The 72,089-nt window shown below is 40.7% G+C and overlaps 2 protein-coding genes across 2 annotated transcripts; one reads left to right on the forward strand and one right to left on the reverse strand.

Moving 5' to 3' along the window:
- Positions 1 to 2,798: 2,798 nt before the first annotated feature.
- Positions 2,799 to 15,635, reverse strand: LOC138665798 (uncharacterized). Its single transcript, XM_069753640.1, has 5 exons — positions 15,524 to 15,635; positions 11,652 to 11,864; positions 6,394 to 6,465; positions 4,041 to 4,358; positions 2,799 to 3,362 (listed from the first exon to the last, which is right to left on the reverse strand). The coding sequence occupies exons 1-5, from the start codon at positions 15,582 to 15,584 to the stop codon at positions 2,998 to 3,000; spliced, it is 1,029 nt and encodes a 342-aa protein (XP_069609741.1). The 5' UTR covers positions 15,585 to 15,635; the 3' UTR covers positions 2,799 to 2,997.
- A 12,074-nt stretch (positions 15,636 to 27,709) lies between these two features.
- On the forward strand, positions 27,710 to 31,130 carry LOC138667786 (uncharacterized). Its single transcript, XM_069755874.1, has 3 exons — positions 27,710 to 27,782; positions 29,672 to 29,830; positions 30,060 to 31,130. Exons 1-3 carry the CDS (start codon positions 27,725 to 27,727, stop codon positions 30,716 to 30,718), a joined length of 876 nt encoding a protein of 291 aa, XP_069611975.1. The 5' UTR covers positions 27,710 to 27,724; the 3' UTR covers positions 30,719 to 31,130.
- The last annotated feature ends 40,959 nt before the right edge of the window (positions 31,131 to 72,089 follow it).

Below are 72,089 nucleotides of genomic sequence, written 5' to 3' on the forward strand. Positions count from 1 at the left end.
ACTCCAAATTGGGTCTCCTTCATGTGTGTTGCCTTTAGCAGTAGGGCTCCTAAACTGGCGGGCCTGCACTTACTTTCACTTGACTACTTGTATTACCATCCTTACATTTTTTTTACATTAGTGCTCTACCAAGCTAAGGTTTGTTCCACCTGAGTGTGACTAGGAAAAAAACTGTTTGAGCTGTTGCATGAGGTATAAGGGCTCCCAGTAAAGAAGGCTTATACCATGCCCTAATGCACCTTATCTTAATTGAACCTTCAATTCAAAGCTCTAAATATTGGACCAGACCCTGATACGTCATGCGTGGTCTATTGCTGACAATTGTTACCAAATTTCTACTGTGGGTCAATTGATGCCATTTTTCCTACTGTCTGCCCCTAATTTTTGTAAATGTTTCTACTCCAGGTTGGGTCTCCTTCATGTGTGTTGCCTGAATTTGGCAGACCTCTCAGCACCAGGCCTACAGCTGTCACTCATTCACCTGTTACTTATCAATGTTTCAGCTAGAAATGCTGGTCCAAGCCCTGTCCCATGCAGCCATGCTGTGCAATTATACCATTTGTACTCTGGGTTAATTTATGCCACTTTTCCTGTTATCTGCAACTAATTTGAGCTGTTTGCGAAGCTTTTTGTCCCCCTTTAAGGTGTTGTCAATACACTACAGTAGGTTTCGCCTCCCATTCAATTCAATGGGGTTTGGGTATGTTTGACAAACCATTCCGCGAACATGTTCAGTGAACATCGGGACGTTCATCAAATTGATCCGAACCTTGAAAAGTTCGCTCATCTCTACTGTCCATGAAAAACTGAAGTGAATTAATGTTGATAATGAGGAAATAAAGTTCCTTCATTAATTTCAAACTTGGAAAGTCACCAAAATACCACAAGGCAAGAAAGCAATCAAATATAAACGGGACTTTAAGATCAAGTATTACTCTGAAGGCAAGGTTCCCAGATCTAAAGCAAGATTAGTCCTAAAAGGATATTCTCAGATTTATGGTGAAGATTATGATGCAGCATTTTCTCCAGTTACTAAGCAGACTACATACAGTACTCTAATGGCTATAGCTGCTGTACAAAAAAAGTTTGTCAGACATTTGGACATCAAAACTGCATTTTTAAACCGTGACTTTTAAGAGGACTTGTACATGACTCAACTTGATGGTTATATGAAAGAGGGTGAAGAGAATCTCATTTGCAAAGTACAAAAACCTCTCTGTGGTCTTATCTTAAGCAATCTGCAAGAGCATTGAACATCAAAATGGACAAAATCTTATTGGAAGAAGAGGTCAAGCAGATCTGTGTTCATACACAAAATGTGTAGGTGGAAAGTGGATATATATTCTCTTATATGTGGACGATGTGATTATGGTACATCAAGAGGCAACATAAATTGCAAAGATGGCTAAAATTCTGAATCAGCATTTTGAAACTAAAGACCTTTAGACCTTTAGAAGATGAAGATGATCTGTTACCTAACAATGAGAAATTCAGACAGGCAGCGGGGCACTTCTATACATAGCAGCTATCACTCGACCGGATATCACCGTATCAATAAGATACTAGGTACTCTGCAGATATGTGGAGAAACTGTGCCAAAATGACTGGAATGCCGTTAAGAGATTTCTTTGATGTTTTAAAGACTCACGACATACATTTAAGGATATCGGCAACAGGAGATCTAAAACTCAAAGCTTTTGTGGATGCAGACTAGGCTGGTGAGTTAAGTGATTGTAAGTCAACAAGTGGCTATTTGTTCAAGCTTGGAGAAGGTTACATTTCTTGATCTAGCTTAAAACAGGTGTCTGTAGCCTTGCCATCTACAGAAGCAGAGTATGTGTCTTCAGACCTCGCAAGTCAAAAGGTCATTTAGGTAAATCAATTATTAGGCAATTTTGGAAGGCTATCAACTGAACTGACAGTGATTTAAGGATGCATTAAACTTGCATGCAGTGAGAAGATCTATGCAAGAACCAAACACATTGATGTTTAACATCATCACCTGCATGATTTGATAGAACGTGGCATAATGGAGTTTGTTTATTGCAAGATGATAGATGATATAGAGTCAAATTTGAAGAATTCAAAACCTCTATGGCACTAACAGGAAAAGTAGTTGTTGAGTGTGGGTGTTGGAAGAATGCTTATTACTGTGAATAATTGAAACTGTTTACTACTATTTAATACTGCATGAGTTTTTGTCTCCGTCTCCATTATTAGTGTTAGATTGCCAATAAAGCACTCTTGTTTTTGAAGAAACAGGAAGTTCCTGTTCAATGTGTGTGTGTGTAGCTGAAACACATTCGTACTTTCACTTTCAAAGCTGACAGATAAGATGCTAAGATTCTAAACTATAAGAAATACCAGTTGTAAGCTTTGTTCCTGACTAAATATATATTCACTGTTGAACGGCTGGACAGTAGAGAGATTAATCCACCATTGATAATTAGGAAATAGAGATAAAAAAGAACTTTTCATATTGGTGACAGAAATTGCAATAAGAGATTATTATGCTTCTGAGCCTGAGGTTGTTGGGCACATTTCTCAATTTAAATGGTCATTCACCTTGATATTGACAAACTTAAAATTCTTCATTTTTTTTTATATCAAATTATATCTGTGTTATGACTATTTTCCCATCGTCATATAACAAATGAACCTTTTTATATATGTAACCTAAGCCTTCTTATGCTAACCCATGGCATTCCCTAGAAATATAAATATAGCATTAGTCTTAATTTTTTGACCATTGCCAAAACCTTGCACTGATAACTAAGAAAAAGTGTCAATTGTCATCATGCTTTCATCATTTACCATTTATTTTCAGCAACATTTTCATTTCATCTACCAAAAAGCAACAATTGTTTTGTTTACTGCTGGAATAACTAAAGCATATAACATTGAAGTACATGTACTAAATATAAGACAATGATTGCATTCTTTCGTTGTTTGGGTTCTGATGCTTAATGATGCTTTCTATTTACGGTATTCATCCCATTAGCCTTTATTTTTGCCTTTTCCTTTTCCTTTCCCCTTCCCCTTCCCTTTGCCTTTTCCTTTCCCATTTGCATTTTGGCAACCTCCTTGCCTTCCATTATCATCATAAGATCGCTTATTTCGGACGTGTACTTCTGCTTCTTGTGTTTGATCCCTCTGTTCTTCGCCTTTTTCTTGATCTTTCCCAATTTCCAGCTCTTCATCTTGTCCCTCTCCGTCCTCTAATTGTTCTTGATCGTCCACATCTTTATTGACTTCATTGTCATGGTCCATGTTCTGTTCATCTTCATTGTCTATTTCTCTCTTCTTTCTGTTCCCTTTGTTTTCATCTTTTCCAAAAAGAGATTCCTTTAAGTCTTCAGGTGCTGAAAAATGTAATAAAATGTGTTACACCTAGAAATGCTCTTATTATAAAACAAAGTTTTAATATTAAATCAGAGAAGTTAAAAGTGATTGTGAATATTAGAGAGATCTAAAGTTTTAGAGAAAATCTATTTGAACGAATCAAAGTCAATATACCCTTAAGAGGTCTAAATAATTGTGGTAGTTCAAAATAAGGCACGGCATGAAAATTATTGCATCACAGTCCAAATGTTTATGTCCTAATAGTCCCTTATTTTATTAGCATTTTTTTAATGTTCTCTGTGACAAAATTAAAATATCTGGGGTTCTGTCATTATAAGGGAAGCCAAGCAAAACTGCCAATGAAGCATATTATTGGAGTCTTGGGTCTCAATTTTAATTTTTATGTTATTTCTAAAATACCCTTTTAGATCTCGTTGACTATATGACCATGATATGTAGAATGTACAGAGAAAGATGTAGTCCAGGTTAGAAAAAAAACATCCTTTTTAAAGAAACAGCTTAAATACAGCTCTTGACAAAGGTATGACTATATTTTGTCTCTGGAAAAGGGGCCCTTAACCCTGGAAAACGTAGGAAAAGGAAATGGATTGTAAAAATCTTTGCTCTCTGGTCATCACTCACCAAGTGAAGTTGTTATTAAATTATTTAATGTGTGTAGTAAATGTGAGAATACTTACTAAATACTGCCTTCAAACATTTTGTTCCGCATATTGTTTGACAGCACCGCATGTTATTGCTACAGTCCCCATCAGACGAACAGTCAGGAAGGGCAGTGTAATTTCTAAAAGGCCAGTGTTTCTTGCATTGTGAGTGGTTTTGAGAGCACTGTTCACCATGTTTGCACTGATATTTTGAGTGGTCTTGAGAGCACTGTTCGCCATGTTTGCACTCCTTATTCGACTTCCACTTTTTCTTGAATTCTTCTTTGAGCTCTGGGTGTACTCTCAAATAATTTCGAGGACACATTCCAGATTTTTTATCTTCCTCTGTGACCTCTATTAGAAAAAAACAACAAATGGAACAAATAATTGAGTTTTCCTTTATTATGATCCTCTTCACCATTCTTTTTATTGGAGAAACTGTTCAAACTGTACGTAGCTTTTGAGTAAGTCAATATTTCAAGCAGAAAGGGCACTTTACACATTTTCTCAAAACCCACGCTTACATGCATGTTTTTTTTAGGACCTGTCACCAAATTTTTCACGTTGAAATAGACACACAAAGTAATAGTGGATGCACAGCGAATGAAACATTTTTTTATTTTTGTTTTTTTATTTTGCCTAACTGTTGCGATGATAATAGCAATCAAATATTTGGCACCTAATGAGTTAACTTTAGTTAAGGCCAAGTTGATGCTATTAGAATTTTCACTGGGGACGTGTACTTCTGCATCTTTATTACACTGACCAATCATAAGCAGGCAGCAATATAGACGTGCAAAAGGACCTGTGGTAATGTCATCAGGAGCATATGTCCTGAGTCTACAGGTACTGCCAGCTGGAGTGTGCAGCCTACATAAGCACTGAAGATACCTTACACAGCACAGAAGTGAGGAGCGATTAACTCCAGTTGATATTTTCAGTACTTCTGTGCAGTGTAATATAGCTAAAGTGCTCATTTAGGTCACATACCCTGACTGGCAGTGGACTCAGGTCATGTCACCATGATGACATTAACTCAGGTTCTTCTGCACTTCTATGTTGCAGCCTGGTTATTATTGGTCAGTGTCATAGAGGAGGAAGAAGTCCACGCCCACAGTGAAAACTATCCACTTAGACTTAACTAAACTCAGCTCACTAAGTTTCAAATTGTTGATTGCTAATATCTCTGCAAAAAAGATCCAAACAAAATATTTTATTCCGCTCTGCAGCTTCATGTGTCCAGTTCAACATGAAAAAATTTTGTGAAAAGTCCACTTTTTAATGCATAAACCCTCAATGGGCATACGGTTGTGCAGATAAAACGACAATTTCACCTGCAAAAACCTCTTTGGTTAATAACAGAAATTCAGTTTGAATACCATGCAGAAAAACATGTCAGAATAATTAAAAATTGCAGCAAAAAAAGGCATTGCATATGCATTGTGGGAACACATCCTTAGAGTGCAAACATACGCAGCATACGCTGGAAACTAAGATGCGGCAGTAATGTTGTTTTCCCATCATCGTGGTAGAATCTCAAAGACATTGACAAAACAATGTGATTGTGGAAAAAACACAACACACTCTTAACGTGTGAGTGCATTCACGTGGTTTTCAACAGCATCACTGATGCATCTTGGTGTCCAGTATATGCTGTGTGTGTTTTTACTTTAAAGCCATGTTCACACAATGTATTCATAATGCATTTTTGGCCTAATTTTGTGAAGATTTGTTTTTGTAAAAATGTGTCAAAGAAGCATATTGGGACTTTATTGTGTGAGCACTGCCTCAGGCTCTGTAAGGCTTTGTTCACACATTGCATTTTTTGCCTTTTTTTTTCTTTTATGCCAGGTTTAAGCTGGTTTTCCTTTATTTTTGCTGCGTTTTTTGCTTAGGTTTCGATGTGTTTTTTTTACTGCATCTTTGTCAGGGTATATTTGTCTCTTGTGCATGCTGATAAAGTTTCATGCATAAAAAAAATGTATTCACCTTCATCTGGTTTTGGTATAAAAAATGCAACAAAACCTGATTCTTGCGTTTTTGATTAGCTTTTGAAGCATTTTTGCACTATCCATTATTTTCAATGAGTGAAAAAAGCTTAAAAAAAACTGCAAAACTCAAGCTCTTCTGACAAAACAGTCAATAAAAAAAAAATCTCATTGATTTTGCTGTTACTGTGAAACGCAGCTAAAAAAAAAGCTGAAAGAAAAAAGAAACACTGCAAAAACACAACGTGTTATCATGGCCTAATTTTTACTGCAGGATAGGATTATATTTTCCAATCATTTTTATTAAATAAATAATGCATTTTTAACCATGTGTGAGTCCTTATATTTCATATTATATTAGGGAAAATCATTACAAATAATTTACAAAATTGTATGTTTACCATACGGTGCATCCTCAGGTCCTAATCCTATTTCTTTAAGTGTTTGCTCGATTACTTCCAATGCATTGTCCTCTAAAGAAAGGAAAAGGAGATGTTGACTTTTTATTGCAATCATACAATACTTAGGATTCCAACATTTAAATACGATTGTTCCAAAATGATTGAGTATAAATGCATTAGTTCTTTCTGTTTGTGCATTACTAAAGTGTTATTTCTATTTTGGAAAGTAGTGGCATATCATTGAATAGCGCCATGTTGTTGGTACATGCATAGCTCATGCTCAAAGCACTGTTGTACAGGGAAACCAGTTAAAGGGACATATATTTTAGCAATATGCCATCACTTTCTAAGATAGATACAGTGGGTACAGAATGTATTCAGACTCCTTTAAATTGTCACTCTTTGTTTCATTGCAGCCATTTGGTAAATTCATTTTTTCACATTAATGTACACTCAGCACCCCATCTTGACTGAAAAAAACAGAAATGTACAAATTTTGGCAAACTTATTAAAAAAGAATAACTGAAAAATCACATGGTCATAAGTATTCAGACCCTTTGCTCAGACACTCATATTTAAGTCACATACTGTCCATTTCCTCGTGATGCTCCTTGAGATGGCCCTACTCTTTCATTGGAGTCCAGCTGCGTTTAATTAAACTGATAGGACTTGATTTGGAAATGCACACACCTCACAGCTCATAGTACATGTCAGACCATGATCATGATCTGGCCAAGGTTACAACAGAATTTCTGCAGTACTCAAGGTTCCTAAGAGCACAGTTGCCTCCAAAATCCTTAAATGGAAGAAGTTTGGGACCACCAGAAGTCTTCCTAGACCTGGCCGTCCAGCCAAACTGAGCAATCCTGGGAGAAGAGCCTTGGTGAGAAAGGTAAATAAGAACCCAAAGATCACTGTGGCTGAGCTCCAAAGATGCAGTGTGGAGAAGGGAGAAAGTTCCACAAAGTCAACTATCACTGCAGCCCTCCACCAGTCGGGCCTTTATGGCAGAGTGGCCTGACAGAAGCCTCTCCTCAGTGCAAGACATATGAAAGCCTGCATTGAGTTTGATAAAAAATACATGAAGGACTCCCAGACTATAAGAAATAAGATTCCCTGGTCTGATGAGGTGAAAATAGACCTTTTTGGTGATAAGTTTAAGTGGTATGTGTGGAGAAAACCAGGCACTGCTCATCACCTGCCCAATACAATCCCAACAGTGAAACATGGTGGTGGCAGCATCATGCTATGGGGGTGTTTTTCAGTTGCAGAGACAGGAAGACTGGTTGTCATTGAAGGAAACATGAATGCAGCCAAGTACAGAGACATCCTGAATGAAAACCTCTTCCAGAGTTCTCTGGACCTCAGACTTGACGGAAGGTTCACCTTCCAACAAGACAATGACTCTAAGCACACAGCTAAAATAACAAAGAATTGGCTTCAGAACAACTCTGTGACCATTCTTGACTGGCCCAGCCAGAGCCTTGCCCTAAACCCAATTGAACATCTCTGGAGAGACCTGAAAATGGCTGTCCACCAACGTTCACCATCCAACTTGACTGAACTGGAGAGGATCTGCAAGGCAGAGGATCCCGAAATCCAGGTGTGAAAAACTTGTTGCATCCATCCCAAGAAGACTCATGGCTGCACTAGCTCAAAACGGTGCTTCTACTCAATACTAAGCAAAGGGTTTGAATACTTATGACCATGTGATATAATTTTTCTTTTTTAATAAATTTGCAAAAATTTCTACATTTCTGTTTTTTTCAGTCAAGATGGGGTGCAGAGTGTACATTAATGTGAAAGAAATTAACTTTTTTTTTACTATCACACCGCATTAGGACACTACTTATCTTATTATCGAGCCTCCTGAGGAGCCCAATGGGGCGAAACGCGTAGAGGCGCTGCTCATCTGTATGGCAATTGGCAGGCGAAGGGAGATAAGTGCTTTTAGTTCTTTTCTACAGTGGAGATGCTTAATATATGGACATGTCTGTAGCCATATTGGGGTACTACAATAGACTCTCCTATCATGGATATTACGGCCCTATAAGTATTTAGGCCAAATATCCCTCCCCTCTATCGCCGATACGCCAGTATCTTTGCCTACTGTGTTCCTTATTTTGTTTTTATCTTTGTGGGGCTCTAGGGTTCCTTTAGCATAGGAGTATCTTTGTCTATCTACAGCGGTTTCCTTAGTCCGTGGGTAGTGGGTATTCCCAGGGGACATAGGGTATTATAGGGCCCCTAGGGATAGCCACCGTGGAGTGGGGGCGCCATATCGTTTCCCTCATAGGGTGCCAACCCCCACAGGTAGGTAGGTGCGAGAATAGCACACATTAGGGACACCTAGTTACTCCTTTTTTATTAAGTGTTTATGTGTGAGCACAGTGTATGTTTTTTTTTATTTTTTATTTTGTGGTCATTTTTTGTGGTGTGAACCAATATGTGGGTTCTTGTCATTAATAAAGATTTATAGCTTTTAGGGATTGCATACGATTGTATACTTTTGAGACCATGTCATATAATTTCTTTTTCTAAATAACATGTCAGTATTTAACCTAGAAATGCTTATGAAAAATAGTGACCAAAATCAGGCAGATTTGCTACAGAGAAAGAAATCATAACTGCAAGTTTTCCTCCTGTAATGTGTCTTGCAGCTGCCCCTGGTTTTGGCTTGGGCTACATTCACATTACAGTTTTGCTACATGTTAGTGGCTTCATCAGGGATGGAACCCTTGAGTTTAATGCAACAAATGGTGTCACTTTTTCATCAGTGTCTGTTGTTTAGAGAGGAGCAGAAAAGCGTGGTCGACTGTGCATTTGTGCCTGCCTCAAGACGTCTGCAGAAAGTCAGACAGATCACAATAGAGTTACTGGTTTGACTTTTCTTTTTTCAAAACATCTCAATTTATTCAGTATTGGAATATAAGGGTCACATGAAGAAATCCCAGCACTTATACCCTTAGCTGCTATCAATGAGGTTATTAATGGTTGTCTGAGGAAGGTTCTGCCTTGCTGAATGCACTTGGAAATTCATCAAGATCTGCTGCTGGCAGCTCCATGGCAATTACCAACCAATGGCTTCATAGATGTGCAACACTGGTGGCTATTGTGGCACATTTAGCCCACGGAGGCTGATTACAATAGTCCTGCTGAAAAACGGCTCCTAGGACACTTTCACATTCTCTTGTGAAGATCTTTACATGATGTTGCCAAAATGGTTTCCAAGTCAATCTATGGTTAACATTGTGTCTAAGTAAGAAAGGAACAATTCATCGCTAAAGAGGATAGACCTCCATTCCATTAGTTGGACTTGCTCAATGTTTTGCAAACACCTTGCAATAGTTTGTGTAGACATGTTTCACACTAGTGATGAGCGAGTGTACTCGTTGCTCGGGTGACCTCTGAGTATTTATGACTGCTCGGAGATTTAGTTTTCATCGCGGCAGCTGAATGATTTACAGCTACTAGACAGTCTGAGTACATGTGGGGATTCCCTAGCAACCAGGCCGATGGTTTTAGTAAACCAAACTTAAAATCACCCAATAGGGTCTATGCCACTTGGAGAAAATAAGCAAGGGGTTTCCTCATGAAATACATTTCTCATCTATCCATAGGTAATAGGTGTCTGATCACTGGAGGGTCCCATCACCAATACACATACAATTACCAGAAAGGCCCAGTAACCCAAGAGAAACCAAAAGCATGCCTTAAATAGACACAATGCTACTGAAGACCCTCCACAAAGCCAAAACAATGCTGCCTGATGTCCATATACTCTTCTTTTTGGTGCTAGGCTCAGTGGAGGTTTGCAGAGACTTGGGATAGAGTTCCCATTACCAAGGTACCAGAATATCACATGGTCGCAAATGATCCAGACAGAAGAACTGTATTTTGTCCACAGAGATGTATAAGTTATAACTAGTGATGAGCAAGCACACTCGCCGCACTTATCCTAAGCTATGAGGCATGTTAAAGGGTCAATTTTAGGCTTTCAGGATTGCTGCATCCAGTAGGTGGCACTAAAGTCGAAGTCCTCTTTCTCTACGAAATAGCAATTTGTGTTTTGAATATTTACAGGAAAGATACCGTGGTACCGTGATAGCCAGTGGATATAAAAATATTTAGAATTGAGTCCTCAGTGGTTGATACCTTTTAAAGGCTAACTGAAAAGATGGTAACAAATTGCAAGCTTTCGAGACTACACGGGTCTCTTCATCAGGCATAGACTCAGAATTCTATTAGCCTATGCCTGATGAAGAGACCTGAGTAGTCTCGAAAGCTTGCAATTTGTTACCATCTTTTCAGTTAGCCATTAAAAGGTATCAACCACTGAGGACTCTCAATTCTAAATATTTGAATAATTACAGAAATTTATGTAATAGATCTATAAGGAAAAAAGGGTTGATCCAGCACGTCAAATAAAATCAAACAATCAAATCATCAATCAAATAAAACATGTTTTTAAGAAAAAAAATCCACATTCTGAAATAGAAGAATTATTGTCCAAGGAGAAAAGTCTCAAGAGAAATTCAGTGTCCTGGTTTGACATGTTTCAAAGTGATACTTCTTATTAAGGCTACGTTCACACTAGCGTTCGGCTAGTGTGCGTCGCGCTAGCGTCTGGTGACGCAGCGGCGACGCACGCGTCATGCGCCCCTATGTTTAACATGGGGGACGCATGCGTTTTTGCTTGTTGCGTTTTCCGACACGTGCGTCTTTTTTTACGCTAGCGTCGGACCAATAAAACGCAACAAGTTGCATTTTTCTTGCGTCCGATTTTCGTCAAAAACGACGCACGCGTCGAAAAACGCAGCGTTTTTGCGTGCGTTTGCACGCGTTTTTCGGTGCGTTGTGCGTCGCGTCGCTGACGCAGCGGCGCACAACGCTAGTGTGAACGTAGCCTAATAGATTCATCTATTTAAGAATGTGGATTTTTTTTTCCTAAAAACTTGTTTTAATTGATCAAATAAAACTTTGGATTAAATTTGAAGTGCTGGGTCAACCCCCCTTTTTTTCTTATGGATTGCCTTTCCTTGGATTTGGATCCTGTGCACTTGTGAATAGCTGAGCTGACTATACCATTTTCTCTATATGTAATAGATCTGTTTCACATGAAAACACCCTAGTGAAAAAACGAAACTCCTTCTGTGCAGATCACTATTGGCATTCATCATAACATTTTTCCAAGGATTTGCTTTTCCCATTAAAGTCAATAGGATTAATACCAGATTGATCTTCAAGAAGGAACTTACCAAAGATTCCTTTCACACATTTCATACCACAAGGTGACCAACAACATTTCATGCCATTGTCACATTTTCCACCGCTTGTACAGCTTTTCAGTTTACTGAAGTCAGGATAACCATATTGTTTCACTAATTCTTTCTTCTTTTGATGCAGTTCTGGATGTTTTTTGAAAAACTGGATTGGGCACATGCCAGTGCCATCATCATCACTGGAGGTTTCTGTTATGGTGATAAAGCATTAAAGAAATAAAGAAAATTCATTATTAAAATGGCATATTGTGGAAAGCATGCACTGTGCCGTGGATGTTAGTATATAAATACAGTGCCTTGCGAAAGTATTCAACCCCTAGGAACTTTTCAGTTTTTGAATTTCCACAAAAATTTCAAATAAACAATACATTTCGTTCAACTTCACAATTGTGTTCCACTTGTTGTTTATTCTTCACCAAAAATTTACATTTGGTATCTTTACGTTTGAAGCATGATATGTGAGAAAAGGTTGCATTTTTCCAACAGGCCGAATACTTTCGCAAGGCACTGTATATCAGTCAAGGCAAAAAAAAACTATAAAAAAAGGTTTTTTTTGTTTTTTTTGGGGATGTTACTTGGATAACCAGTAGTATGGAGGTATTTGTAACAATGCAAATGATCTCTGTTTTGCAGAAATCCAATCTGTCTGCTTTGTGAAATCAAGCTTTGCTGCCACATGCAAATTAGCCTGGAAGTGCACTGGGGGCATATTCAGTGCATTTACACACCCCCAGTGCACTTACAAGCTAGTTTGCTTGATGCTTCATAGTTTGTCTTCTTAGTGCTAGAGATGAGCAAATATATTTGAGTGGAATTAAATTCTACTTGAATATATTACAAAAAGCCACATTTGCTAAATTAGTGATTTTTTTTTTTTGTAATTCACTTCAGCTCGAATACAGCAAAATGGTTGTCAGCTGGATCTTGAGCTGTAATGAGCCATCAAAAGGTTAAAAGATAAAAAAACAACCCTTGTACTCCCTTGTCTACCCCTCTGCTGTGCACTGTCCCTTGCCCAGTTTTCTACATGTCTTCTTATTCCTACCACCGAGTGCTGAACCCCAGAGCTTCTTCTTACTGCCGGCTCTAATGAGGACTGGGATGTTCCCCTGAATGTGCGGCCAAGGTCATGGTGTACGTCTTTACATCATGATGTTGTGATCTTGCCGCGCTTGCACAGGAACATCCCAGGCATTGTCAGAGACAGAAATTATGGCCTATCGTGACGAGGGTTGGGGATTCAGTGCTCGGTGACGGTGATAAGAGGATGCATTGAGGAACCAGATAGGATACAGTGATGATAGGAGGGGCCAGGGAGGTGACCGGTAAGGTGAATATATGTGTTTTTTTATTGTCTTACATCATAGTTTTATTATGTCCTGGGGTCTGGGGAGACTCCAGACCATAAGGCTGACGTCACACTAGAAGTATTTGGTCAGTATTTTACATCAGTATTTGTAAGCCAAAACCAGGAGTGGAACAATTAGAGGAAAAGTATAATAGAAACACGTCACCACTTCTGTATTTATCACCCACTGCTGGTTTTGGCTTACAAATACTGATGTAAAATACTGACTAAATACTGCTAGTGTGACGGCAGCCTAAGAAGGAATGTTCAATGTGCAGTGAATAACTTTGCTGTAAATTGAATTTCCTAGGAAAATCTGCGTGATCTTACAAATTCGAATTTTGTCTGATCTGCTTATCTCTAAGGCTACGTTCACATTAGCGTTCCGCTAATGTGCGTCGCTGTTGCGTCGGCGACGCAGCGGCGACGCAGCGGCGACGCGCCCCTATGTTTAACATGGGGGACGCGTGCGTTTTTTTTGTTGCGTTTTCTGACACGTGCGTCGTTTCCGACGCTAGCGTCGGACGCAAGAAAATGCAACAAGTTGCATTTTTCGTGCGTCCGATTTTCGTCAGAAAACGACGCACGCGTCGCAAAACGCAGCGTTTTTGCGTGCGTTTGCGCGCGTTTTTTTGTGCGTCGTGCGTTGCGTCGCCGACGCAGCGGCGCGCAACGCTAATGTGAACGTAGCCTAACCAGTGCTGCCACATTGGTTAGTACAAAACAGGTATCATCCCACCATACTACTAGTTTCAGTAGTAAAATCACATTGTCACATTCCTTTTAATGGAAAGCTATCATCAGTAAATAACCTATTGTTTAAATCACATTTCAGTGTTTCATGTATATATATATATATTTTTTTTTTTAATAATTGGCTTTTTTTTTACATTTTGTATACTTGCAATTTTTACACTGGTCCTTGGGGCTTTTTAAGACTCACACATCCAAGAGTTTATTTGTGATCAGAGGCAGGATTACAATGACAGGTAGTACCTCTGTACACAGCTGATAACACAGGATGCACCAATCACAATAGGCGATGCTCCCCCTCCCTCTACAATAACAATTCAATATAAAAGACAGGGTCAGGGTACAACTATTGGGGCTCCTTCACAAGAACATATAACACACCTGAGTGCTATCAGATATTTTTTTAGCAGATAGCAGTAGGACCAATGTTATTTAATAGGGAAATGTTCCCCGATTTTTTTCACTAATAGTCTGTCTGTGGAAAAAGTCGCAGCATGCTTCGATTTCACTCTGAAATTGGATGCCACTCACTCTTTCAAGTCTATGGCTGCATGGAAAACATCGGACTGTATTCATCTGAGTGCAGTCCGATTTCGTTGGACCCACAGAATATAGAAGAATATAGAAGTGCTTTCAGTCCTCAAATAATGCAAAGAAAACAAGGTCATAGTCATTTAGAAACAAAAATACTAATGTTTTAACTCAGGAAGAGTTCTGAAATCAATATTTTGTGGAATAACCATGATTTTTAATCACAGCTTTCATGCATCTTGGCATGCTTGTGGAAAGTGACTGGTGGACAGTCTTTTACACTGCTTCTGGTACAAACATTTAAGCAGTTCTTCTTTGTTTGATGGCTTGTGACTATCCATCATCCTCTTGATTACCTTCCAGAGGTTTTCAATGGGGTTCAGGTCTGGAGATTGAGCTGCCCATGACAGGGGTTTGATGTGGTGGTCTCTTAATTTTGGCCAGAGCTGTATATATAAGTTTGGCATTGCTGCAATTATACTGACCTGGAGAATTATGTTGCCAGTTCATTTTATTAGGCCATGTTCCCATTTTTTTTGCTGCATTTTTTTGCCGCATTTTTACTTGCAGAAAATCTGCTGCATTCAAGGTCACGTTCACATGTTGAGTATTTGGACAGTATGTTACCTTTCTACCTATTTTACCTTCAGTATTTGTAAGCCAATGCAGGAATGGAACAATCAAAGGAAAAATATAATAGAAACACGTCACCACTTCCGTGTTTTTCACCCATTCCTGATTTTGGTTTACAAATACTGATCAAATACTGGACGTGTGAATGTGGCCTTACAGTTCAAGCAAAGTAGATGTGATCTCACGAAAGCTTTTCTGCATTTAAAATTAAAACTAAACATGCTGCATGAAATTTGCATATAAACACCTAAAAATGTGAAAATGCATATACTGTAAAAAAAAAGAATTAAAAACACAATCAGAGAATTCATGTTGGTGCACATACTTGCAGAAAAACTCAGCAGATATAAAACAACATTTTTGTACTTGGGAACATGGCCATACAACCCCAGCCCCGTCAACTATAGTGTGATTATTCTGCTGACACTGTCCCAATCTACACAGTAAAGTCTAAGAAGGAATTAACATCACATTGGGTGTAGATTTATGGGAAGACAATTATAATATTTTGTCATGGTACTGTAGTTTACCTTTAAATCACCAGTAATAGTTTATGTTCCATTAATATTTAATATGATCTTACCGTCCCATTTTGCACTTGCAACAGCCGCAAACAGCAAGGTGAAAATAATTTCAGTCTTCATTCTGCTTGGTCTGCCAGTTGTCCAGCTAGCAATGAAGAGTAAGATGAATACTTAGTTGGATAAAGCCTCATTTTATGATAATTTAAGAAGGCCACGTCACATCTAGGATTCTTAGTGGTGGATTAAACGATTAGTCCACATCAATGATTTTACGTGAATGCTATTTGTAACCTTTAACGTAGTTATTATTGTTATCTGTGCAATGTTGTATTATTGAAAGATATTTAACCCAAAACCGATTACTGTCTGCAGCAGAGATGATTGCCAAGTCTCAGGGGTTTGTTTATTTTGGCTAAAACCATTATATACAAGTTGGAGCCATGTGCACATTACCTGTACAGGGTCACATTGGGTACCAGAGACGCTGTGCTTTCTACAACGCACTGCATTGTGAAGATATACACCCTTTAAAGCAATGCAATATTTCAATGGGACAAATCATAATTATTTTGGATTCATTGTGATTTTGGATATTGTTGGATTTGTGTGAAATTCGACTAGAAGCATCTCTATGCCTCTGTGTAAACTTGAGGGCATACATAGGTACAGTAGAGCTTACTTTCATACGGTTATCATGAAACTTTGTAGTGGTAGTACAGAGACATGATATGTTTATCATGAAGAATAAGGTTTTTTTTATTCTCAAGCCATCTTTTCTTTTGATACCCACCTTAGGTTCGGTGTATATAAACGCTGCTGAATCTGAATCTTTGTTTTCTTCAGTCCCAGCCATTGCAATTGGTGTCATATGTATGTTACAGCCGACACATACAGCTGATGAAAATGGGCTCAACTCCTGAGCCTGCACCATTTAGATGACACAACCGTATGGTGTATATGAACTGCAATCCAAACATACAGTTGTTCGTTTTGGGGGAAGGTGTTTAAGTAATTGTCAAACTTCACAGGTAAATGGTCCAAGGGTTTGACCTGCTTGAAAATATTAACAGCGCCATTGCTTCCCTCATGCTTCTCTAATGATTTTGCTGCTCCCCTCTAGTCTGTATGGACATGACTGCAGTGGGGACATCCCATCAGGGAAAATATTGCAGAAGACACCAGGTCAAGTGATAGTTGTGGCGGAATTAGTAATTACAAAAGACCCAAGAGGGCAGTGAAGAGGAGTTGGCACCCACACCTGTAGCAGGACAGATGTGCAGTACAGCAAGCTGGCTTATAGCCGCCATTACGAGACACCAGATTCGAGTAAAGGAGTAGAGAGACTAGAGATCAGATCCAAGTAAAGGAGTCAAGAGATCAGATCCGAGTACAGGAGTCGAGAGACCAGATCAGAGTAAAGGATTTGAGAGGCCAGATCCAAGTAAAGGAGTCGAGAGACCAGATCTGACGAAAGGAGTCGAGAGACCAGATCCAAGTAAAACAGTTGAGAGTCCAGATCCAAGTGAAGGAGTCGAGTGACCAGATCCGAGTAAAGGAGTTGGGAGACCAGATTTGAGTAAATGAATTGAGAGACCAGATCTGAGTAAAGGAGCCGAGAGACCAGATCCGGGTAAAGGAGCTGAGAGACCAGATCCAAGTAAAAACCTGAGAGACCAGAGCTGGGAGAGCTGAGACAAGTGGGCAGAACCAGGGCAGACAGAGAGACAACTACAATGATGAAGTCACTTCTAGTGTAGATGTAAGGTACAAAATGGTGACCAGTGCTGCGCTTTAAGGAATGAAGGCAGCCAGTGTGATGAGTGTACCAAGTAACTAATCTGGGACTTGCGTCCTAACAGGTAATATCATCGACTCCCACTAGGGCCTGTATTATGTTTTGTGTTACCTAGAGAGTGACAACACTGACTGACACAGTAGTGACAGTGACGCAGTTTAGGTTGGGGTATTAGGACAAAGACTTCTCTGACAATAACATACAGGAAAGATATATATCTTGGTACCGTGTTAGCCAGTAGATAGAAAAATATTTAGAATTGAGAGTCCTCAGTGGTTGATACCTTTTAATGGCTAACTGAAAAGATGGTAACAAATTGCAAGCTTTCGAGACTACACAGGTCTCTTCAGGTCTTTGCCTGATGAAGAGACCTGTGTAGTCTCGAAAGCTTGCAATTTGTTATCATCTTTTCAGTTAGCCATTAAAAGGTATCAACCACTGAGGACTCTCAATTCTAAATATTTTTCTGACAATAAAAGTAATTTAATGATAATAATTAGTGATGAGCGAGTATACTCATTGCTCGGGTGGTCTCCGAGTATTTTGGCGTGCTGGGAGATAGTGTGTAAATAGCATTGTGTCAGTATCCTGTTCATCTTAATTACTGTATTCATCTTTTAACACAACTTGTTCCATTTTCATGGTGTTACCTATCCTCTGATATTGTGCTGAAGGCACCCCATTAATTGTGTTCATCGAATAGTTGTTGGTTTAAGTACCACGGTCTCCTCATTGTCTGTGCTATTGCATCAGCGAACCTGTTAACATTCTCTAGATGGGACATCACTGCTGCAGCCAGTAGACAAAGAATGGCATGCAGAAGCAGAGAGGTAAGTAACGATTTTTTTTTGTCAGAAATATTAAGCATTTGGGCTATTTTACATAGAAACCAGGCAACCACTGTTATAATTACATATTATACAACACATCTATACATTTTTATTGCGATGAGTTAACATTAAAATCGTCACCACATTAATTTCTGGAACCACAGTATATTTTGGAGCAACAAAGAAAATCAACACTTGAGACACATTTTAAGTAGGTGTTGCTGTCTTGGGCAGGGCTCACACAATGGGGCAAGGCTCAAACAATTCACTATGCAGGGATACAGAATGTGTTTCCTTCACACCACCAGGTGATGACGTCTTCATGTAGTTTACAGGAAGTCAGAGATGGACGTCCTGTCTACACAGGAGAGCATGTACTGATTGGTAGTCAGACCGGAGATCACATGACACCACTGTCCATAATGAAAGGTTCAAAATATATGGATTCTACTTAGCCAGGTGAAATAAATAACCCAGCTTATATGCATGCTGCATACAATAATACAATTATAGAATTACCGTATTAAATTGTATGTGTGGTATACAGCTCTGGCAAAAATTAAGAGACCACTGCAAAATGTTCAGTTTGTCTGATTTTTCTCTTTATAAATATATTTTCGAGTAAAATGCAAATTGTTCTTTTAGTCTATAAACTTCTAATAACATGTCTCTGAATTTCCAAGCAAACAATTTTGCATTTTGTTTCTGACAAAGAATGCACACAAAACAAGTTGATAATCATTTAGAAACAAATATACTAATGTTTTAACTCAGGAAGAGTTCAGAGATCAAAATTTTGTGATTTTTAATCACAGCTTTCATGCATCTTGGCATGCTTTCCACCAGTCTTTCACACTGCTCCTGGCCCAAAAATGTAAGCAGTTCTTCTTTGTTTGATGTCTTGTGACTATTCATCATCCTCTTGATTACATTCAAGAGGTTTTCAATGGGGTTCAGGTCTGGAGATTGGTGTGTGTGTGGTGATGTGGTGGTCTCTTAATTTTTGACAGAGCTGTATAAATTAGGCCTAAATTGTCCAATGGACCTATCCATAGCTCTGTGCCATCAGCTCTAATCCAGGATATCTTTCCTTGATTGACACTCCTATTTCACCCAAAAGCACTTTAGATTGAAACCAACGCAGAAGCAAATGCAGAAAATTAAACGGAGTCCTCCCACGGCTCATGCGCCGGTTCACTGTAGTAACAGTACTGTGGATGACACAAGAATGTCAATCAAGAAAGATATGATATGTTAGGGCTGAGGCTGTCTGACACTTTAGACCTCAGGATAATCCAAGTAGACACTTCAAGTTCAATTTGCATATAGCACAGGAGATGTTATACTTTTTTTGCATGCAGTTTGCAGCAGTAGTGGGGTCAAAGTTTAAAATGGTGTTTATTAGTAGTACAACATGGTGGCAACCGTTTATAAGGTCTAAACCTGGTAATAGATTCCCATTAAACATGGATTTTAATATGGGAAACTGCATTAGACATTTTTGGCACAACTACTGCTTAGTACTTAGGACTTTTTATTATTACTCTAGCAAAGTCACGTTGATCATTTGTTTTTCTAGCCTTTACATAACAAAGTGCTATTTTACTGAATTTACAGATTAGCAAGATTTTGGCTAATCTGCGGTATCATTTTATAAGTGGAAAAAAGTCAGTGTAAATACCTCTAAATGTCACAGGTTTTATAACAATCCCTACAGTGGAATGTTAAAGTTTAGGAACCTGTGGTCAAAATTACTGTTGTTGTGTAGAGTCATACAAGTTGAAGATAAAGTGATCACTAAAAGGCCTAAAGTTAAAGATGACACATTTCCTTTGTACTGTAAGTAAAAAATATAAATATGCTAATCTTTTACATTTTAAAAATTACATAAAGGAAAATGAGCCAATGCAAAAGTTTTTGTACCCTGAATAGTACCTAGTAGCACCCCCTTATGCAAGTATCACAGCTTGTAAACACATTTTGTAGCCAAGAGTATTTTAATTCTTGTTTGAGGGATTTTTGTTCATTATTCCATGGAAAATTCTTCCAGTTCTGTGAGATTCCTGGGTCGTCTTGCATGCACTGCTATTTTGAGGTCTAGCCACAGATTTTCAATGATGTTCACATCAGGTGACTGTGAGGGCCATTGTAAAACCTTCAGAATGTTCTTTTTGAGGTAGCCTATTGTGCATTTTGATATGTGTTTAGTATCATTATCCATTTGTAGAAGCCATCCTCTTTTCTACTTTAGGGAACAGTTGGAGAGACCAATCAAAAGGGAGAGGATAAGGAAAAAACACACGACCAAAACCACGCAGCTAACTCCTAGAGAAGACACTAACAAACTGTCACTCCTTCACCACCAAACTGGGTAGTCGTAAGCTACAATCAGCAGGTATCAGAGGAAACAGTGAGGTTTAAATAGAAGCCCATACAGCAGTGTTCCCCAAGTTCGGTCCTCAAGAGCCACCAGTGGGTCATGTTTTCAGGATTTCCTTAGTAATGCCCAGGTGAGAACTCCATAATCTAGACATACATCAATTCCATCACCTGGGCCATACTAAGGAAATCCTAAAAACATGACCTGTTGGTGGCTCTTGAGGACTGGAGTTGGGGAACACTGCCCTACAGAGTAATAGTATAGGCCAAATCAAAATAAAAGAAATCTTGTGGATATTAACCGCGCTGCTGATTAAGACATCAATTCAGATATAATAAATGAAGGATGGTGGTTTATTCTATGCGTTTCGAAGTATATAGTTACTTCTTACTCAGGAAATGGCCACATTAAACCAACATTTTTTTCCAATTCTACGAAATTGGTTAGTGGGAATATTATTCAGCCATTTGGTATGGTGGCCAGTCACTTTTGAAATGTATATAACTGTTAGCGTCAACTTCCTTGAAGAATGCTTTTGTAGAGATGATGTTACCTTTTTGAAAATATGGTAATGTCCAAAAATTAATGCTACCAGTATTATAAAGGGGGAAAATGGAAAGACCCCAATCATTGTCATTTATATATTTAATTTTAAATTCAATCTGGATTGATGTCTTATTCAGCAGCGAGGTTAATATCCACAAGATTTTTTATTTTGGTTCTGACCTGTGCTGACTTTTACCACAGAATCAATCAGATAAGGCAGCACTCTGTAGCGCCATAGCATGCAAACATAAAATATGAAAATTGAATTGCATTACTGTACTAGAAATATGAAAAATTGAGAATTCTTAGCGCATAAATTGGCCAGTTCATATGAACCTGGCAGCCACGTTAAGGTGATCCTCGTTGCCAGGACCTAATGCCAATCCTTTCTTAGATAGTCTACATATCTCTGTGTCAGGACTCTGAACATTTTTTATTACCTTTTGTGCATTACTGCCCTTTTCCAAGATGGCATCTTTGGTCTCATGTGCACTGTGTCTTCCTGCTATAAAACTCCACCCCAGCCTTCAGTCTGTGCTAGAGTATTCTGCCTTGCATCCAGCTCCTGACCCTGGTGGCTCCCTGGCTATATACCTGCTCCTGGGAACCTGTGTGGTTATCCTACTACTATGCTCTGAGTTTCTGCTGCATATATCGGTTTCCAGTAATCCTCCTTCATCTGCTGCTCGTGTTTACTTCCATCTGCATTTGTTGGACATGTAAGCTGTTGCTGCTCTGCAAAAACTTGAGACTATTACCCAGGCCTTCCTGGTTGAGCTAAGATATTATTTGAACTGCCTTATAAGCATATAATTAAGCACACCAGTAGCGCTTCAGAAACTGTGAATCCTGCAGCAGATACAAATACAGTGCCACCCTTCTGTATTAGTAGCTATAAACAGGTATATATAAAAATAATCCGCACTGGGTTCTCCAGTTTTGTGACCACTAAATACCTCCAAAAAACAATAAATATTTGCACCTTTTATATGACAATAAAAAACTATTAAAAAATAATAAGTTTGTGCTGTGTTTTAAAATAGCTCCGCCGTGGAGCACAACATTACCATAAGGAAATTCTGAGCGAGATAATAAATTGATTTTTTACCTAGTGCGGTATAGTCGATAATATCCACAGTTCCCTTTAGTCGGTCTTTGAAAAAGTCCAAATGTGGAAAAATGCGGCTTCGGTGGAGTTTTTTTTCCTCTTTTGCTTTCACGTGAGCGGGCTCCAGGCAGTGCCCCGACCGGCGGCAAACAGCCCTATTCTCGCTCACTGCTAGTAGCGACTAGGCGCTGTTGTGCAGCTCTCGGTTCTCTGCCTCTGCAGGACCTTGCATGACGTCACGGTCATGTGATTGCTCACGTGACTTGCTACAGATAGCACGGTGGACCAATTTCCTACTAGTTTCGGAATAGGACGTATTCCTTCATCAGGAAGGAATACATCCTATTCCGAAACTAGTAGGAAATTGGTCCACCGTGCTTCCTGAGTTGTGTTGTGGATACACAGTTGATAGTCCTACTGAATAGACTGTTAGAATTGGTATTATGGCAAGAAAAAAAGCAGCTAAGTAAAGAAAAATGAGTGACCATCATTACTTTAAGAAATGAAGGTCAGTCAGTCTGAAAAATTGGGTAAACTTTGAAAGTTTCCCCAAGTGCAGTGGCAAAAACCATCAAGTGCTACAAAGAAACTGGCTCACATGAGGACTGCCCAGGAAAGGAAGACCAAGAGTCACCTCTGCTTCTGAGGATAAGTTTATCCGAGTCACCAGCCTCAGAAATCGCAGGTTAACAGCAGCTCAGATTAGAGACCAGGTCAATGCCACACAGAGTTCTAGCAGCAGACACATCTCTACTACAACTGTTAAGAGGAGACTTTGTGCAGCAGGCCTTCATGGTAAAATAGCTGCTAGGAAACCACTGCTATGGACAGGCAAAAAGCAGAAGAGACTTGTTTGGGCTAAAGAACACAAGGAATGGACATTAGACCAGTGGAAGTCTGTGCTTTGGTCTGATGAGTCCAAATTTGAGATCTTTGCTTCCAACCACCATGTCTTTGTGCGACACAGAAAAGGGGAATGGATGGACTCTACATGCCTGGTTCCCACCGTGAAGCATGGAGGAGGAGGTGTGATGGTGTGGGGGTGCTTTGCTGGTGACACTGTTGGGCATTTATTCAAAATTGAAGGCATACTGAACCAGCATGGCTACCACAGCATCTTGCAGCGGCATGCTATTCCTTCCGGTTTGCGTTTAGTTGGACCATCATTTATTTTTCAATAGGACAATGAGCCCAAACACACCTCCATGCTGTGTAAGGGCTATTTGACCAAGAAGGAGAGTGATAGGGTGCTACGCCAGATGACCACCAGACTTGAACCCAATCGAGATGGTTTGGGGTGAGCTGGACCGCAGAGTGAAGGCAAAAGGGCAAACAAGTGCTAGGCATTTCTGGGAACTCCTTCAAGATTGTTGGAAGACCATTCCTGGTGGCTACCTATTGAAGCTCATCAAGAGAATGCAAAGCAGTAATCAAAGCAAAAGGTGACTACTTTGAAGAACCTAGAATATAAGACATAATTTCAGTGGTTTCACAATTTTTTGTTAAGTATATAATTCCACATGTGTTAATTCATAGTTTTGATGCCTTCAGTGTGAATGTACAATTTTCATAGTCATGAAAATACAGAAAAATCTTTAAATGAGAAGGTGTGTCCAAACTTTTGGTCTGTACTGTGTATTCTTAAAAAAAAGAAGCTCCACATATGAACACAGACTAAAAGCAAGAGTGACAGTTGTATGCAGGGCCGGACTGGCCATTTGGCAATTCTGGCAAATGCCAGAAGGGCCGGTCTGGTTGTGGGCTGCCTTGTGTGCTATGTTGTTAACAGAATCAATGTTCTCAAGGCACCCATACTGTTAACAGTTGTGACGGAGTACAAAGCCAGTCACTCCGTCACTTACCTCAGCATGCCGTGGGTATAATTAGAAATATTGTTCTTGTAGTAAATCTTCCTTTCCTCCATCCAGGGTAATATTAGTAATATGTCCCATATGATGCTTGGGGACGGGGATACCATGGGCCTGTGTGATTTCAAATGCCAGGGCTGAATTTCATCCCCAGTCCGTACCTGGCTGTATGCAACAAAGTTTGTAATTTGAACTTTTCACTAATAGAAATTTTGATGATGCACTTTTCCTTTGTTTTTAGCTTTCATGGTCAGAACACAACTGTATATATTTTGTAGCAAAGCACACTGTAGTTTTTTTTTAAACTTTTTGTCAAACAAATATGTTTGAGTTACAATTCTAGAAAATTTCAGTACGATTTCATACAGGGAAAAAAAATAATTATGTCACCATAAAACTTGTGATGTGACTATATCTTAGGCATTGTTATGAATACATAAAATATTTTTTCACAGTAATTTCTTAGAAAGTTTAACCCTATCTTTATATTTTTTTTGCTATGGGAATTTTATGCATTAACGTCCTTCCTTATTCCTAATACAAAATGGAATTTTGAAGTCACATAGATAGTCTTTAATTTTAGGAGGGTGATAAAACAAAGCCTTTATAGCCCAAAGGTATACATTTTATGGAAAATGACGTGCGTAACAATGGAAAAAGGCCACCTGATGTTTACTCTGCGGTGTCACATATTGTCCTTCCATACATCTCTCATCAACTTTTTCATTAGTGCAGTCATGGAAAGTGTATAGTGTGAGGTCAATGTTAGTTACTTTCTCATCCTTCACTCTAAATACATGACTACTGCATAAACCTGTTACATGAGCATAGAGCACTGACTCCCATTTAGCTATGAAAATATGATAGATAACATCCCAGGGTATATATCTTTACAGACTTCAGCCCTGATTCATCAAGACTGGGTGAGCATCTTAACGAATCGGGTGCTTTGATGGAGTAAGTGGTGCCTGATTCATAAGGAGGATCACCCCACTTAATGAATCTGGAGCATCTTACAAGTAACATGCAACTTTAAGTATTATAAAGAGAATCTTCATTTACAACCAAACTGCCATGAGTTTAGATGAGCATCATGCGGTGGTCCAAAGTGTTTCTCAGGGGGTGGCAGTTTGCCACCATCTGGGAGCAGGGAAGGACTGACGATTGGGCAAATAGGGCTACTTACAGCAATTGATGTTGGGTGACGATGACATAATTGCATCATGCCACCGTCACCGATGCAAAATGCAATACAATATAAAAGAGTCTGTGAAAATAGGAAACAAGGATTGAGTTGTGACCGCATCAATTGGCTGACTGGATGTCAGAGGTCTAGAGACCTTTGTTTTGGCCTCATTCTGGCTTTTATAGATTTACATTGTGTCATGACTTCCGACTCGCTCCAGCATACGCTGTAGCGATACGACAAGTCACAACCTGCAGAATACCAACCGGAGAGGCCACAATAAAAGATGAAGAAGACTGGTAAGCATGAGACTGAGGACAGGGAACATAGATTAGTAGCATCACTTCAGCTCTGCACTAAAAAAAAACCCTGAAGTGGTTCTTTAATATTGGTCTTCGGAGTCAGGAGCGCTGTTGGGCCATTGTGCAATATACTTTGAGGCCAGATTACTGTGTATGGGAAGCTGTGCTGGACATCATACTATACATAGAGGGCTGTGGAAGATGAAAATGACTCCAATGAGAGAAGCTGTCACCTATAAGGTACCTGGATGTAAATGTTTGTGATGTTTACTACATCTCATGAACACTGTGGTTCATCGATGGTTCGCAGTCTGATGCTGATTAGTAGCAACAATTATTATGCCCTTACCATTGTTAAGGACATAGTAGGAGTTGAAGGTTCATGTGATACTAATTAATATTTTGGGTGCGTACCTGACATTGTAATTGATTGCTGTACCAAGCTTGGTGCTGTATTCATTTACTCATGATGGTTCTGGTGTTGTATTCATGAATTAATGGTGGTTCTGGTGCTGCAGTTGCATACTAATGTTGGTGCTAGGGATCAATTCATACCTTGATGGTGGTTCTCGTGCTGTATTAATATACTGATGGTGGCTTTGATTTAATACTTTGTTCCTGTACTGACCATGGTTCTGGAGCTGTATGCATGTACTTATTATGTTTCTAGAGATGTTTTATATACTGATGGTGCTTCTGGTGTGTATTTATGTATTGAAGGTGGATCTGGTACTGTATATGCTGATAGTGGTTTTATATTCCTGTACTGATGGTGGTTCGAGTGCTGTATTCCTGTACCAATGGCATTTCTGGTGCTGTATTCATGCACTGTTGGTGGTTCTGGTGATGCATTCTTGTACTGATGGTGGTTCTGGTCCTGTGTTCATTTACTGATGGTGGTTAGGGTGCTGGATGTCCTCATTGGAGACAATGATTTGTTCTATATACTGCAATACTGTGGTATTGAAGAACATATTTTCATCAATCACAGGTTTAAGACCTTTAAGGGAACTAGACAATAACAAATAAATACTGTAAAAACATAGCCAAAAAAACAATGACAGAATTGAATTTGGTCATTGTAGGTTTAAATTGCGCTGTAAGGAGGACACCATTTCAATTTTCGGCTCAGGCAGCAGAAAACTTAAAATCGGCCCTGTTTATATAACAGCCAATATGTATGAATCATGTGTTATTGCAAAATTCCCTTGCAGGAGGGAGGAGGTCGCAGCTGGGTCAAGAATTGAAGAGGGAAATGATAAATGCCGGGAAAAGAGGCTTCTTGTTTCTACATAGAGCAGAGAAAAGAGAATAATTAGCTGGGTAGAATGGCAAAACAAGCAATTGTAAGTACAATGTGCTATATAATATGTTGATTGCAATATAAAAGGGGAAAAAAACTTTGATGATTCTTTAAATGGGTGAAATTGCAAAGCACCTGTAAAAGCAAGTAACCTTCTTTTTAGGAATGGAAAACATTTTAATTTTATAATTTATTGTTCATTGTCTAAATTACCAGTCATCTCTGTAGTTTATCCTATGCAAGGAGAACAGAGCTTGCAAGATTTTCATTATACTGTGAAATTTTGAAAGTGCCCCTTTTTCTCATACTGCAGAAGCAAAGCTTTTTCTTGCACAATGCTCAAATTGGGCCAACGACGCCGTCATGCCAGTGTTCCAAACTGTCAAACATCAGAATCGTTCTGCAGGCAGCAAGCCTGGAAGCTGGGATCCAGTGTGCTCCTGACAGAAGAAGATGTGAAAACTCTGTTAATATATCATACCTGCTGTAATAAAATGCTGTTTAACCCTACATTGCTTCAACTACAATAAAGCTCTAGTAATATGTAACTTTAATGTCCAGAATTTCATGCAATCCAGCATTAGCAAAAGTTGTCCAAATTTCATTATTTCTGAACTTCCTGTGTTTGTTTTCCATTGCTGGTATCACATTACTAACCAGTTTAGTTCTCCACTTGAACTTCCACCCATAATTCCATTACTTGACTTGTCATGCTTTTTCGCAAAAGTCATTTAAACCTCAAATAGTGCATGAAGAGACTCAAATGAAACACAGAGAGGCCACGTCTTGGAAAGCTATATCTCCACACACCGGACCCTCCTCTAGAACAAAGCGTACAGATCTTGAGAGGTGGGGCTAAACATCCTCATTTAAAAGTTGGTCGTTTCTCCCACCTACTTCATGACAGTAAGCTGTGGGAAGCTGTGAACAGCGCTGGTGGGAATGAAAATCGTAATTATTCTCTCTCTGGCGGCTATTTGCTTAGCCAAAAGCCGTAAAGGTGAGCTATGGAAAACAAAAAACTTTGAGAACTGAATCAGCCTTCATTCATATAGTTGTTGGATTTTCTCCATTATATGATCATTTTTTACAAAATGTACACATAAGATTTTACATTTTGCCAGTTTGCTTACCAAAGATATCCATTTAAATTGTATATTAATGGTGTATTTCATATCAAAGCTACAATTAAATTCAATTAGCGGGAATTAGTTTTTCAGTTTATTAGATTGCACTAGGCAGTTTGCAATTCATTATTTTTTTGTCTTTTGTTTTCCGAGTCTTAGAAGTTATTGCATTCATTTAGATCACAGTATGCATATTCACAGCCGTAAAATGCATCGACAGCTACTCATTTTTTATGGTTACATAACCAAGGATGAGGTATCTATTTACTCTTAGCTAAACCTTTTCCATCTTTTTATTACTTAGTTATTGAAATATATTTGTGTAAATATATGGCCGCCTACGAAACTAATGAACACCCTGATGTTAATATATTTTTCTATTCATTATTTTAATTAATGGGTGGGAATACCATATGTGCAAATCCAAAATTGAGTTGAATGATGGAGTACTTGGCCACATGCAGTCACCATTAACACTTACTGCATGTTGTCTAAAACTTTGCTTAGATGACCGTGTATCACAATCCATGTATGTACTGTGATACATGGACTGGCCATGGGTCTGCTGTCTGAGATTGACAGCCACATATATAGTCTAACAGTGTGTGAAATTCGGTTCAGGATACCCACGGCCATTCCGTGTCTTGTGAACCGTGATACGCAAACGTTTGAATGAGGCTTCATTAGGAATTTGCTGCATATTGCCTTTTTAGAAGTTTACTAAACTTCTTATTTTTATATTTTAGACATTTTTGGCATTTCAACAGGATGTTCCATAAATGTTTAATAGATAAAACACTGGGACCTGCATCTATCATTAGAATAGGGATCCCTGATCCTCATCATACAGCCAACCCTCCATCCCCATTAGCCCTAAGTTGGTTGCTCTCAGGGACCCTTGTTCTAGAGATATCCTGATGATATGTGATAAATGTCTAAGATGGCAATAACTTTTTCATGTATAAGAAGTATGGTAAATATTCCCCAGCTCCATCTAATGGCTCCTGCAGGCTGCTGGAATATTTATATCTATGACCCGAATTCACCAATTTTCTCCAGAATTCCGGGATAAAACAGTTTGAAATGTTTAAAAAGTGTGTGCAGCTTGGCAGGAAAGTGTGAGTGCGACCTACCTCAGCCAACAAATCCATCATGATATATCAGATGAGTTGGCATAAATTTCAAAAGAAATGTACTCCAGTTTCTGACTGGAGTATAATTTTTACACTGGTACCAAGTAGATAATTTAAAGTACTTGAGGTTTTTTTTTAGTTTTTCGTTTGATTTTTTTAACTTGTGTTTTTACAGCAATGTTTTTTCAAATGTGGATTTTGTTTCTTTTTGGTATGTCATGTCTTAAATAATACTGCTTTGTTTTGGAAACTTCCTATTTCCTAAGCATTGATGAAACTTGTTAGCTTAGCAAACAGGACATGTTGCAGGTCGATATCTGCAGTGTTAAAAAAATAGAACACAGTGGGTATGAGATTTTCTTAAATTTTATCCTCTTTGCCCTAACTGTAATATGCTTAGATTTTTGTGCACAAAAATTCACAGCATAAAAAGCCACACCAAACGCATGTGTGTAAGCTAGAGAGTGATTTCCATTTGATAATGTATACCCCTATTTTACTTAATGACAAATGTTTTTTTTTTCTAACAAAACAGTGAGTTGATTTGGTATAGACCAAATATTTTGACTTTTTAGATTTAATATATTGTACTAAGCAGAGATCTTCTATTTTTTTCTTTTATCAAAAAGCATTTCATTTCCCAAGTTCAGCACAGGCTGTAAATCGCATAGTCTTTGAACCTGAGAATGGAGCCTCACTAAACCATGGGAAAAGTCACAACTCTGAAAAGTCATCTGAAGAATCTGGCCTGGTGTTGAGTAATCCCTCTCGTAGAGATGTGAAGATTGGTAAGCGCCTTCTCCATAGATATAAAATTATTTATATTTGTAAATATATGATTATCATTTGAAAATCATCCTTTGTATCTAAAAAAAAATGTAAGTTTTAAGCTTCTTTTTTGCCGGTTTCATTTATAATAATGAACCATCTGTCTAGGACACATCTAGTATCAAGGTATAAATTTACTTTTGTACTTTTATGTTAGACATGCATTATGGACATGTTGTTTATTTTCAGAATCACCAGTTTTTGGATTTCGTGGTAAAGCAGGTCATTCAGGAGGAATAAAGAATATTTCACCAGAAGAGCCTATATTTATTGAGAATACTACACCAGTCCTAGAAAAGGGAAAATCTTCCTCAAGTGGGGAAAGCCAGGCTGTTAATGATAAGCAAGAGGCGTCTTCAAGTGAGGAAAGCAATCAGGAGGAGGCAAATGCAGCGGATGCTAACCAAAATGTGTCATCTGGTGAGGAGAATAAGGCAGCAGCTGTCAACCAAGATGACTCTTCTAATGAAGAGAATAATTTACAAGCCATTACAGAAAAAGAGGCCTCCAGTGAGGAAATCAACGCACCAAACGCTTCCAATGATGAACAAATCATTAAACCAGCAGAATCTCAAGAAGAACCCAAAATTAAGGTCTTCAACACAACAGCAAATCAAAAAATTCCCTTCCAGCCTTTTTCTCGAGCAATTAAATTAGTCCCAAGAATCATAGCAAGAGATGTTGATGGGGAAAGGCCAGAAGCAGCCAAACATAGTCGTGGCCGAGGCCACCGGCTGCTAAGAAGCATAGAACTCAACCTTGCAGAATTAGACATAAAACCTAATGTCCAAGGACCTCAAGGGAGGATTCAGACGGCTAACAAGCGGGTGCGAAGACCAGCTAAATAATAATCATAAGCAACAATAATATTTTATCTGTAGATTCCAAAGCCTAGTACATAATTTGCATGGAAATTAATCAATAGCCGCAAATGCTTAACTCCAGTGTATTCACACAGCTTTGCCTTTCAAACCTTCCCTTTTAATCCTCTGCCCTAATTTCCCCAACAAAATTATAATAAAGCTTCAGCAACGACGCCGGCACCTTATTTGACTAATTTGATTTGGCTATATAATGATTGTGCATGACAGGACAAAGGTAGATTGTGATTACGGATGCCTATGAAATCTGTACCCATAAAGATCTAAGTATGTAACATGTCTCTTCTCAATTGCTTTTTGTATTAAATATTGTTATTTATTGTAAAGGACAATTTTAAAATCATTAAAACTATTTTAATAAAATTATCAAACATTCAAAGATATTCCAATAAGGTCATGAAATCAAGAAAAACAAAAAATTAACCCTATACCATAACTGATGAGTCAGATAAAATTTAGCTTTTAATTCATCTCTCTAAAAACAGAAGCCATATAAAACAATCACCATGCAGCCAACCGTGCTGGCTACTTGCACCCTGCACAGCAAATCCTATTAACAGTGCCTACCTACCAGCGGAGATTGGCACCCTAGACACAAAGAATGAGAAATGGCGCCCCCGCTCCTTGGCGGCTCACCCTGAATCTCGTACATAGCCCTGCGCTGGTGAGTCACATATTCATCCAATTGTACAGGAAAAAGGAGTAACAGAAAGATTGCCAGTTAGAGGATTTATGTTCCCTGCTGATATACAACCTGCCTGACCGCAGAGGTAGGCACCCTACTTGTCAGCAGATATGGCACCCCCGCTCCACGACTGTTCCTAAGAGTCCCTAATTATTGACTATTATTGACTAGGTCCAGGTGACAGATACATCAGGTAGTCATATATTGAAAAAGGCAGTCAAAAAAACACACATTGTCAATATGCAACAGGTAGATGTTCAATGACACATGGTGATAGATAAATGAATAACTCTAATAGCAGCTAGCAAAAGGAGGTATGGTTATGGTTTCAGATGCTCTCAATGACCTCTACGCGTTTCACCATATTGAATCATCAGGAGGTTCAGATGTAAGGATGCTGCATCCACCTTCCTTCAAAATATAGGTATCCCCATCGATTGAAAAGAGGCGGTTGTATTTCCTCCACTCACTAGAGGTCAAATGTTAGCACCTCCCAAGATGGAGTCTGATCATTAATGTGTAGTTGCAAATTATAGCAGCATTTGTCCCCTGGATTCCTTGCAAATAGCGCCATTTGAGATCGCTGGTAATCATTGTTGGGGAAGTGGCATATGTTTACCTCGGGTTGTCGCATGACCAGATGCTCCTCATGTCCTCCCGCTGCGTGCGGTCCAGCTGGAACACACAGGTGGCTCCCTGCACTGTCCGTGTATGTCCGGAAGCCACACAGTGCTCCATGCACAGACCATCAATGATGCATACCAGAAATACATCATCGGCCGCTGCCCAATGCGTTCCACTGTGGGACGCAAGCCTCTACTATCCGCATGGTAATTTGCCATGCTGAGTATATTAACCCCGCAAGACCAGGGTGGAATTCCATAATACTCATAAATGGGACAAATTGCCTGCTAGTATGCAGAATATATAAAGGAAAGGTAAATGTATAAAATAAATCTTATAAGGATAATTATTTACAATTGATTCTTTTTAATCGTCACAATAATTTGTTAGCCCCTGCAATCATCATGGGGATATAGCTAAACATGGTAAGAAATTATCTTCTATAAACAGGCCCTGAGTTAAGCATTAAAGCTGGATTACCGTCAACCATAGCTACAGAAAACATGCATATGAAAGACTTTCATTAAGGCCCGATGGTGCCAATGAATCCAAGCGATGAATCCATGCACATTCTTTTTGGAGTAACAATCTGTCATAGTTTCCTCCCAGGGGGTTCTGATTGATCAATGACACTAAACGAAATCTCACCAGTTTTGCCCTGGTGTACCTCATTAATATGTCTGGCTATGGGCGTGTCACATTTGTGTCTTATGTCACTGATGTGCTCACCCACTCTTCTCTAAATTCCCTTGTTGTGTTACCGACATAGTCTTTTGGGCAATTACAGGTTGCTACATATACAATTCCAGTGGTCTTGCAGTTGGAAAAATCACGAAGATAAAATTTCCTGTTAGTGGATGAACTAACCACATATTTGCAAGGTTTCATAAACCTGCAATTGACACAGCTACCACATTTAAAGAAGCCGCAGGTCTTCTGATCCAACCAGGTGTCCTCCAACCCTGGTCTCTTAAATAGACTATATACCAAGTTGTCTTTAAGGGATCGTCCCTTTCTGAAGGTGACCATTGGTCGTGATCCAATACTGCCTGCCAAATCAGGATCAGCTGTCAGGATATCCCAAGATTTGTTGAGGATCCCCATAACTCTCCTATTTTGACAGTCAAAGGTGCCAATGATCCTAGTGACATCTAGATTCTCAGTGGGGCGTCTCGTGTGGGTTTGTAATGAGGTGCTTTTCTCTCGAGACAGGGTATGGTTGAATGCCATCTCAACAATCCCCCTGGGGTAATAATAATATAATAATAATAATAATTTTTATTTATATAGCGCCAACATATTCCGCAGCGCTTTACAAATTATAGAGGGGACTTGTACAGACAATAGACATTACAGCATAACAGAAATATAGTTCAAAACAGATACCAGGAGGAGTGAGGGCCCTGCTCGCAAGCTTACAGACTATGAGGAAAAGGGGAGACACGAGAGGTGGATGGTAACAATTGCTTTAGTTATTCGGACCGGCCATAGTGTAAGGCTCGGGTGTTCATGTAAAGCTGCATGAACCAGTTAACTGCCTAAGTATGTAGCAGTACAGACACAGAGGGCTATTAACTGCATAAAGTGAATGAGAACATGATGCGAGGAACCTGAATTGCCTATTTTTAAAAAAAATAAATAAATAAAAACAATAGTTTTTTTTTTTTTTTTTAAATAGGCCACACAGGGATCGTTAGGTTAATGCATTGAGGCGGTAGGCCAGTCTGAACAAATGAGTTTTTAGGGTACGCTTAAAACTGTGGGGATTGGGGATTAATCGTATTAACCTAGGTAGTGCATTCCAAAGAATCGGCGCAGCACGTGTAAAGTCTTGGAGACGGGAGTGGGAGGTTCTGATTATTGAGGATGCTAACCTGAGGTCATTAGCGGAGCGGAGGGCACGGGAAGGGTGGTAGACTGAGACCAGAGAGGAGATGTAGGGTGGTGCTGAGCCATGGAGAGCTTTGTGGATGAGGGTAGTAGTTTTGTACTGGATTCTGGAGTGGATGGGTAGCCAGTGTAATGACTGGCACAAGGTAGAGGCATCGGTGTAACGGTTGGTGAGGAATATGATCCTGGCAGCAGCATTCAGGACAGATTGGAGCGGGGAAAGTTTGGTAAGAGGGAGGCCGATTAGTAGAGAGTTACAATAGTCCAGACGAGAATGAATAAGTGAAACAGTAAGAGTTTTTGCAGAGTCGAAAGTAAGAAAAGGGCGAATTCTAGAAATGTTTTTGAGATGCAGGTAAGAAGAGCGAGCCAGTGATCGGATGTGGGGGGTGAATGAAAGGTCAGAATCAAGGATGACCCCAAGGCAGTGGGCATGTTGCTTTGGAGTAATGGTGGAACCGCACACGGAGATGGCAATGTCAGGCAAAGGTAGGTTAGTAGAGGGAGAGAACACGAGGAGTTCAGTTTTTGACAGGTTTAGTTTCAGATAGAGGGAGGACATGATGTTAGAGACAGCGGTAAGACAATCACTGGTGTTTTCTAAAAAGGTCGGCGTGACAACAGGAGAAGAGGTGTATAATTGGGTGTCATCAGCATAGAGATGGTACTGGAAACCAAATCTACTGATTGTTTGTCCAATAGGGGCAGTATACAATGAGAAGAGGAGGGGGCCTAGGACTGATCCTTGAGGAACTCCAACAGTAAGGGGAAGATGAGAGGAGGAGGAACCAGCAAAACATACAGTGAAGGATCAGTCAGAGAGATAGGAGGAGAACCAGGAGAGAACGGTGTCCTTGAGGCCGATGGAGCGGAGCATGGTGAGGAGGAGCTTATGATCCACAGTATCGAATGCTGCAGAGAGAACCAAGAGAATTAGCATGGAGTAGTGACCATTAGATTTAGCTGTTAGTAGGTCATTAGAGACTTTAGTGAGGGCGGTTTCAGTAGAGTGTAAAGAGCGGAAGCCAGATTGAAGAGGGTCGAGAAGAGAGTTATCTGAGAGATAGCGGGTAAGACGGGAGTGGACCAGGCGTTCGAGGAGTTTAGAGATGAAGGGGTACCCTTTATAATAAAATCTCCTCTTCATTTCTGCAATAATCAGCAGGCATCCCTGTCAGAGCAGTTTCTCCTTAACCTTAAGAATTGACCTCCGGGAATACCACACTTCAACGCTTTCGGATGTTGGCTACCCCACCTGAGCGGCTGTTGATACCCGTGGGTTTACGATAGATCTGGATTTTTAAAAAAAATCCCTATTTTTTGGGATCTGAACATCAAGGAATGGTAGGGTAGTTTTATTCAATTCGAATGTGAATCTCATATTTATGGAGTTAACGTTCAACTCCTTTATAAACTCCAAAAAACTTGTTTCAGTACCCTGCTAGATAACAAACACGTCATCAATAAATCTGTACAAAACCCCCACATGTTGGTGCCACCATCTTGGTTCATCTGGAAAGACTATGGTTTCCTCTCACCAGCCCAGGAACAGGTTGGCATAGGATGGGGCACAAGAACTGCCCATCACCATGCCCCTGAATGGTGGAAGTACTTCCTGTCAAAAATGAAAAAATTCCTTGTGAGCTTGAATTGTAAGAAGTCCAATACAAATTGACTGTGGGCCCAACATTGAATGGCCCTGGATTTCAAAAAATGTTCAGCAGTCATTAGGCCCAAGTTATATGGCATATTGCTATGCAAGGCCTCAACATCAATAGAAGCCAAGAGAGAACCCTCCATGACATGGATACCTTCCAGTTTGAGAAGGAGATCAGAGGTATCCCTAATACATGAGGGGAGGGCGAGCACAAAGGGACGGAGTATCTCATCGATGTAGACACCACAGTTTTGAATCAATGAGTCAGATCCTGAAACAATAAGACGTACCTTGATGGAACTTACTCCCTTATGCACCTTTGGTAAGGTATAAAATGTGGTAGTTAGAGGTTGCAATGGAAAAAAGAACTGAAATTCGTTCTTAGAAATCAGACCCTCATTCCTAGCTGGTTCTAGTAGATGTTTAAGTTCAGTTTTGAAAGTTGCAGAGGGATCAGATCGCAGTATTTCATAGGTATGAGAATCTCCAAGTATAGTGTAACACATCTTTAAATAATCAGATTCCTCCATTATTACCAAATTCCCCCCTTTATCAGAGGGTTTGATTATCAGTCCATTAACCTTTATTAACCTTACCAAGGCCTTTTGTTCACCTTATGTTAGATTGGAGTCTGAGAAAGATCTCAATGCTGGTAATATCAGCTGATGGCGACATCTTGGTGCTCTTATTTCTCAGACTGGTATAGGGGCCCTGTCCTTCCCCATTGCTGTTTTCATCCAGTAAACCCAACAATGCTCTATAGCCCTCTAAATCGTCGTCCCGTAGTCCCAGAAGTTCACATTCAGGGTATGTGCACACGTACATTTTTTTCGCATTTTTTTCACGCTAAAAACACTATAAAAACTCATTAAAAATGCATACATTATGCATTCTATCATTTAGAATGCATTCTGCATGTTTTGTGCACATGGATGCGTTTATTTCCGTGAAAAAAACGCATCGCGGTAAAAAAATGAGCATGTTCATTATTTTTGCGGATTTTCTGCGCTTTTCCCGCAGTTCTATGCATTTGGGAAAAACGCACAAAAAACGCACCAAAAACGCGTCAAAATCGTGGTAAAAACGCATGTGGATTTCTGGCAGAAATGTCCGGTTTTTGTCAGGAAAATTTCTGCAAGAAATCCTGACGTGTGCACATACCCTCAATCTGATCATTGCGTGCAAAAACTTTTTCCACTTCAACTTTCTACAAAATAAATTAATATCTTTTGTCCAGCTGAAACAATCATATTTATTGGTGGGAACAAAATTAAGGCCTTTTTTAAGGACACTATTGTCCTCAGATGAGAGTGTGTAAGTCGACAGGTTAATTATTTGACCCTGATTTAAACTTATTTGGGTCTTGGGTAGTAACCGGTCTGGGCATTCCTCTCTAAAAAAGAGGAAGAGGAGGCTGAGTATGAGGATCTGTTCCCAGTGGTGGGTCCTCTTATGGCCTGTTGCGACTGACCACCCCTGTGAGCTCCCCATGTATTTTATCTTCCTCTGCCCCTCCATCCTTGTCTATATCGTCTCCCTTTCCTAGGGGAAATACCTGGGTTGGAGCATTCGGTGTCAGATATTTCAATGTCTGATGATGAGATATCAGATACACTCTTTTGATGAAAACTATATGCCTGAATGTCCCCAAAGTCCTTAAAATCTCTCTGGAACTGCAGTTGTTTCCTTTCTTTTATAAAAGACTGGTATTATTCAACAGGTGTCTGTAAACGGCCCTCCCTTATATTGAAATCTGGGTCTGCCTTGGACTTCAACAGATTATCAATTGATTTATTTGTTTTGTTGATAGATCAAAGAGTTTCTTTTCCTCCTCCAGAAGTAAATGCATAAACCTTACTGAAGAATAAATAGACTCTTTTAGCCACTTAGTAAGAAATTCTCGAGACACGGTTCTAGGTGAAGGATTGAGATTAATCCTAAGGCCTCTGGGTACCACTCTGTTTTTATTTACTTTTCTAGTGCCTTTATTTCCCACCAAGATTTTATATGTTCTTTATAGTCAGCATATACGTCACTAAAAAGAGATTTGAGTGACTGATTAAATTAAAATTAATCTTACGTTACATATAGAGATAGCAGACTTTAATTACAGGAACAGTGATGTGAAAAAGAGCAGTCTTCAATATTGCCTGTCGGTCATGGGGAATAGTTCCTGGGGTTTCAGAAAAATATAGAACTTCAACACTTAAACTCAGAACTGAAATATCCAGTGTCTTTAAAGTGAATCTGTAACCAGGTTTTGCCACCTAATCTGAGAGTTGCATAATGTATAGAGCAAAGACCCTGATTCCATCGATAGTTTTGATAAAATCACTGTTTTATTAGCAGGAGATTATCACTAGAGGACTATTAAACCTGCGGCCATATAGTGCTCCATATTCATTAGCTCTTTATAACCCTGAAAACCACAAAAAAAGGAAAAAATTCTCCAATATTCAAGAAAAAAGCAAAGAACAGGCAGAGATTCTTACCTGTCTAACTGGGCCTCAATACAATTGCACTAACAGGTGCAGCGGAACCAAGCAAAATGGCAACTGCACAGGTGCAATAATACCAAATGAAACAGCCAGCCTTCAATCAGGGATTGGCCGTGTGGCACACCAATGCAAAAAAATATATATATGAAGATGGGAGGCGCTGGACCCAGACCGCGACGCCCATCAGACCCGAAACGAGTCGGAACTGCCCTTGGGTGAGTATAATATAACCTGTTTTTCTTATCTTTCAGGTGACATCGGGGGCTTATCTACAGCATTACAGAATGCTGTAGATAAGCCCCTCATGCCGTTGGCCTTAGCTCATATACGATTTTTGGGGTGACAGATTCCCTTTAAGGCTGGCTGTTTCATTTGGTATTATTGCACCTGTGCAGTTGCCATTTTACTTGGGTCCGCTCCACCCTGTTAGTGCAATTGTGTTGAGGCCCAGTTAGACATCTCTGCCTGTTTTTTCGTTTTTTCATGAATATTGGAGGATTTTTTTCCTTTTTTTGTGGTTTTCATGTTAGAGCAGGACTGGCAAACATAAGGACCCTTCACACGGGTTGCCATCTTCCATATTATGGTCAGAATATCAACCAATACCTTACATATATTGATATGGTTTTTTTTGCACTTTATATTTTTTTCGGGGTGCAGTTGGGCCCAAATGGTTCTGTAAACTGAGGCCTCTGTTCACACAGGATGCATCATAGTTAGCACCGGGCAGCCCACCATAAGGTGTCATTAATAGGCCGAGAACCAGATGCTCTGCATTCCTTGTATGAACATTGCCACATACAGTGTACATTTTTTTATTTGGCATTACTGCACCTGTGCAGTTGCCATTTTATTTGGGTCCACTGCACCTGTTAGTGCAATTGTATTGAGGCCTAGTTAGACAGGTAAGCATCTCTGCCTGTTTTTTGGTTTTCTCTTTGTAACCCTGCCACTAACACTGACTGGCAGCTTTCTGCTTATGCACAGAAAGCTGCCAATCAGTGATGGAGGCGGAATTATATGGAGCTCAGCATTCAGAGAACGGCTAGATCTACAGAAGATAAACCAGGTATTTTATCAAAATAACAGCGAATAGCTCAATAAGTGACAAATCACTGGAATCAGGGTCTCTGCTACTACATCATGTTCCTCTCAGATGGGTAGCAATAACCTGGGGACATTCTTCATTGAACTGCTGTGTTCAAGTCAGGATTTCAGCGAGGTCAACCTATAGGGGTGCTTCCTTATACTACAGGGTCTGCCTATAGGGGTGCTGCCTTATACTACAGGGTCTGCCTATGGGGTGTTACCTTATATTACAGTGTCTGCCTATGAGCATACTGTCTTATACTACAGGGTCTGCCTATGAGCATACTGTTTTATACTACAGGGTCTGCCTATAGGGTACTGTCTTATATTACAGGGTCTGCCTATAGGGGTACTGTCTTATACTACAGGGTCTGCCTATAGGTGTACTGTCTTATACTACAGGGTCTGCCTATAGGGTACTGTCTTATATTACAGGGTCTGCCTATAGGGGTACTGTCTTATACTACAGGGTCTGCCTATGGGGGTGCTGCCTTATACTACAGGGACTGCCTATAGGGGTGCTGCCTTATACTACAGGGTCTGCCTATAGGGGTGCTGCCTTATACTACAGGGTCTGCCTATGGGGGTGCTGCCTTGTGCTATATTGAGGACAATCTGGCACATTTTACTATATGGAGGTTATCTATGGAGCCATCATACAGTGTGGGGATTACAGTGATGGGGCTATCATACAGTGTTGGAGCTATCAAACAGTTTGGAGGCTACCAAGGGGTCAGTATACTGTGTGGGTGGTACTATACACTGAGGGGGCATTATACTGTGTATAAGAGAGCATCATGCTGTGTATAGGGAGCTGTACAGGGGTGAGACTCTGGACTATGTTAAATGTAAAATGGGCACTTATTGTTATAAGGGAACTCAGGTTACTGTGACTTTCAAAGGGGCACACAGGGCAATATTAATTTCTAGGGGGCAAAATGTGGGCACTGTTTTCTAGGGCACTTGCACTCGGCATTACTATTAGTGATGAGCAAACACTAAAATGCTCGGGTGCTGGTTGCTCGGGTCGAGCAGATTGGAATACTCAGGTACTCACCCAGAACAACGAGCCCAATTTAAGTCTATGGGAAACCCGAGTATTTTTACCGCGATCCCACCCGGGGATCCTTTTAAGGTCTAAAAACGTCTGAAAATGATGGAAACACTGCTCAAATGACACATGGGGATCGCCCTGGAAGCATTCCTAACTCCTAGTTCACAGCTTTAATCAATTTTTTCTGAGATTCATGTCATTTTTCCCAGTGCCACAGAAAACACATTAAAACGAAACCAAAATGGGTTTTGCTTGGAAATATGTCAAGGTACATCCTTTGCAGGTTAATGACTTGCCTGTAAGGCCAAATATTTAACGCCAGCTTGAAAATTTCCTCCCCCGCTTAGGCTTAGTTCAGACGCAGCATTTTTGAAGCGTTTTTCAACTTTAACATTGCTTTCAACCACTACAAATGCATTCACTGGGAAATGTCATTGTAACATTTAACAACCCTAGCTGACCATGTGGTGTGTGACACATAAGCAGACCCATCTTGTTTCATTTATGAAGGAGGGACTCTTAAAGTCACAGAGCCTATTTTTACTGGTGCATCAGGCGGCATAAATCTTCTGAAAGGGCCATTATGAAACAGTGGGTCTTCTAAGCTGTTGTAGTCTATACTGTGAGTGGATGGGCTGCAAAGAATTACGCCGCAACACAATACCCCTGTCATAAGATGTCCAGGGGGGCTCCTGAAAAAATGTTGCATTGAATTCAAGGCCTGCCCTGCTACCAATTCATATGCACCCCAATAGGCCTTTGAACCCACATACTTGATTGATTGAATAGTGTGAGTGGGTACCCTTTTTTATATGCTAACATACATAGGTTGATAAGTACATATAAGGATTAAATAAATATAGTGATTACGTATATATGAAGATTAACTACAAACAGTATACTTAGATCATCACCAAGAGGCTTTTAAACATCATCTGTCTGGAATATCAGCGAAGCAACACCAAGACAGAGAACTCCAGGGAAATAACCTACACTGCATGGGCGTCCCCAATTATGCAGGTATCAGCACCCTGTACATGTACAGGTACTCAAGTTTTGGCATCTGTCTTAGTCATGTTTCTCTGGTCTTATATAGTGATTTACACTATGTAGTAACTCTAGTTTCAACCAGACCTTCAAGTGGCCAGCTTTCAAGGTTGTATGAAACTGAGATATCATGGAGTCATCAGACGAGGGGCCTTAAACCCCTAGAAAATAATAGCCACAAGCATTTAGATCAAACCACCACAGGCAGAGTTTAGGTAAACCCTAAAGTTTTAGAATGACAAAAAGCAAACATATAGAGGCTTAGAACTGTTTGTGAAGTGAATAAACAAATGTTTCTCAAGATTGTGCCACTATGATCATTGTCTGTCACATCTGTAAATGTTTTACAAGAAATGCAGCTATGTGATTGTCTGAATGCCTTCGGTATACAGTATTTTAATCTGGATTCCAAATCACCATTTGTATATTTGCATTTGAGGCAGCCAATGTTATGGCTCTCAAGGAAAGAAACTAATATAATCGACAAAGAAATATTTGCAATGAACTACTGAGCCAAACTAACAGCATTGCTTTATCAAATTTATATGAAGTGTACTGTGTCCAATGTGAGCAACCAGGCAACACAAAAATGAGCTTTTTAAGTGAGCGCTTTAACACTAGGACTACTGGACTTGTGAACCCTGACTAGAACTACTGCAAGTAAGTAGTCAAAATGACTATACCAGTAGTCCTAGTGTTAAGGCACACAAATGTTATGAAGTCTTTGCCAACAAAGATGTAGTTTCACCAATGTGGGGTACCTTTTTTAAAAATATACTAGTGCCATCGCAGGCCCCTTGCCAAAAATTCACCGGCCTATAACAGTACAAAGCACGTTCACCCTGGTGATCTAGTGGCAGTTAAACAAGAGACATTGCCAGAGACAGAGTTAAGAATTAAGCCCAATGTAGTGGTGTGGGTCACTGAGACTTGTAATGCAGTGCATGAGCTGCCAAACAATTCCCCAATGGGGGTACCTTTTTTAAAAACAGACTAATGCCATCGCAGACCCCTTGCCCAAACTTCATCGGTCTATAACAGTACAAAGCACGTTCACCCTGGTGATCTAGTGGCAGTTAAAGGACACATTGCAGGAGACAGAATTAAGAAGTAGGCCCAATGTAATGCCCAATTCCCCAATGTGGGGTCCTGTTTTTACTAAATAAAATAGTGCTTTCACAGCCCCCTTGCTCAAAATTCACTGGCCTATAACAGTACAGAGCACGTTCACCCTGGTCATCTAGTGGTTCTGGAAGATGAGGATGAGGATAAGGAGGAGGATAACAACAAACAGACCAAATGTGTAAGCGTATACCCATGTGTGGTTGTGAAGAGGTACATGAGAATACACCTCCCCCAAAGAGAGAATGTATTTGAGGTTATGTTTTACTGTTTTCACTTGGTGGTGTGCAGAAGTTTTTCCCAATCCAGCCCTTGTTCATTTTTATAAGAGTCAGCTTGTCAGCATTTTCAGTTGACAGGCGGATGCGCTTATCTGTTATAATTCCATCAGCGGCACTAAAAACCCGCTCTGACAGAATGCTAGCAGCAGGGCAGGCCAGGACCTCTAAGGCATAGAGAGCCAGTTCATGCCACGTGTCCAGCTTGGAAACCCAATAATTAAAAGGCACAGAGGAATCACGGAGGACATATGTACAATCAGCAAGGTACTCCTTCACCATCATCACAAACATTGCACTTCTTGTGACAGCACCCCTTGCCTCTGTGCCGTCACGATGGGAGGATCTGAGAAAGCTGTCCCAGAACTTTGCCATTGTTCCCCTGCCTAAGCTGGATTGCAAGTCTGTCTCTCTCGCTTGGACTCCTTGGTTGTACAACAAACTCTGACGTCTGCTGCCAGCGTTCTCACATGGGAATTTTCTAAGTAATTCCGCTACAAGGGCCCTCTGGTACTGCAACATTTTAGTACACCTCTCTGGTAGTGGTACTGGTAGTGTCTGTATTCCAGGTTTTCCAAGTCACCTTGTGAATGATCTTACCCTTTGTTAAGTTGGAGTTTGCTGTTTTTGTCTGCCCTACTTCCTGTTCGTTTGTTTAAAACCCGACTCAGGTGTCAGCTTCCTTGCTGGAGTATTCTGCTTCCGTTCCCTTTCAGCTCAGCTGCTTGTTCTACTGTGCTTCTACCCGTGGCTCTGGACATTCTCTGCGTATGTAAGCTACACTCTCTAAGTTATCTTTAGTCTGTTGACTTTGGAACTTAACCCTTGGTTGACTCCTCCTGGTAAGAACTCAGCTATGTTGCTGGACTGAGTTTTGCTACTTAATCCTTCATTTACTCCCCCCGGTGGGAGCTACTGGAAGCTACACCAGTATAATACTTTAATGTGAACTTGTTTCTGGACTTACCTGTGTTCATGCCACAACTGGGATTAACCTGTGGACTTGTTCTGGACTTCCAGTGTTTACTACATACCTGGATTTGACTCTTTCTGCACCGACAGTGTTTTGGATCTGCACCACATCACCTGTCACACTCACCTTTTGATCACCTTGCCGAGGACTCTGCCTTAAGAACTCTGCCGATTTGCTGTATATGGTTCAAGGACTTGTTTCATTGCAGGTCACTGAGAGTAATCAGTATATTGTTTTGGGTGTTATGGCTGTGGTAAAAATACACTATTTGCACTAAAGAAACCCGTCTTTGTCTGTTCATTGCCCCACGCTACTAGAATCCTCGAGTTCCTACAATAGTATTAAAGGTAGAAGAGATTGAAAGTTCTCCTTGTAGCGTGGGTCTAGAAGTGTCACCAACCAGTAATGAGTGTCACCCAAAATTTTTATAATGCTAGGGTTATGTGAAACGCAGCGCAACATAAAGTCAGCCATGCTTTGCAGACTGCTAACAGACAAGACTTCCGTGTCCTCACCAACAGGACGACTGACCATGCTGTCCTCCTCCTCCTCCCTGTCCTAAGGCCATCCCTGCTGAACAGACGGTATGACAGTTGTGTTTGTAGTACTGTCTATAGCACATGAAAGTAGCTCCTGTTCTTCCTCCTCCTTCTTATTGACTACCAATCCACGATGAGAAGACATGAGGCTGGGCTGAGTGTAATCCCTCTGTATGGTTCCTTGCTCCATGTCCTCATGCTCTGCCTGCAATGCATCCTCTTTAATTGTGAGCAGAGAGGTTTTCAGAATGCTGAGAAGCGGGATAGTGACGCTAATTATGGCATCATCGCCGCTCACCATCTTGGTGCAGTCCTCAAAGTTTTTGAGGATGGCAGATATGTCGGACATCCATGTCCACTCCTGAGGTCTTAATTGTGGAGTCTGAAATGAATATCGACGGACTTGTTGATGTTGGTAGTCAACAACTGCCCTCTTCTGTTCACAAAGCCTTTCCAACATAAGCAGCGTAGAGTTCCAGCGCATGGAGACATCACACACCAGCCGGTGAGCTTGAAGCTGCAAACGCTGCTGAAGCATGGCAAGAGTGGCTGAAGCAGTAGCTGACTTTCTAAAATGGGCAGACAGACAGCGTACTTTCACTAGCAGTCCAGCAGCTTCGGGTAGCTTTTCAGAAAGCATTGAACCACGAGGTTAAGCACATGGGCCAAGCAAGGTACGTGTGTGAGCTCACCTTACCTCAGAGCCACCACCAGGTTACAGCCATTGTCACACATGACCATGCCTGGATGTAGGTTCACTGGTGTCATCCAAACATCTGACTGCTCTTCCAGCGCTGTGCACAACTCTTCTGCATTGTTCGGTTTGTCACCTATGCAGATTAGCTTCAGCACAGCCTGTTGCCCCTTGGCTGAGGCAGTGCTTCAGTACTTTCAGCTTCTGACTGATGTGTTGATTTCAGAAATGGAGGAAGAAGAGGAGGAGGAGGTGCAGGAGCTGTAGACTGTGGGGCAAGGAAACCCCACTTGATGTAGGGCCAGCAATCCTCGGCGTGGGGAGGATGTGTTCCATCCCAAGGTCCGACTGGGACCCTGGCTTCCACTATGTGAACCCAGTGTGCTATCAGTGAGATGTACTGTCCCTGCCCATAAACACTTGTCCACGTGTCCGTGTTTAGGTGGACTTTCCCTGTAACAGCATTATTGAGGGCGGGGTAATGTTGTGGGACACATGCTGGTGTAATGCCAGTACAGCACATCGGGAGAAATATTGGCGACTGGGGACCGAGTACCTTGGGACGGTCGCCGCCATCAGGTTGCGGAAAGCTTCCGTCTCAACAAGCCTAAAAAGCAGCATTTCTAGCGCAAGCAGAAGAGAAATATTAGAATTTAGGACTGTGGCCTGTGGGGCATTGGCAGGGTATTTCCGCTTGCATTCCAAAAACTGGGTTACAGACAACTGATGGCTGTGCTGGGGCAAGGGCGTGGACGAGCTTGATGATGGTGCTGCTTGACTGTGGGCCACAACAGGTGCAGGGCTAGAGGCATCTTCACATGCATGGTGTACTGAGGATTGGCATCTCCGCAAAACAGTCGAAGAAGCAGTGGTGTGACCTGCAGGCAGTGGTCCTGGAGCCTGGGGTTCAGCCCACAAAGTCGGGTGCTTTGCTGCCATGTGCCTGATCATGCTGGTGGTGGTCAGGCTGGTTGTTTTGCTACCCTTGCTGATGCGTGCATGGCAGGTGCTGCAAATGGCCTGTTTGAGGTTATCGGCAGAGTCTTTAAAAAATAACCAGATGCGAGAAGATCTAACAGTTGGAATGGCTACTTCCCTCATGTTGGTGTTACAGGGAATGGATGAACGCCTTCTGTCTGTGTCCACCACACTCCTTCCTGGCTGTTGTGGTGATATGCCTCCTTCCCCATGTGTGTTGCTGCCCTCGCTCTGCATGTCCTCCTGCCAGGTTGGGTCAGTCACTATGTCATCCACCACCTCGTCTTCCACATCCGCACCCTGCTCCTCCTCCTGACTTTCTGGCAATTTTGTCTCATCATCGTCCACCTCTTCTGACACTTTCCCACCATCGCCTTCGCGTGACCGGGGCTGGTCAAAGCTTTGGGCATCTGTACATGCGATCTCATCTGTCCCCACTTCAAGTTGACCGGCCGAGAGTTCAGAATCTTGAAATGGAAAACTGAACAGCTCTTCAGAGTGTCCAAGTGTGGGATCAGTTGTCTCAGGGCACTTTGGCATGGTGGGAGGAAGGAGGATCAGGGTGAGGAATATCCGGGCCACACTCACGGCTACTCAGACTTGACCGTGTGGAAGACATGGTGGTAGTGGTGGTGGCTAAGTGACTGGAAGCATTATCCGCTATCCAACCAAAAACCGTTTCACACTGCTCTGGCTTCAATAGTGGTGTGCTGTAGTCCCCTAGAAACTGGGACAGGAAGGTCGAACGAGAAGATGTGGGTCTTTGTTGTTGCCCACTTTCACCTTGGCCAAAAACTCGTCCTCTGTATGCACCATCATCATCACGTCCACTTCCCCGACCCTTGCCTCTTGCCTTGCCCATTTAAAATGGAATACTGCATTTTTCAAATGCTCAACACAAATATATTTATTAGTTGCGAAATAATATCAGATTAGTATGCCTGCAATTCTACGATTTTTCAAACCCAAACACCAGGCAGGCCTCAGCCTGATATAACAGATATTTTGGGGGGCTTTTTTGTGAAGCAAATTTATGCTAAATAGTGCTGAATAAAATTAGAGTATCAGACAGCAAAAAAAGAGGTACACCGGCCTACAATGCCCAAACTTGGAGCCCGTAGATATATGAGGGCTGTCACTGAAATACCACACTGGCAAATATGTGGCCTTTTTTTTATATGCAAAATAATGCTGTATAGAATTAGAGTATCAGACAGCAAAAAAAAGGGGTACATCGGCCTACAATGACCAAAATTGGAGCACGCAGATATATGAGGGCTGTGACTGAAATACCACACTGACAAATATGTGGCTTTTTTTTTAATGCAAAATAGTGCTGTATAGAATTAGAGTAACAGAAAGCAAAAAAATGGGTCCACCGGCCTACAATGACCAAACTTGGACTACGCAGATATATGAGGGCTGTCACGGAAATACCACACTGGAAAATATGTGGCCTGTTTTTTTTTAAATGCAAAATAGTGCTGTATAGAATTAAAGTAACAGACAGCAAAAAAAGTGGTACGGCGCTATAATAATAAATAATAATAATAATTAATAATATCTGAGTACCTTCGGTGTGCTCACATAATATTATTATTTATTTATATAGCACCATTAATTCCATGGTGCTGTATATGAGAACGGGGTTACATCAAAATACAAATATCACTTACAGTAAACTAACAATGACAGATTGATACAGAGGGGAGAAAACCATGCCCTTGCGGGCTTACATTCTACAGGATTATGGGGAATGAGCCAGTAGGTCAGGGGTTGCAGTAGCTCCAAAGGTGTTGAGGTAGCATGTGATCATTACAGGTTGTAAGCTTCTTTGAAGAGATGGGTTTTCAGGTTCCATTTGAAGGATCCAAATGTGGTGGATAACCGGATGTGTAGGGGCACAGAATTCCAGAGGATGGGGGATATTCGGGAGAAGTCTTGGAGGCGATTGGGTGAGGAGCGAATAAGCGTGGAGGAGAGAAGAAGGTCTTGCGAGGACCGGAGATTATGTGAAGGAAGATATTGAGAGATTAGTACGGAAATATACGGAGGAGAAAGGTTATGGATGACTTTGTTAGTGTTAGTAGTTTAAACTAGATACGCTGGGAAATTGGGAGCCAGTGAAGGGATTTGAAAAGAGGGGAAGCAGGAGTGTAGCGAGGAGAGAGATTAAGCATACAATAAAGATTTTAAAACCCCATGTGTGTATCTATTGCATTAAAATACTTTATTCATAATGTGTGTGTATTATTAACCCTTTACTACTATTGGATTAATAATGGATAGGTGTCTTATTGCCATCTCTCCATTATTAACCAGGCTTAATGTCACCTTACATCAGTAAGGTGACATTAACCCTTTATTACCCCATATCCCACTGCTTCAGGGGAGTGGGAAGAGAGTGGCTAAGTGCAAGAATCTTACAGATGTGCCTTTTCTGGAGTGGCTGGGGGCAGATGTTTTTAGCCTGGGGGGGGCAATAACCATTGTCCCTCTCTAGGCTATTAATATCTACCCTCAGTTGCTGGCTTTTCCACTCTGGTGGAGAAAATTGCGCGGGAGCCCACGCAAGTTTTTTCCGTGATTTAACCCTTCATTTTAACACCTAGAGCCCCCAAATTTTGCACACAGACACATCTAACATTAGTAGTGAGGACTATGTAAAAAAACAAGGGATATGAAATGGTTTACTGTATGTAAACCATGTCTCATATCCTGTCGGGTTTGATAAGGAGATAGCAAAAGCCGGCAATTGAATTTATAGCTTTTAAGCTATCTAGCGCTGTATTAAATATAAATATATATATATATATATATATATGTGTGTCTCACTGACGTGTATATATATATTTTGCAAGCTGGCGAGAAAATCTCGCTGTACGGATGCCATGCGGAGGTTTATATGCGCAAAATTTGCAGCCACACCTTGCCTACGAATTACATATGGATCACTGTTCAGGGAACATTTCTGCATATTTGGTCAGTAAAAAATGGACGTGTGTGACTCCAGCCTTAGACTCAGCCAGCACCTGAGTCTAAAAGATGATCTGCCTGTGTAACACTGACAGTTCTCATACAATGCATTGCATGAGACCAGTGATCAGACAAATAAAAATTGAAGTCCTATACCGGGACTAAGTAAAAAACTAAAAAAAAAAGTTAAAAAAAAGTTTTAAAACTTAAAAAAAAAATCAGAAAATAAATACAAAAAGAAAAAAATATTAAACCAATAAATAAATATATATATATGTAAAAACAAAATAGTACACATATTTAGTATTGCCACATCCAGAACAAGCCAAACTATAAAACGGTCACACTTGTTAACTCCTTCAATGTATGCTGTAAAAAAAAAAGGAGCAAAAACCATTGCTTTTTCATCATGCCAACAAACAAAAAGTAGAATAAAACGCAATTAAAATCAAAGTCAAGTCAAAATAAAAATAGTAGCAATGAAAACTTCATCTTTTCCCGCAAAAAACAAGCCATCATAAAGCTTCAACAGTGGAAAAATAAAAAAGCTATAGCTTTCAGATTAAAGTGATGCAAAAACAATTATTTTTTCTATAAATAGTTTTTATTGTGAAAAAGCCGCAAAACATAAAAAATATAAAAGTGGTATCATTATAATTGTACTGACACGAAGAATAAAGGTGCCTTACCAATTTTGCAACACACGGAATGCCAATTAAAAAAAAACAAAACAATTCCTGAATTCCTTGGGTTTGTTCATTCTCGCTCCCAAAAATCTGAATAGAAAGCGATCAAAAATGTCATGTGCCCAAAATTGGTACCAATAAAAACATCAGCTTGACACGCAAAGAACAAGCCCTCACATGACTATGTGGGACAAAATATGGAAAAATTATAGCTCTCAAAATATAGCGATGCAAAATCTTGTTTTTGCAATAAAAAGCGTCTTTTACTGTGTGACAGCAGCCAAATATAAAAACCAGATAAAAATCTGGTATCGCTGTAATCACATCGACCCGAAGAATAAAGTCAGATAATCACTTATACTGCATGAGGAATGGCATAAAAAATAAATAAAACCAATTCTTCACATGCTGTTCATTTTTTTCAATCTTCCTCCCAAGATTGCAGTAAGGCTCGGCGCACATTTATCCTGCACACTGCGCTGAGCACTTACACCAGAGTTTCCGTGTAAATATCTGAAATAGGTGATTCAAATGGAACCCCCAGCAGAAGATTTCCCCATAATGAGGCAGATGGAGGCAGTGTGGACGCCATAAGACCTGTGATCCCGCGGTGTCCGTCTTTTTTGTCATTCATAAAAGTGCAGTCATCCAGTTTTGTGTACCTCTGAAAAGGACACCACTGAACAGAGGCCAGACAAAGTCCATAGTAACTTTGCTGCCTCGTTATAGTGAATGGATGGGGGATTTCATCGTTACTTAGAGATTTAGATAGAAACCCCAAAGTAAGTGTTCAGCGTAGAGTACCAGCAAAATGTGATCCTTAACGTTATGTAAACTGTTCCAAATTAATGCTTCATCTCAATCAACCAAAAAAAGCAAGTCCTCACTCAGGTCCATCATCTGTTAATTGAAATATAGGTGGCTTTTATGTTACTGCTAGTACAAAGGCTCTGGAAAAGCGTTATGGCTCCTCACCCACCAAAAGAAATTCAGCAAATTCTACGCTCCCAAATCCAAATGCCCGCTTCCCTTCTGAGCCCCATAGCGTACCTAAACCACATATATCATCCACATGTTTGCATTTCTGTAGTGATGAGATCCTGTCTAATTTATAGGTGCATGTATCCAAAAGCATGGGCTTGGCATAACGTACTGGTGACTGCAACGTACTGGTCACTACAGCGGTAGTTTGCAGTTTTTGCTCAGCAACATCCACTGCTGCCTGTTTCTGGAAAACACCCATGGAGTCAAAATCATCTCTACACTTGTAGATAAATTCCCAAAGGGGTGTAATTTCCAAACTGGGGTCACGTTAGGGGGGATTCTGCTTTTCTGGCATTTAGGGGCTCTTTATATAGAGTCTGGAAACTAATCTATAATAATTTGTTCTCAAAGAGTCTAATAGCGCTCTGTCCCTCCAGAGTCTTGCTGTGTGGCTAAGCACTACTGTACAGCCACATATGGGGAATTGCCAAGTTCATCAAAAATTGTGTAATACATTTTCGCACAATTTTTATCCACTTACCAGTTTGAAAATGTAAAATCTGGGGCTAAAACAATTTTTTTGTGGTAAAAATTATGTAATTATTTTTTCTTCACTGCCCAATGGTATCAAATTCTGTGACACACTTGTGGTGTCAATATGATCACTGCACCCCTAGATGAACTAACTGAGAGGTGTAGTTTGTAAAATGGGGTCACTTATGGGGGTTTCTGCTGTTCTGGCACCTCAGGGGCTCTGCCAATGTGCCATGGGCCCCTCAAACCAATGCAGCAAATACCTGCAGTATAATATGGCACTCCTTCCCTTTTGAGCTTTGCATTGTGCCTCAAAAGTAGTTTCTGACCACTTGTGGGGTATTGATGAACTGAGTTGAAATTGCATAACAAATTGTACTGTCATTTTCTCCAATTAGCCCTTTTGAAAATTGCAAACTTGAGGTCAAAGCGGCATTTTAGTGGAAAAAATAATAATATTTAATTTTTCTCAGCCCAGTTTTATGCAAGTTTGTGAATCATCTGAGGGTTAAATATACTCACTACTCCCCTAGATGAATTCCTTGAGAGGTATGGTATACAAAATGGCACCTGTGGGGGGTTTCTGCTTTTTTGTTAGGTCAGGGGCACGTCAAATGTGACATGGTATCCGCAACCTATTGCAGCCAAAATAGCGGTCATTCTCTTTCCAGCCCTACCATGCGCCCAAGCAGTCGTTTTTCAACAAATATGGGGTACCTACATACTTTGGAAAAATTGTACAACAAATTTAAGGGGCCACTTTTTCTTGCTACCCTCGTGAAAATAAAAAAATTGAGGCTAAAATAAAATTTTTGTGCAAGAAATATTTTTAATTTTCACGGCTCAACATTTTAAAATTCTTTGAAGCCCCTGAGTTTTCAAGGTGCTTACCACACATCTCGACATAGTCCTTGAGGGGTCTAGGTTCCAAAATGGAGTCATTTGTGGTGGGTTTCTACTGTTTAGGCACCTCAGGGGCTCTCCAAACAAGACATGGCATCGGCTATTGATTCAAGCCAATTTTGTATTCCAAAAGTCAAATGGCACTCCTTCCCTGCCAAGCCCTGTTGTGCACCCAATCAATAGTTTTCCTCCACATATGTGGTATCGGCGTACTCAGGAGAAATTACTCAACAAATTTTATGGTGTATTTTCTACTGTTACCCTTGTGAAAATGGAAAATATGGCAATAAAGAAACATTTTTGTGGGAAAAAGTGAAATGTTAATTTTATCCTTCAACATTCCATCAATTCTTGTGAAGCACCTGAAAGGTTAATAAACTTCTTGAATGTGGTTTTGAGTACCTCGAGGGGTGCCATTTTTAGAATAGTGTCACCTTTGGTTATTTTATGTCATATGGGCCTCTCAAAGTTACTTCAAATGTGATGTGGTCCCTAAAAAAATGGTAAGTTTTTATCCAAACATTTGAAATTGCTGATCAACTTTTAACCCTTATAACTTCGTAAGAAAAAAAAAATATTTTCCAAAGTTGTGCTGATGTAAAGTAGACATGTTGAAAATGTTATTTATAAACTATTTTGAGTGACATTACTCTCTGGTTTAAGTGCATAAAGATTTAAAATTTGAAACTTGTGAAATTTTCAAAAGTTTCACCAAATTTCCAATATTTTCAGAAATAAATGCAAGTCATATTGAAAAAATGTTATCAGTATCATGTAGTACAATATGTTTTAAAATAAACAGTCTCAGGATCAGTGGGAAACGTTGAAGCTTTGCAGAGTTATAACCTCATAAAGTGACAGTGGTTAGTATTGTAAAAATTGACTTAAGCAGTCAATTTAAGAGGGTTAAGCAGTAAGCTCTTTTATGCATTGGAATTAACTCTGACCTTTTACTAGCAAAAACAAAAACCTAGAGACTTGAGACACTCGCTTTTGAATTTTAAGCTACGAAATATGACACTAAGCAAATGATAACAATTTTCATTGAATACAAATACAGTGTAATAATGTCAAGGAGTTTTTAACTCCTAAGTTCATCCCTTATTTTATTTGAAAAAAAGAGAGAAAAGTAGAGAGAGATTGACCATGGGTCCCTTGACCCGAACAGCTTCATATATGCCTCTGAGGCTGTTGAGTTTGGATCAGGAGACCCCCTGTTGGTCTGTGCATCGTGGCCAGTACATCTGCATATCAGGAATGTGTGTGTTAGGAGTCGAGTTTCCTCTGCTGCACAAGGGGAATCTCGATTCTTCTCCAGCCGCAGTGGAGTCTGCTCAGCAGGGACGTCGATCCCAGCGTCTCGCTCAGTCTGACTCTATGCGAAGAGTTACTGCTGCTTTTCCTGCTTCTGCCATTAAAGCCAGTGCTGGGCAGCGGCGAGTGGACGTTTCTGGATCTAAGTCCTGCTTTTCTCTGTCTGAGCATGCCCAGGGCAAGATCTCCCGTTGGAGATCGAGGGTCACATGCTCAGGTACTGCAGCACATCCCATTGGTCCTTTTGGCAGGTCCTGAAAGGGCAAAACTTCTGTAGCTGTTTTCCTGTGCTGCAGCTATATAAACTGTGCATGACCGTACGGCCATGCGCTAGTATTGTCTTGTAAATATGTGTGTGTGTTGTGAGTGAAAGTCGCTCTTTAAATAACCCTCCCTATTGAATGTCTGTTCGGGGAAGGTGTATGTTTGCTTTCTAGCGCCCGACTTATCCAACAGCACGAAACACACATTACAGCTACCAGTTGCTGTGTCCGCCAGTACGGCGCTGTGCGCTTGCTCTGCGCTTTCCTGACCCAAGCCTGGGTGGTTAGTGGCGTCCGTCAGTGTGGCACCGCACGCACTCTTGTGCCTTAATATTATTCTTTATGTTCCTCTGACACACCCAGTTGCGGTGTTGTGCCAGCAAGTGTCTAATCGGACTTCAATCCTGTGTAGGGGTTGAGTCCGCTGACTTCTTGCTCGCGCTTTATGTGCGGTACTGCGGTCCTGTGACGCAACAGGATTGCTTCCTTCACGCAGGGTGAAGTTAACCCATGTGTGTATACTTAGTACCGCCATATAGTCTGTCTTACTAGCAGCAGGGTCTTTTAGGCTACGGTCACACTAGCGTTGTGCGCCGCTGCGTCGGCAACGCGACGCACAACGCACCAAAAAACGCGTGCAAACGCACGCAAAAACGCTGCGTTTTTCGACGCGTGCGTCGTTTTTTGACGAAAATCGGACGCAAGAAAAATGCAACTTGTTGCGTTTTCTTGGTCCGACGCCAGCGTCAAAAAAGACGCACGTGTCGGAAAACGCAACAAGCAAAAACGCATGCGTCCCCCATGTTAAACATAGAGGCGCATGACGCGTGCGTCGCCGCTGCGTCGCCCGACACTAGCGCGACGCACACTAGCCGAACGCTAGTGTGAACGTACCCTTACCTGCACGATGGACCTCGGACTGCGAACGCACCTAATACAATAACATCTGATTCTTGGTGCGTTCCGCCAGTCCCTAACAGTGTGTGACAGGCGTAAGAGAGAACCCAAGAGAGAAAAAGAGGGATAATAAGAGAAAATCAAGGAGAGAGAAGCAGGAATAAGGCTTGAAAAGGGGCATAACCTGCAAGAAAGCAGATTCTGGGGTTGGATAGTGGAAAGAGGTGTGGGTTACAAAAAGAAAGATATTTATGCATTACTGCATACCACACTACCAATTCTCTTAGAAAATAATTTCTAACACTTGGCAAATATTTGCATAAATTACACATTTTTAAGCTAGGCTTATGTCCACATTTTAAAATGTTTTCCACTAATGGAGCTTAGTTGTACGTACATAACAGCAGATTTTTGTCATTTGTCAAAATATAGAAAATGATGATCAGCAGCATATATCAGAAAACATAAATTTTTTACAATGTAGGGTAAAAGGACATCGTAGATGCTGTTTTGTGTTTCTTTTCTTTTCTTTATTATCTTTTGATTGGGGTGACGTCTTGTTAATCATTTTTAAAACTTGTATAAAAAGTTGGTGAAGAAACGTTAACAGCACTTTCATGACCTTTTAAACATCATAATTATGAAATTTACAAACCACTGAGAAGTGACATTTCAGAAAATGCAATTTTATCTTGTAATAATATTGTGATAATCCTTTAATTGCGAATAATGATGGAGGAGTTCTCTTTATATATGAAAGAGGAAGAATGTAGAAAAAGGATAAATAAGTCAAGATCATATCATTAGCATAAGACGTTCATATACTGTCACCACATTAACCCACCATGTTACTCTACACTACTTCTCTTGCTTTTCTGGTTCTAACATGGGCTCAACAAGGTATGTCAACTAGATTTAATCAATTCAGTGTTAATCATATATGTTATTGGTCTTATTTTTTATTGTTACAAGAGGATGAAAGAGTCTTATTGATGAGGAAAAAGGGTGTGTGAGAAATATAGTTCAATTATGTTTTTTAACCCCTTAGTGACAGAGCAAATTTTAACCTTAATGAACAGGCCAAATTTCTGAAGTCCGACCAGTGTAATTTCATATGGTAATAAGTCTGGAACACTTCAACGTATCCCAGTGATTATGAGATTATTCTTTCATGACACATTGTACTTTATGTTACTAGTAAATTTAGATCGATTTGCGTTTATTTGTGAAAATATTGGCCAAAATTTTAGAAAAATTCTACATTTTCAAACTTTCAATCTTTATATCCTCAGACTATTTAATTATGCTGTACAAAATAATTATTAGACAACATTTTCCGTGTCTACTTTACATTTGCATAATTTTTCAAACGTCATTTTATTTTGATAAGATGTTAGAAAGGTTAAAAGTTTAGTGGCAATTTCTATTTTCTTCAATAAATTTACAAAACCCATCTCTTTGTGGACCTACATGGCCTTTGCAGCGGCTATATGTTGGAAACTCAACAAAACTGATATAATTTTAAAAACTGAACACCTCCAGTATTTCAAAACTGCTGTCAAGAAATGTTTTAACCCTTCAGGTGCTACAAAGGAATTATTAGAAAGTCAAATGGAAAAAAAAATTGTAATTTTTAATTTAAAGTGTTGTTTTAGCCCCAATTGTTTTATTTTACAAGGAATAGAACAAGAAAATAGACCCCACAATATGTTAGCTAGTTTCTTATGAGCATGCTGATACCTCTCATGAAGTCAGAAACATCTGATTGGACAAATAACAGGGCTCGGAAGGGAAGGAGCACCATTTGAATTTTGGAACACAAGTTTGGTTGAAATAGATTGTGGTCACCATGTTGCATTTTCAGTGCCCCTAAGGCACCCAAACAGTAGAAATCCACCACAAGTGACCCCATTTTTGAAACTACACCCCTCAAGGATTTTTTCCAGGGGTATAGAGAGTATTTTAAACTCACAGGTACTACACATAATTTAAAAACATTAGGTTGTCATATTGAAAATTTCCATTTTTTCCACCAAAATTTTGCATTATCCCCAAATTTTTGAAGCAGCAACATGAAAAAGCAGACCACACAGTTTGTTGCCCACTTTCTTCTGAACATGTCAATACCCCATGTGTAGGAGGGTGTTGAACTTGTTAAACCTGTCACAGAACTTTTACTTTTTCACTTTTTCCTCAAATCCCATTTTAGGACATGTATTATTTTTATTCTGTTCGTTGGTCTCATGCATTGCAGTACTCTTGCACTGCAGTCCCTGTGACCTGTCAGTGAGTCACTGGCAGAACCCGTGAGACCCTTCTTATAGCTGGATCCCACATTCCACCATACCCTGGAGTTATCAGATGACCTAAGGGTATCATGGCAACAAATAGCATAGCAACAAATATGATCGTGGGGGGCAATACTGTCATAGGGGGTCTTTTAACCCCCTCCACTTACAGTAGATACCACTGTTTTGACTGACAGCAGTAGTTAATGGATTAATCAGCTCCAAAATTGCCCCTGGCTGATACCGCAGATTGTCAGCTGTCATGTACAGTTGTCACACATGGGAATTTCTATTTACCTATTCCCGACTGCTGTTTTAAAATGGCAATCAGGAATAAGATCCCTTAATGTTCATAGTTTTAATGCGTATTGGTGGCCGTTACGGGATTAATGTACTACTGACAGAAACTAAAGGGGTTAATGTCCTACCAGTAGCGTAGCTACTGGGGGGGCAGAGGGGGCCATTGCCCCGGGCCCAGTCACCTGAAGGGGCCCACTGGGAGATACACTGCTGAGTGTGAGTTGTCAGGGAGAGAGCAGCACAATGCCGGCTGCAGAGCCCCCCTCCGTGCAGAGTGCAATGTGGTCTCTTCCTGGCTGGCAGCAGCAGATGCAGTTACTTATGTTTGGTTTGGCTGAGGAACGCTGGGTCCTAGTGCCCTCCTGCAGCTCTCTGGACACTTCCTGGTTCTCCTCACTGCCTGAAAACTTCATCAGTAAGTGGAGAGGGAGTTTGTTAGAGTAATTCGGTTTAGGCATATCATGGTCACTGTGGGGGTGAATGTGAGAGGATTGTGTTATTGTAGGGGCTGAAGTGGGAGAGGAGGACAAGGCACTGTGGGGAAAATGTGAAACGATGGGGGTTATTGTAGGTGTGCAGGGGGACAGGGCACTGTGGGGTAAATGTGAAACGATGGGGGTTATTGTAGGTGTGCAGGGGGACAGGGCACTGTGGGGTAAATGTGAAACGATGGGGGTTATTGTAGGTGTGCAGGGGGACAGGGCACTGTGGGGTAAATGTGAAACGATGGGGGTTATTGTAGGTGTGCAGGGGGACAGGGCACTGTGGGGTAAATGTGAAACGATGGGGGTTATTGTAGGTGTGCAGGGGGACAGGGCACTGTGGGGTAAATGTGAAACGATGGGGGTTATTGTGGGTGTGCAGGGGGACAGGGCACTGTGGGGTAAATGTGAAACAATGGGGGTTATTGTAGGTGTGCAGGGGGACAGGGCACTGTGGGGTAAATGTGAAACGATGGGGGTTATTGTGGGTGTGCAGGGGGACAGGGCACTTTGGGATAAATGTGAGAGGATGGTGGTATTGTGGCAGGGGGACAGGGCACTTTGGGGTAAATGTGAGAGGATGGTGGTATTCTGGGAGGGAGACAGGGCACTGTGGGGGTGAAAGGGAGAGTTTGAGGGTATTTGAGGGCTGACGTGGGTGAGGGGGCACTGGGGAGCTGATTATTATTATACTGTTTAATGTTATGAGATATTCACTCCATCATATTTGAGGGTATGTGTCCTCGAGGTGTATTGGCAGCGCTTTGGACACAGCAGATACCCCGCTCTGCCTAAAGCGCTGCCCCCTGTTGTACGCAGGGTGATTCCGCATATATTCATTGAACACAGGTGGAATCACCACATCCTATTAATAGACTGTTTTATTTATCTTGTGGAGACGGAGCATATCCACAAGATCAATAGACATGCTGCTGTCTAGAAAAATGCGCCACATGTCCGGTTACGAAGGCCTGCCACCTGCATCTATGTATGCATAGTGGAGACGGGATTTCATAAAATCCTCTCCACTATGCTGTAACATCTGGAAGCTGCAATTTCGATGCTGCGGATGTACACAGCATCCAATCCCCAGCAAAACCCCAAGCAATATATGCCCCTTGGAAACATACCCTAATAGTTGCTGTCTTGGGTGCTGGAGATGGGGGGGGGGTCTTATTATTGTGAGCTGGGTCTTTTATAAGTATTAGTAAAACAAGCATAGCAAAGAAAGTTAACTATAACAAGGATAAGTATTAACATAAGGGCGCAGACAGACACTGTATAACTCATGCGACGAGCGCATTGCAATCCTCGGACTGGCCCTGACACCTCTCCTGACATAAGCGTGACAGCGTGATAGATTACTATGCAACTGTCAGCCTCAGGTCAGGAGAGCCGGCAGTCAGTCCGAGGATTGAGATGCGATCCTCACATGAGAAATACGTCCGTCTGTCTGCCCCCTAACAAGTATAACAATACAGTAAACACGGGCTGCATTCTATGTTATAAGAATAAATTGCTTATAATTAAATTATTAAAGGGAACCTGTCACCCCCCCCCCAGGGCCTATTAAGGTAATACAGCCAGCCACCTTCAGCACTAAGGCTGCATTTTGTGAAGGTGGCTCTTATGTTTTTGTTCCCTAATAACGCTGAAATATTCACTTTTATAAATTGCGCCCCATACCTGTATTGAGTCTGGGGGATATGTCTTTTGTCACCGGACACAACCGCCTCCCAGCCGTCCATCATCCCACCGGGCGCCGATGCCTGGGCTCTCATTTTTCGGGCATGCGCCGTGTGCGCTGCCCTGGAACTCCCATCAGCTGATGTACTGATATCATGTGTAGCGGAGGCCCGAGATCCCGCCTCGCAGTGTGTTATGATTTATTCACACTGCGGGGCTGGGAATCTGGCGTTGTGCGCAGGTGCGATCTACTTACATCACTTGATATAAGTTCCAGGGCAGCGCACACGGCGCATGACCAAGAAATAATTGCAGAGCGCCGGTGACGGCACAAGACAGAAAGGAGGCGGTGCTCGGTGGGATGATGAACGGCTGCGAGGCGGCTGAGTCAGGGGGAGAAAACGTACCCCCCGGACTCAATACAGGTATGGCGCACAATTTATAGAAGTGAGTATTTCAGTGTTATTATAAGGGATATACATAAGAGCCACCTTCACAGAATGCAGCCTTAGTGCTGAAGAAGGTGGCTCTTTTACCTTAATATGCCCTGGGGGGGGTGACAGGTCCCCTTTAAGTTATTAAAGGCTTGGGATAATTGTCTGCAGTCACTCTACAGACTGCCAAACCATGATGGGGTGCACCTGCCGTCATGAGACCCCAAGACCACTGGTGTGGTCAGGCGGTCATGCGACCACGTTTGCTATTTGCACGTGTTCACTAGACAAGTTTGACTTCTCTCAATAGAAGAAAATCGTCACATGACCTCCTGCTCTCATCAGCGATGCTGGGGCCATTATTACTGTACATAGGGGGCTCCTAAATATTAAGTAGGCACTTACTAAGCATTGAAGCCTAACTACTGGGTGGCAGGTAGTGCTGTACCGGCTGTCAGTCTGTCCTGGGGCATCAGTTACAGTCGCCGCTCTCACAGAGCGGTGACTGAAAAATGTGGAAGTAATAGTATACACAGATGGGAAAAGTGAATGGCTCCACCGGAAAGAACGTCCTCTGTAAGTCACCATCTACAACTGTACTGTGATCTCTCTATATCATGCAGGACTGGTATCTACCACTATATGGTATTACCGTATGGCGGTAATATCAGTGCTGGTTATTGTATAGAGATTTATTTTCAATAACAGTGCGGTCATCTCCTGAGGTTCCCCTATACCACCGTAGTTACAATCATGGTTACCTAGTTAAGGGCCACAGGTGGACACAGACAGAAAAGGGTCCATGTGCAAGAACAATATATGGGCCCTTTGCAGCCCAAGAACTTCTAATAATACAAAATTGCACCTTATTTAGAGGTAGAAAAGGGCCCCCTTAACTCTTGGGCCCATGTGCTGCCGCATAGTTTGCACTAATGATATGTCCGCCTGTTAGGGGCCCACTCACGTGTTTCGCCCCCCCCCCTGAGCTGAACCCCTAGCTACGCCTCTGTGTCCTACTAATAGGAACTAGAAGTCATTCAGAAGAAACCATCAATTTAATTTTTTTAAATTGTTTTTACCTTCCAAAGAAGTTGATCCCGTTATTGGCAGTTATAGACAGGTATCATTTAACTGAATAGTTATGTGAAGTAGATCAGTAGTCATGATTGGTAAAAAAGGAGCTGTCATCAAAAAATTACTTGTTGCTTAACCCCTTTCTAACCTCGGACGGGATAGTAAGTTCGAGGTCAGAAAGGGGTTAAGCAACAAGTCATTTTTTGATGACAGCTCCTTTTTTACCAATCATGACTACTGATCTACTTCACATAACTATTCAGTTAAATGATACCTGTCTATAACTGCCAATAACGGAATCAACTTCTTTGGAAGGTAAAAACAATTTAAAAAAATTAAATTGATAGTAAGTCCGAGGTCAGAACCCCCGCTTTGATGTGGGATCTGGCGGTGAACCCACATCCAAGCCAGGATATGTCAGCTGTTTTGAACAGCTGACATGTGCCCACAATAGCGGCGGGTGGAATAAAGATCTACCCACTGCTATTAACTAGTTAAATACCGCTGTCAAACGCTGACAGCTGCACTTAGCTAGCGCTTCCAGCCATCAGGCCGGAAATAAGTGCATCACTGACTCCCGTCACGTGGTCGGGGGTCAGCAATGCGTCGGCATAACAACCAGAGGTCCCATTGAGACCTCTATGGTTGTTGATGCCGGATTGCTATGAGTACCACTATGTGGACGGCGCTCATAGCAATGCAGTAAATCTGCTAAATAGGAGCGATCTGAGCTCCACTCCTATGTAGCAGAGCCGATGAGGCTATGCCAGCTTCTAGCCTCTCATGGAGGCTATTGAAGCATGGCAAAAAGTGAAAAAAAGTTTTAAAAAATATGAAAAAAATAAAAAAAATCTAAAAGTTTAAATCACCCCCTTTCGCCCCATTCAAAATTAAATAAAAAAAATCAATCCTACACATATTTGGTATCGCCGCGTTCAGAATTGCCCGATCTATCAATAAAAGAAGGATTAACCTGATCCCTAATCGTGTAGTGAGAAAAAAATTCTAAACTCCAGAAGTCACAAAAACTCCAGATCACAAAAAATGGAGACGCTACGGATATCGGAAAATTGCGCAATTTTTTTTTTTAGCAAAGTTTGGAATTTTTTTTAATACTTAGATCAAAAATAACTTAGACAGTTTTAGCATTTAGTGAACCTAGTAAAAAATACAAACAAAAAACAAGTGTGGGATTGCACTTTTATTTTGCAATTTCACCGCACTTGGAATTTTTTTTACCGTTTTCTAGTACATGACATTGTGAAACCAATGATGTCGTTCAAAGATACAACTTGTCCCGCAAAAAATAATCCCTCACATGGCCATATTGATGGAACAATAAAAAAGTTATGGCTCTGGGAAGGAGGGGAGCGAAAAACGAAAGCAAAAAAAAAACTAAAAAAGCTGGGGTCATGAAGGGGTTAAATCAGGTTTTTGTGTCTCAAACATTTGAGAACATTTGTGGCAATGTTTTTTCACATCACCAAAAAATAAAAACAAAATTAGCACTCTTGGCAATTTTGACACTTTTTTAAGCCCCATATTTCTAATTCTTTGAGAAGACTTCAGCAAGCTCCATGTAAGCGGAGGCAACATTACATTTAAAGGTAACACCTCTATACACAATTGATAACACGGGATCCACCAACCAGAATAGGCAATATAACAGCTGAACCTGCTGCACCCTTTCACAATAATCTTTACACTCGTTCATTAGATGCTTCCATAAAAAAAATGCAGTCAGTCTCCTCCTAGTGGCCAATGTACACATGTTTATTTTTTCGGAAAACAATAGGAAGTTAAAGTCTGAAAAAAAAAAACTGTTAGCAATGTGAAAATTGTAAGATTATACATTTTTGTTAATTAAACAAATACAAAAAAATTACAGAATCATAAAAAAAATACATTTATCACAAAATCTGATTTTAACAATAGACCATTTATGATGAAAGCTTCACCACCCTGTACAATGGTTATGACCAATTACCCCTTGACTATTGCACACCACAAGAAATACTGGATATCACATACGAAACTAGTCCAGGACCTCCAGGAATATTACAGGAATACAGCCCCTATTGCAAAATATTATATTGGAAGGCACTGTCTAAACATAGCCCTGCTGTTGTCTTCGGTCTGGGGAGACCGATTTTGAACTTTGGTATTTTTTGGGGTGTTCAAGATGCGGTTCTGAAACTTGTGGTTGATTGACTTAAATCAGAATGGGTTGGTCGGCCACGGGTTTCAGAGCCGCATCTTGAAAATTTTAAAGAATATTGAAGTTCAAGGTCGGTCGTTTTTGACCAAAGACAACAGCAGGGTTAATGCACTTGAAAACTCCCTTCACTAAAAAGTGTGTACACGTATACTAGCTAGACATATGTCCCTTTTGGCAAACATTGATACATAAATGTCATCAAGCATTTGAATTTTGATTTTCTTCTGATGCAGTAATAGAAGAATATTAGATAATTGCAGTATATACAATTCTCTAATGCACAAAGGAGGGTCACTTAAAATCAGCTTCTACAATTGTTTTTTAATCATCCTCAATTTCTTTCTGCAGATTCCTCTGTATGTGACATCAATTGCGTACGCAAGCATCATAGAGAACTCTTTCCTGTTCTGGAAAAAATTGAAGGCTCTATAAAAAGTATTCTTGATTCAGAAAACCACAAGAAAATTATTACTGATCTCTTCAAAAAAATATGGTTGAAAGTTTGCCAGCTATACATCGATGCTCGAGCGATGTCTGACATAAAACCGTTTTGTGAAGAGTTTCTTAAACTTACGAAAGATGGGTTCATAACGAAGAAATTTATTATAGGGAATTTGATTAACAAAGACCCAATGAAAGTCGTAGAAATAATAATAGAAGGCTTTAGTGTGAAAATCAATAAACGACTGGGAATCACAAACAAGGAAGGTAAGCATTAATATATGTAGAATCACTGGATTCTACCCCCTTTCTTACATCTCAACAATTTGTTATTTTAGACAGTACCACATTATCATATTACAAGGTAATAGCAGTGGGTCGTTTTTTTCAAAGCACCACTAATGAGACAGAAAAAAAAACTACTACTACGAAGAGCACCTTTGGCCCTGGAGGAGCCAGCATTTTTATATAATACACTGAATGTCCATTATATTTTAATTGCAGCATGTAATTTATTGTAATTTTGTAATTTGTTGCTGCAGGGAAATTTAACACATGATGCCAAGCTCTCGACATTTTTCAGTCGTTCCATACAAGGTGGATGTTGACGGTGTTAAACATCTGACATCTGGCTATAACAACAGTGATCGGTAATAGCTCAAATCACTGCATTTAACCGAATAACAAGATGCCAATGGATGCCATGGCAGCCAGAGGCTTACTAAACTCCCCCATGGTTGCCTTCTCAATACCTCTGTGAAGCCCAGCCACAGCTTGGACTTTATAATAAACCATCATTTTGCCTATATACTGTCATATGTCAGTATATAGAACAAGCAATCAAAGGATTACTGGATCAAGTCCGCTAATGCATCTAAAAAAATTAAGTGAAAAAAATACAGAAATAAATATAAACATATTTGGTATCACTGCATTAGTCAGATCTATAAATATAAAATTATTGAACCCAGTCAGTAACTGCAGTAATGAAAAAAAAATGCTGTTTTCCCATTAGCTGCAACTCTCCAAAAACAGCTATAAGAAGAGGTCAAAATGTTGTATGTAAGTCAAAATGTTTTCAATTAAAATACCAGCTCATGACACAAAAAACAAGCCTAACGCAGCTTCATCAATTGAAAGATTAAAAAAGTTTTCACGTTTCACATCTTTTTTTCCCACCATTTACCGTATATACTCGAGTACAAGCCTAGTTTTTCAGCACATCTTTTTTTGCTGAAAACACCCCTCACGGCTTATACTCAAGTGAGGGTCCCAGAAGATGGAGGGGGAGCTGCAGTGGCAGAGTAGCGGGTCACAGGAGTCAAGGAGTTGCAGCCGCCGGCTTCCTGCAGCTGCCAGGCGGTCACGTGTGACTGCTACTTAAGAGAAATGAATATTCACTTCACTCCCATGGAAGTCAGCTGCAGGAGCCAGGGGGCTGCAGCTGACACTGTGCGCTCTACAAAATAGCAATGAATATTCACTGCCCTTCATGCACATAGTCCTGGTGTGCATGGAGTATAATGAATAGAAAGGATCAATAATTATATTGTAGGGACACAGCCACCATTGACAACCAGCAGTGAAATATTGAGCAAACCTACGGGCAAGAAAGCAATGGATTACCTGGGTGTAGTAGCACACCCCAACGCGCGTTTCGGAACCTGTCCTTCGTCAGCACTCTTTGTTCGGTCAGCTTATTACCCATTATTCATTGCAAATATTTATATTATTTCTTTCCCTCTTTCCTTCTTGCACATATTTTAATTGTGATATCATCATTGTACTATTTAACACTATTTCTTATTTCACCAATAATGCAGTACACACAGTACCTTAATAGTCCTGCTATTGTTCTCTGGTTTTACTTGGCACCAGCACTTTATTGTGTGATATAGTTTTGGACTTTCTTAATTATTTTTGCTCTCATATTGCTATTTTTGCACATAATTCTACTACAATTATTTTTTTATTATTATTTTATTATTTTTTACATATTTTTTTTCTGTAATTGTGCCTCTAGTCACACTGTGTACTAATTTTCCCACTTTTTTTATTTTTTTTATTTTATCATTTTAATTTTTTTATTTTTTGGTCATATTGCAATAGTACAATTAATATTTTGAAGATAAATGCTGGTGTGCTGATTTTTAACTTGATCTAATAGTTTTTAATATTTATCTCTCATAATTAATTTTAATATTGATCATCTGATTTATACTATTTTATATTTTGGCAACATAATATTGAGAATGTATTTACCATCTTGCATAAATTTGATCACTACTTAGTGTTTTTATATATTGTTATAAACCCGGGCGGGCACCTCTTTTTTGTAGTGCTACATTTTACCCTCACTAATAAAGGTATTTTAAACCTATATTTTAATTATCCTATTGTTTTCTGACCGTTGTTCGGAATTTTGTCTTTTTGGTTTAATACTTATTCCCGAATGGTCTGCCATACCCTTGATACATCAGGTATATATCACACATTAACTATTTGATCTATTTTATATTATTAGTGATATACATCTATTGATATGTTCAGTACATCTTTTTTATACAAGGATATCACAATGGGGATGAGGAGCCATGCAGATCAGCATGGGAATGAGGAGCCATGCATACCAGGATAGGGATGAGAACCATGTATACCAGCATAGGGTTGAGAGGAGTAATGAATACCAGGATGGGGATGAAGGGACAATGCATACCCGGTTTATACTTGAGTCAATAAGTTTTCCCAGTTTTTTTGCAGTAAAATTAGGTGACTGGAGAAAAATTTTACCAAGTATTTTTTACTGCACAAAGAATTTGTGAAAGCAAAACCCAAAAATCCATGGCAGAATTGCTTATGTTTTTACCATTTCAACGCACTTGGATTTTTTCCCATTTTTCACTATATTATATGGTAAATATTAATGGTATTTTTCAAGACTATTACTCGTCAAGTGAAAAACAAGCTCTCTTACAGCTACCTTGATAGAAAAATAAAACAGCTATGGCTCTTGGAAGGGAGGGGGATAAATAGTTTGATAATGTAATTTTACTTCTCTGGAAGTTTTAATACTCATTATTAAAAAAATATTTAGAATTGAGAGTCAATTCTATAAATATTTTTCTATCTATTGGCTAACACGGTACCAAGATATATTTCTTTCCTAATACTCATTATTATCACACTGACAACCTATGGAAATATTTCTTACAAAAGGAAGCTGTAAAAAGTGGATGAACCCTTTAATGTTTTTATTAATATTGAGGTTACACTAGAGTAGAGATTTCTAATGATATTTTTATTCTTTTTTCAGTGATAAGCATTAAGGAGGAACTGGAAAAGCTGAATTGCACGTCAGTCTAGCATATCGGTTTATACATTGAGAATAAAGATCATGAAGCATTTTCATTTGTTTATTTTTCCAACACGGTAATTACTGTTTTATCTGACGCACAGAACAGGATCTAAATTATAGACTTCTACCCAATGTCCTGCACCTCGTAGACCTCTGACTTCATTGTGCGCCGTGCAGGGTCGGACTGGAGTGTCTGGAGCCCACCAGGGGAATGGACTCTGGGGGCCCACCCTATAGCTATATGCAAATATCTGTCAGTCGTTATCCCCATTATAGTGGAGCATCGGCTGTAAAACACAGGCTGCTTCTGCACATCTACTGTGCGCCCCCATAACTGGGATGTATAATTACGGTAGTTTACATTAATGGGGTTCTTTGGCTAAAACAAGTTATCATCACCGATGCATTGGCTCCACAGGATAGGTGATCACTTTGGTCCGACCATTAGAAACTACACCGATCGGAAGTTTTATCATTGATAGGACACTTATCCCCATTTTAAAATGGAGCAGTAGGTGGGATATCTGACCGCAGCCCCATTCATTCTCTTTGGGGCTTCTAGAAAAAAAAAGTGTAGCCACTGAGTGAATGAATGGATCAGTGGTCAAGTCAGACATGCCACTCCAGTCTAATGGGGATAAAAAGTTCCACATTTTACTGAATGGGGCCAAGTAGTCAGACAATACATTATCCCTTATCCTTTGGATAGGTGATTACATTTTCCACAGGAAACCCCTGTAAATGCATCTCCGCCGCTGTGCTCCAAGTTTTTAATACCAAGACCAATACTACCATATACAGGAAAGAAATACCACTGCACCATGAACAGACCACATAGTGACCGAGTAATACTACATACAAGGGACAAATACAGCCATATCATGACCGGACCACATATTACCACCACAGTGACTGAATTATATGACATATTACAAGCATATAGGGACCAAATAACACCACATACAAGGGACAAATACCGCCACACCATGACTAGACCACAAATGACCACCACATAGTGACCAAATACTACAATACTGATTATGAATACAAACCACAATACTAACGGCTAACCAAGTGAACAACACTCTCCAGGAGGTCGGCATATCAATATCCAAATCTACCATAAAGAGAAGACTGCATGAAAGTAAATACAGAGGGTTCACTGCACGGTGCAAGCCACTCATAAGCATCAAGAATAAAAAGGCTAGACTGGAGTTTGCTAAAAAAAAATCTAAAAAAGCCAGCACAGTTCTGGAAGAACATTCTTTGGACAGATGAAACCAAGATCAACCTCTACCAGAATGATGGAAAGAAAAAAGTATGGCAAAGGCGTGGTACAGCTCATGATCCAAAGCATACCACATCATCTGTAAAACACGGCGGAGGCAGTGTGATGGCTTGGGCATGCATGGCTGCCAGTGGCACTGGGTCACTAGTATTTATTGATGATGTGACACAGGACAGAAGCAGCCGAATGAATTCTGAGGTTTTCAGAGCCATACTGTGTGCTCAGATCCAGCCAAATGCAGCCAAACTGATTGGTCGTCGTTTCATACCACAGATGGACAATGACCCAAAACATAAAGCCTAAGCAACCCAGGAGTTTATTAAAGCAAAGACGTGGAATATTCTTGAATGGCCACGTCAGTCACCTGATCTCAACCCAATTGAGCATGCATTTCACTTGTTAAAAACTAAACTTCAGACAGAAAGGCCCACAAACAAACAGCAACTGAAAACCACCGGAGTGAAGGCCTGGCAGAGCATCAAAAAGGAGGAAACACAGCGTCTGGTGATGTCCATGAGTTCAAGACTTCAGGCAGTCATTGCCAACAAAGGTTTTTCACCCAAGTACTAAAAATTAGCATTTTATTTAAAATTATTGAATCTGTCCAATTTCTTTTGGTCTCTTTAAAAACAGGGTGGCACATGTTAAGGAGCTGAAACTCCTAAACCCTTCATCCAATTTTAATGTGAATACCCTCAAATGAAAGCTGAAAGTCTGAACTTCAACTGCCTCTGAATTGTTTTGTTTAAAATTCATTATGGTAAAGTCTATAACCAAAATTAAAAAATATTGTCTCTGTCCAAATATATATGGACCTAACTGTATATATGTATAAATAGAAGACACAAAAGAGCACAGTAAGGTCAAAAATACTCTGTTGTAAAAAAAATCACAGTAATAAGCAAGTGCTAGTCAAAAGATGGAAAAAGCAGGGTATTTAGTTGATACGTTTTTTTTTCAAAAAAATGTATACTAAGCTGCTCCACCAATCGTCAAGGTATACCCATATAGAGCAGTCCTACCTAATGTATATAATCCCTATCTGATGTATTTAAAAACCTGATCATCTGTATAGTACCAGTATAAGCAGGGTTCAGAGAGGGAATTTGCATGTGGACATGCTGGATGGAACAGCTTTGATGCAAATGACCCATAAGGAGTGGTGGACTCCCTAGTCTTGTAGAAACAAGAGAACAATTACAGAACCAGAAACACATGGGCTACTTGCACGATGAACAAGTCTATAGGAAACTGTTCACACACCACCAAGAAACTTGAAGACACAAAAGAGCACAGTGAGGTCAAAAATACTCTGTTGTAAAAAAAAAAATCACAGTAACAAGCAAGTGCTAGTCAAAACATGGAAAAAGCAGGGTATTTAGTTGATACGTTTTTTTGCAAAAAAAATGTATACTAAGCTGCTTCACCAATCGTCAAGGTATACCCATATAGAGCAGTCCTACCTAATGTATATATTCCCTATCTGATGCATTTAAAAACCTGATCATCTGTATAGTACCTGTATAAGCAGGGTTCAGAGAGGGAATTTGCATGTGTGTCTTCAAATTTCTTGGTGGTGTGTGAACAGGTTCCTACAGACTTGTTCATCGTGCAAGTAGCCCATGTGTTTCTGGATATGTATAAATAGGTGCGTTCGCAACCCGGGGTCCACCGTGCAGGAGAGGAACCTGCTGCTGGCAAATGGTGGCGCTATATGGCGGTATAAGCGAACTCTGTTAACTCCACAGAGTCACTAGAAATAAGATGCTGTGCTCTGTTAGCGTCACAGGGGAACACAGCTAACTGCTGAGCTGGACGCAGTCAGTGGTCATGCACCCAGAATAGCATACAAACAGTCCTCACCGGAGGAGCCGGTATTCTAGGGGCCAATGGAAGTTGCTGCAGTACCTGAGCATGTGTCCCTTGATCTCCACTGAGAGATCTTTCCCTGGGCATGCTCAGTGTGTGCAAAGCAGGACTTAGTCCCAGAAAAGCCTGCTTGCCGCAGACCAGTGCAAGGTACAATAGCAAAGCCTGAAAAGGCAGCAGTAACCCTTTGCACAGTATCAGGCTGAGTGAGACGCTGGGACCGACGTCTCCGCTGAGCAGGCTCCACTGCGGCTGATGCAGAATGGGACACCGCAGCAGACACGGCTCGAGATTCCCCTTGTGCAGCAGCAGGAACTCAACTCCTAACATTATCCTCCCTCCTAGGGAACCCCCTGCTTGGGCCTCACTATGTTCAAAGGCTGCGATGAGGAGCGGGCCCGAATGTGTTCCACAGATTCCCAGGTTCTGTCCTCTGGGCCGTGACCCTTCCAGTCCACCAGATAATATTTCTTGCCAAGTACCAACTTGCACCCCACGATAGCATTCACCTCAAACTCATCCGTGGATGAACCCGATGTCCCGGCCGATGACTCGGAAAACCGGGACATATAGACAGGCTTTAAGAGAGAAACGTGAAAGGTGTCGGTGATACCAAGGTGCGGAGGAATAGCCAAATGGTAGACCACAGGGTTGACCTGTTCCAGAACCTTGAAAGGGCCTATGTAGCGTGGCGCAAATTTAGTGGACTCAACTCGCAGCCTGATGTTAAGGGCGGAGAGCCACACTAAGTTGCCAGGAGCAAAGGTCGGAGCAGGGCGCCGGTGTGCATCAGCAGAAACCCTCATTCTCTCCTTGGAGGCCCGGATGGCATTCTGAGTGCGGTCCCAAATGTCACGTGCCTCCACCGCCCAGTCTGCCACCCTAGAATCGGTGGATGACGCGGGCATGGGCATAGGAACACGCAGATGCTGGCCATAATTAAGGAGAAAAGGAGTCTGCCCGGTAGAGTCGGCTATGGCATTGTTCAAAGCAAATTCCGCCCAAGGTAGCAAAGATGCCCAGTCATCCTGCCTGGTGGAGACAAAATGTCATAAGTATGTGACCAGAGTCTGGTTGGCCCTCTCTACCAACCCATTCATCTCGGGATGATAAGCAGAAGAGAGATTCAGCTCAATGCTGAATAAACGACAGAGTTCTCTACAGAACCGAGATGCAAACTGAGGACCTCGGTCACTGACAATTTTGTCAGGCATGCCATGTAGACGGAAAACATGTTTGACGAACAATGCCGCTAAAGCCCGTGCAGAAGGTAACCATGGAAGCGGAACCAAGTGCCAAGTGCACCATCTTAGAAAAATGGTTGGTGACTACCCAGATAGCTGTACAGCTACGAGACTTGGGTAAGCCTACCACGAAGTCCATCCCGACCATCTCCCAGGGCCTGTCTGCCACCGGCAGGGGGTAAAGTTGCCCAGCAGGCCGTTGCCGAGGAGACCGATACTTGGCGCAGGAGACACACTGTTGTGAATTCTGCCTTTGGGCTCCCTCCGGTGGTTGTAGGTGGTAATGCAGTTGTCTCTGGGCTGCAGTCCTGGACAGGTGTATCTGCTGATTGCAGCTCTGACTGGAGTATTTAGGTTTGCAGGACTCATTAGTCCTTTCCAATTGTCAATGTTTCTTGGGAAGTATTGGATCTCTGTCTGGCTCTCCTGCTTAGCTGCCAATTCAGCAAAGATAAGTGTCTTTTTCTATGGCACACAAACTGTGTGCTTGTTTTTTGATTGTATTTCTGCTCTGAGTGTAGGATTCTCTGGAGTTGCAGATATACGTTCCACGTCTTTAGTTAGATGGAGGAATTTTTGTATAATCTGCTGTGGATATTTTTGGAAGGGTTTTAATACTGACCGCACAGAACTCTGTCCTATCCTTTCCTATTTTAGCTAGAGCGACCTCTTGTGCTAAATCCTGTTTTCTGACTGTGTGTGTCTTTCCTCTCCTACTCACAGCCAATATTTGTGGGGGACTGCCTATCCTTTGGGGTTCTGCTCTGAGGCAAGATAGTATTCCTATTTCCATCTTTAGGGGTATTTAGTCCTCCGGCTGTGACGAGGTGTCTAGGGCTTGTTAGCTACACCCCACGGCTACTTCTAGTTGCGGTGTTAAGATCAGGATTTGCGGTCAGTATAGTTTCCACCTACTCCAGTGAAAGTTTTCATGCTGCTCCAAGGTCACCGGATCATAACAACACACGCCCGAA

Source organism: Ranitomeya imitator, chromosome 2, assembly GCF_032444005.1.
Source record: "Ranitomeya imitator isolate aRanImi1 chromosome 2, aRanImi1.pri, whole genome shotgun sequence".
Lineage (NCBI taxonomy): Eukaryota > Metazoa > Chordata > Amphibia > Anura > Dendrobatidae > Ranitomeya > Ranitomeya imitator.

Bases quoted from the DNA above. Each gene is read 5' to 3' on its own strand.
- LOC138665798 (XM_069753640.1), bottom strand. From the start codon at position 15,584: ATGAAGACTGAAATTATTTTCACCTTGCTGTTTGCGGCTGTTGCAAGT. The intron at 6,466-11,651 runs GTAAGTTCCTTC...TCCTTTCTTTAG, and splicing joins ATGTGTGAAAGGAATCTTTG to AGGACAATGCATTGGAAGTA. The intron at 3,363-4,040 runs GTAAGTATTCTC...TACATTTTTCAG, and splicing joins ATGTTTGAAGGCAGTATTTA to CACCTGAAGACTTAAAGGAA.
- LOC138667786 (XM_069755874.1), top strand. From the start codon at position 27,725: ATGAAAATCGTAATTATTCTCTCTCTGGCGGCTATTTGCTTAGCCAAA. The intron at 27,783-29,671 runs GTGAGCTATGGA...TTTATCAAAAAG, and splicing joins CTTAGCCAAAAGCCGTAAAG to CATTTCATTTCCCAAGTTCA. The intron at 29,831-30,059 runs GTAAGCGCCTTC...GTTTATTTTCAG, and splicing joins TCGTAGAGATGTGAAGATTG to AATCACCAGTTTTTGGATTT.